Source organism: Gastrolobium bilobum, unplaced genomic scaffold (assembly GCF_033153095.1).
Source record: "Gastrolobium bilobum isolate Gb01-03AN ecotype WA unplaced genomic scaffold, APGP_CSIRO_Gbil_v1 utg5099, whole genome shotgun sequence".
In the NCBI taxonomy this organism is placed as follows: Eukaryota; Viridiplantae; Streptophyta; class Magnoliopsida; order Fabales; family Fabaceae; genus Gastrolobium; species Gastrolobium bilobum.
This window is the reverse complement of record NW_026897187.1, coordinates 78573-150661: the sequence shown is the minus strand read 5'-3', so window position 1 is coordinate 150661 and position 72089 is coordinate 78573. Positions and strand designations below refer to the sequence as shown.

Sequence of the window (72089 nt, the reverse complement as noted above, 5' to 3'; positions counted from 1 at the left end):
CGGCGAGTTTTCAGTCTGGAACGAACGCGAACAGAACCCTCTCCTCCCGGCGACCTGCTCTGTGGAAGTCCGGCCACCATCGGAGTTGTCACGCGCTCTCACGCGCCTCCAGTCTTCTCTGCGCGCGTGGGCTTCACGCGCCACCTTCTGCCGGCGCGTGAGCACTATTCCGGCGGCTTTTTCCGGCCGGTCTTGGACAGAGAAGCTCGTCTTCTCCTCCTCTTTCTGGATCTGTGGTTGGTTCTTTGTGGGTCTGACTTTTTGTGCGCACCTCTTCTTGATTGGTGATCAGGTTCGTTTCTCTTTATTCGGTTTGTATCTTTGTGATTTAATACTTTGGCAGCAAACCCTCCAATTCATTCGGAGGTCAAGTCTCCATCTCCTCCTGTGAGAAATTCTCCCAATATCATCTCTACCAATATTGGGTCCATTACCTCTTCAAAATTGAAGGGATCTGTTAATTACAAGAACTGGGCCACCTCTGTTCGAGTTTGGTTCTTTGGACAAGGATATGGGAACCATCTCACAACTAAGTCTACTGATGTCCCTAAGGAGGACAAGTCTGATTGGGAAAAGATTGACAACCAGCTTCTGAGTATCCTCTGGCAATCCATTGATCCGATCGTCTTGGATATCTTTTATTCCTTTCAAACTTGCACTGAAGTATGGGAGGAAGCAAAAAACCTCTACACTAATGATGTTCAGCAACTCTATTTCATCATCTCCCAGTTTATGGAATTGAGCAAATCATCCGACATTCAGATGGAGACATATATTGGCAAGAGTCGCTCTTTGATGCAGGCATATTTGGATATGCTGCCTTACCCTACTGATGCTACTGCATATCGGAAACAGGTGGAACGTCTCTTTATGGTTGCCACACTTTCTGGCCTTCCCGAAGAATATGATAATGTCCGTGATACTATCTTGACTAGTGGGGAGCCTGATCTATCCATGACGTATCAGCGTCTTCTGAATTTGAATAAGAAATCTGCTCCTGCATCGTCTTCTGCTGTTGATTCTACTGCTCTAGTTTCCCGTACTGATTTTCGCGGGAATATTGGAGGTGGACGTGGTCGTGGTAGAGGCCCAGAAGGCCGTGGTAGAGGCCCAGGAGGCCCAGGAAGTCCAGTCGGACGTGGTCAGCGACCTCGTTGTCATTACTGTCAGCAACTTGGTCATTATGAGGAACGCTGCTACACAAAGTATCCTCACATGCGACCTTCTTTTGCTGCTAATATAGCTCAATCGGATACTGCTTCAAATGGTACAGTCTCTCTCTCCTCTGAAGAATATGTAGCATTCCAGGCCCTTCTCAGGAAGTCCTCTCCTCAATCTCAGGCCTCCGCTTCAGAAACTGGTAATCCTGTTGCTTGTGTTTCTCATTCTGCATCACTTGGTCCTTGGATATTTGACTCAGGTGCTACTGATCACCTCTGTGGTAATAAGGAACTCTTTTCTTCCCTTACATATTCTGAAAATTTACCCTCTTTTACTCTTGCTGATGGAACTAAGGCCCCCGTTCATGGGATTGGACAAATCTGTCCAACCTCCTCATTGACCTTGACATCTGTCTATTACATTCCTCACATCCCTTATAACTTAATATCTGTTAGTAAATTGATCAATTCTCTTAATTGTATTGTCACATTCTCAAACCAATCTGTTTTTGTGCAGGACCCGGGTACGGGGAAAATGATTGGAGTGGGCCGTGAGTCACGGGGTCTGTTCTACCTTGATGTGCCGAGTCCTTCAGTTGCTTGTTCTCTCACAGAATCTCCACAACTCATCCACAGTCGTCTTGGGCATCCTAGTCTTGCGAAATTGCAGAAGATGGTTCCTCTTTTATCCGGTCTTCAAACTTTAGATTGTCAGTCATGTCAGCAAGGAAAGCACATCCGCTCCTCCTTTGCTAATCGTGTCAATAAGCGAGCTGATGCTCCTTTTTCAATTATTCATTCAGATGTTTGGGGTCCTAGTCGAAGTGTGTCTGTTTTAGGGTTTCGGTATTTTGTTACCTTTATTGATGATTTCTCCCGTTGTATTTGGATTTATTTAATGAAAAACCGTTCTGAGTTGTTTTCTATTTATCAAAGGTTTTCTGCTGAAATTCATACTCAATTTGGTGCTTCTATTTGTATTTTACGTAGTGATAATGCTAAGGAATATGTTTCTGTTGACTTTTCTCATTTCCTAGCCACACAGGGTACTTTACACCAAACCACTTGTCCTCACACTCCACAACAAAATGGAGTAGCTGAACGTAAGAATAGACATCTCATTGAGATTGCCAGGACTCTTCTTATTCACATGCATGTTCCTCTTCACTTCTTGGCTGATGCAGTCCTTGCTTCTTGCTTTCTCATCAACCGCATGCCTTCATCTGTGCTTAATAATGATATTCCTCATAACTTATTGTTTCCGGATGTTCCTCTTTTTCCTCTATCCCCACATGTTTTTGGTTGTACCTGTTTTGTTCAGGATCTCACTCCTGGTAAGGATAAGTTAACATCCAAAGCCTTTAAATGCATTTTTCTGGGTTATTCTCGTCTTCAAAAGGGTTATCGCTGTTACTCTCTTGATCTCAAGCGTTACTTAGTTTCCGCTGATGTCAAATTTCTTGATCAACAACCCTTTAATTCTATCCCATCTCTATTGTCACAGGTTGATTATGTTCTTCCTGTTCCTTTTCTTGACTTGTCTTTGTCAGATGCAGGTGCTTCTACTCCAGATAAGCAATCACCTATTGCTCCAGTACCTGAGAACCGTCCACTTCTCACTTATCAGCGTCGTAACACAGTACCTCCAGTCGACTCGACCCCTGCTGACTCATTGCCCCCTGCAGTTGATTCTTCCCCTCCGGATCCTTCACCAGAGGCTCTTCCCATTGCTCAAAGAAAAGGTACACGTACTACTCGTAACCCTTATCCTCTTTATACCTTCTTGAGCTATGATCGTCTTTCTCTTCCTCATTTCACCTTTGTTTCTAGTCTTTCTTCTGTTTCTATTCCTAAGACCACAGGTGAAGCACTTTGCCATCCAGGATGGCGCCAAGCGATGCTTGATGAGATGACCGCACTTCATACCAATGGCACTTGGGACCTTGTTTCTGCTCCTCCAGATAAGTCTATAGTTGGTTGTCGCTGGGTGTTTACTGTGAAAGTTGGACCTGATGGCCATGTTGATCGTCTCAAGGCACGCCTAGTTGCCAAGGGTTTTACTCAAATATTTGGTCTTGATTATAGCGATACATTCTCTCCAGTCGCTAAGATGGCGTCCGTCCCCCTATTTCTTGCCCTTGCTGCTGTTCGTCACTGGCCACTCCTTCAACTTGACATCAAAAATGCCTTTCTTCATGGTGATTTACAAGAAGAAGTTTACATGGAGCAACCACCTGGTTTTGTTGCTCAGGGGGAGTCTGGGAAGGTATGTCGTCTTCGAAAATCCTTATATGGTCTCAAGCAGTCTCCTCGAGCATGGTTCAGTCGCTTTAGTTCTGCTGTACAGGCGTTTGGCCTAATTCGCAGTAAAGTTGACCATTTTGTATTCTATAGGATTACATCTCCTAACAAGTGCATCTATTTGTTAGTCTATGTTGATGACATCATCATCACCGGAAGTGATCAAGACGGAATCCGTCAGTTAAAACAACATTTATTCAGTGCATTTCAAACAAAGGACCTTGGAAAGCTGCGTTACTTCTTGGGAATTGAGGTGGCGCAATCTAGACAGGGCATTTCTATCTGTCAAAGGAAGTATGCCTTGGATATCCTAGAAGAGACTGGTATGTTGGGGTGTAAACCAGTTGATACACCCATGGATCCTAATGTTAAGTTTTTTCCAAGACAAGGGGTCTGATCCTGGACGTTATCAAAGGCTGATTGGGAAGCTCAATTATCTTACTGTGACTAGGCCAGATATTTCTTTCGCTGTCAGTACGGCTAGTCAGTTCCTTGATTCCCCTTGTGATTCACATTGGGATGCTGCTGTGAGGATCCTCCGATACATCAAAGGAGCACCAGGAAAAAGGTTTGTTGTATTCGGATCAGGGAAATACAGAAATTTGTGGTTACTCAGATGCCGATTGGGCAGGATCACCTTCGGACAGACGCTTTACTTCTGGTTATTGTGTCTTCTTCGGAGGAAACTTAATCTCATGGAAAAGCAAGAAACAACCTGTTGTTTCCCGATCTAGTGCAGAAGCTGAGTATCGTGCAATGGCAAATACTACCTGTGAGTTGATCTGGTTAAAGCAGTTGATTCAAGAGCTTCATCTTTGTGAACAGAAACAACCCATGACACTCATCTGTGATAATCAAGTTGCGCTACATATATCCTCTAATCCTGTTTTTCATGAGAGGACCAAACATATAGAGATTGATTGTCACTTCATTCGGAAAAAGATTCAGTCAGGAGAAATCAAGACAGCTTTTGTCAACTCGTCTAATCAACTAGCAGATGTTTTCACTAAAGCTCTTAGAGGTCCTCGGGTTGAATACATTTGTAACAAGCTTGGTGGTCATAATATATACGCACCAGCTTGAGGGGGAGTGTTAGAATATTAGATATGATATGATTAGATATGATTGGATTCTGTCTTATCCGTAAATAGTCTGATTGTATTCTGACTGTATTAGGATTAGGTTTGGGCCTTACACTTAAGCCCATTAGAGTCTCTATATATTGTAACTCCCTGACACAGATCAATACACCACGTATTCTTTTACATTTAACTGATACTAATCCATTTGAATTACAGGTACTGAAATGGGGGATGATTCTTCTATTAGTTTGGACAGCTTGAGGGCTAATTGGACTCCAACTCAAGACCAATATTTTCTTGAGCTTTTGTTGTCCCATGTTCACAAAGGGAATAAAACTGGCAAAGCATTTGGCAGAAAAACTTGGGCAGACATGACTGAACAATTTAACTCCAAATTTGGGTTCAAGTATGATGTAGATGTGTTGAAGAACCGTTACAAACGATTCAGGAAGCAATACAATGAGATGAAAATGATTGTTAGTCAAAATGGATTCCAGTGGGATGGGACACTATACATGATCATAGCTGATGATAAAACGTGGGATGAGTATATTAAGGTACAAATTTATCTTCAAATATCTCAAAAGCACTAATGAATCTTTGCATTGCAATTAGCGTGCTTTTCTGCATGCAGGCCCACCCTGAAGCCCAAGCTCTCAGAACAAAAGTTATTCCATATTATAATGATCTGTGCATAATTTATGGCCATGCAGTTGCTGATGGGAGATACAGCCTTTCATGTTTTGATGTAGATTTTGAGCGTGAAGGTAGAAACAAATGCATTGATCATTAAATGTTATTGTTTGAAGCTTGAAAGAAAATTCCATTTAATTTTCTTCACCAAATTTATTCATTTACTGTAGTTATGTTTCATTATGTTTGAACTAATTTTATTTTTACTCTGAAATTGCTTCAAAAGAAATGGATGACAAGACTACCACCAGTAAAGGAGTGGATGATCATACTCCCCCCACTGTTATTAATCACAGTAAAATAGACTGGTCTCCAATGATGGACCAATTTTTTGTTGAACTGATGCTGGACCAGGTGTGTAAAGGGAACAAGATTGGCCATACATTCAAGAAGAAAGCATGGACAAACATGACAGATAAATTTAATGATAGATTTGGATGTCATTACAGTAAGGTTGTCTTAAAAAACCGTCTCAATGTCCTGAGGAGGCATTACTGTTCTATTAATGTCCTCCTTGGCAAAGAAGGTTTTAGTTGGGATAAGACACAACAGAAGGTTGTGGCTGATGACCAAGTTTGGCAAAACTGCATCAGGGTATGAAGTATTCTTGGTCATTTTTATTTTTCTTTTTGAGTATTTTTATTTTCTACTACCATCACCTACTCATAATTGCAGGTGCATCACAACTTCAGGCTATATAGAATTAAAAGCATGCCTTTTTATTCTAGCATGTGCATAATATGTCGCGATGAAGCTTCTGTTAGTTGCAAGTCAAATCTTGAAAAGGGATCTTCTGAGAGAAAGTACTCTATCCCATATACTCAGCCCCTCCCTAATGCAGACAAAGGAGCATTGCATGTAGGTGGTAAAAATAATTTTACCAGAGACACCATGCCACTCCCTAATACAGATAAAGAAACTCAGGCTCTCCCTAATGCAGATAATGAAGCATTTGTTTTACGTGTTGGAAAAAATGTTTCTGGTCACCAAAAAAGGCAACAACCTAAAATGCCCCCAACCTTGAATGAGTCTAAGAAGGCAAGAAACTATGATGAGGGCATGGCAGTTGCTCTGAAACATATGGAAGTTGCAGTTACATCACTAAGCAAGAAAACAAAGAAAGAAGATAATTTTTCCGTAGATAATGTTATCAGGGAGCTTCAGGCTATACCAGACCTGGATGATGATCTAATATTAGATGCCTGTGATTTTTTGGAAGATGAGAAAAGAGCAAGGATGTTTCTGGCATTGGATGCTAATTTAAGGAAGAAATGGTTATTGAGAAAGCTTCGTTCAGAATGATTGGTGAACCTCGGGCTAGTTCATCTGAAGGCAGGTTTCTTAAATTCTCTTAAACTGCATGCAAAGCAAGCCATAACTTCCATGTGTTCACAAGAACCCCCAACATGTTTGAAGCTAGAGGAGTTATTCTTTGTAGATATTGATGAGTAGAGATAAATTTGAAAACTAAATTTCTTTTAGTTTAAAATAATGAAATGTAAAGTTATCTATGAAGGAGAGAAAGATTGTAAAGTTGTGTGTTAAATGGAACTTCAAGACATACAAAACATATAGCAGTAAATCTTAAAAGTTTTAATTTGCCACATCACTTCTGTGTCTAAGAATCTCAACGCCTAAATAATCAACTGGACCCCGAACTGCTACATGAGGCTTTCCAACTTTCACACGAACAGCAGAAATCTGGTGGTGCTTGGTTAGAGTAGAGGTTGCAATTTGTTCAGCCACTGACTCCAGGAGATTGTGCGGTGACCCTTCAAGAACTTCTTCAACTATACTGCATTCACGGATACTTCATACATTAATCAGATCATAGTTACCTAATTACTTATGGAAAATAAGGAGCACATAGAAGATTATTCATTTGGACATATTTTAAAATTCTCTCTCTCTTAAGAAAAGGGCAATTTGGTCCTCTAAAGCTTGTCCTATGTGCAGGGTGTATTGAAGGGTTAAACTTATTGTGCGAGTCTATAATAAATAATATGATATTTGGAAGTCTTAAGGGACCCGATTAATTCGATTTTGAGTTTGAACCTCTTCACTTTCTACAGAAATCGCAGCTCTCATGATTCGAGCCCACTACATTTGGGTAGGTCAAATCATGGGATCTTGCAGCTCTCATGATTCGAACCGGCTATATTTGGGTAGGTCAAATCATGGGATCTAGCTCTTTTGCTATTAGACCAATAACTCCTGGGATAAGGCTTATCTTCTTTCACTCCTAATACATGCTGATAAGGATGATGAAATTACATAAATGGATATTGCTGACTCACCTGTATATTTCAGTGTAACTAACTGTATCTGACAAGATATCAGATTTACCAGCTGCTCTGAGATCCACCCAAGCATCTAAGTCTACCAAAAATTTCTGACCCAGCTTCCTTTCTTCTGGGATTACACCATGAAAACCATGAAACATCAATCCCCTCAGTATGAGTTTGTCTCCCTTCACCAGTGCATCATGATCAGCTTCCATTGTTGCTGTTATCAATTTGAAGTGGCACTGAGAAATTACTATATGCAATGGCTTTACAAGTAACAATTGAAAGCAATAACCAATCTTACATTCCTAATCATGTTGAATTCTATCATTTTTACGTAGCACTAATTTGGTTTTGCAAGAGGTTGTGTCTCCTATATGTTACATATATAACCGGTTACATCAACATGAGATGTTAACATGTAAATGAGAACGTCTAAATAACATTGCTAAAATCATAGGGAATAACATCGTTTGTTTGTCCTATGAAAGGATAAAAGAGATGCTTACAGTGGGTGGGCGAACGATGATGGAGAATTTCTTTACACTGCTCCTTTAATTTTATTTATTTATTTATTTTCTAATTTTTTTTTTTTGGTTTGACTGTGACCTCTAATTATTTGGTTGGAAAATCAGCTATCTATATCCATGCGCATGGCCCAACCCTTAATAATCACATACTTGCCGGCCACATTTGACTATTAACAATTTTGTTTTTTTATTAAGCCGATTTTAATCTCGAGCACTGGGAAGATGCTCTACAATTTTACATTTTTTTAATATTTTGGTCAAACTCTGTTAAAAATCTAAAACAAACGAAGCAATTCCAATAGGAATAGGAAAAGGAATATGCCACCGAAAGCTTAGGCGAATAAGTTCTGCCTATATATTTTCCCAATTTTATGTGTGTTATTTCATAATTATTTCTTTGAGCTTAATTCAGCTTCAACTTTTTGAATCGGTTAGAGATTAATCTCGAATCGAGATTTAGTTACAGTTAGAATCATAGTTATTAAAATCAGACCGATCCGGCCGAGTCGACTCGGGAACTGGTAAACCGGTCATATAACTGGTCCGGTTGAAGCAACGAACCTGCATGCATCAGAATCAGTGCGATCCGGTCCAACCCGGCCGGTTTTCATAAAAACCAGTGACCCGATCGGTTAACCGGTGACCCGACCCGGTTCAAAAAAAAATTCCAAATTTTTGTTTTTTTCAAAAAAAATTATAATAGCCATATTTAAATATTTTTTTGCTTATTAACTTACAAAAGTTATGTACCTACAACACCAATATTATCTCAATTATGTACTATGTATACAATTTTGAATTATTTATAGTTAGAGATGTCGTTTTCTGAACCTAAAGCTCCGTATCACGATCATTATATTTTTGTTTGATTTTTTGTTTGATAATAATCTGTGATTTATTATTTTTTGTATTAAAATATTTGAAAATTTTATCATTTTTTTTAAATATTTGAGTATGTTTATAATTTTTTAATATAAATTATAAAATTGCATATAATTACCGGGTCATGCGGTTGAACCAGTGACCCAATAACTCGTTACCTCAACCGAATCAATGACCTAGCCGATTTTAATAACATTGGTTAGAATTCTTCTTCCTCTCTGAATATGTATTTGATAAAAATTGAATAAGATTCTCCCTCTACGCAGTCAGTGGTGGGTCCTTTTCTGCTTATATAGTATTTGTTTCTATTATTTAATGTTGATATCCACAGATAGCTTAAGGATGCATTAAAGACGTAGTCAATAATACGCTTATTTACTAGCCTCTTTAAGCTGCTACCGTTTCTAAACCTGATTCTTCCTTTGATATATAGGGGCTAATTAACATCAATATATAAGGTTAAACCTATAAGGGTGTAACCTCATTCAAATTATTCAATCTTTATCATTAGGGGTAACGTCTATACTAAATCTCTTTATTGAGTCAATATTATTCCAAAAAAAAAGTACACCTAAATTATTTTATTATTTACAAGAGGATTTTTGTGTAATATTTATGTATAAAATAAGAAAGTATGTGTATGTTTTTTTTTAAGTGAGGGTTTAGGAACATTCCATAAAATTCGATATGTAAATACAAATTTTTAAATAAAAGGGGTACACTAACAGCTGGGAATGATAGTAAAATTACTAATTACAGCTACATATAATGGTCATTAACAAGTTTTGATGTCTCAAGCCACATTGATTGGTGAATAGGATATAATCATTATAATAAATTTTCTTTTTATGATTTTTACAGATTTATAATAACATAGTTAAAAAAATATTAAACACTTTTTACCAAAAAATAAAATAAAAAAATATTAAACACTATTCTTGAATAATCAGATTTTATTATCATACTTCATCAAAATTAGGGTTAAATTTATTTTTCCATCCTATGATTTTATTCGATTTTAATGTGTTATCTTGTAACTGCACTTTATCTCTCTATCAATGTATGTTTTGTTCTATTTTTATAATTACGAAGTTAAGTATCTCAGAACCGTTTTAACCAATGTTATAAAATCTGGACCCGTCATCGACTCAGTTGGGGTATCGGTAGGGGTGTTAACGGAATGAGCTGAGCCGGACTTTGATCTTAAAAGGTTAAGCCTGTGTTTAAATGTGTCAGCCTGATACCTGTTATGAATATAATTATCGGCCTGTGGCCTGTACTATTTATAAAATATAAAAGTCTGATTTAGCCTGTTTAAAAAAATAAGACAACAAAAATTTATTCAAACAAAATATATGATCAACAACACTAATAACTTCACAAAGATTCATAAATTCAATGTATATCTAAAAAGCATAATATAGAACAAAAACATTCAAAAAAATTGTTTAACCAATAAAATGAGGTGAAATGGGTTGAGGAGAGAGATATATCATGAATAGTATAAAAAATATAAAATAAAAATAAAAGTTAGTATACTAGGCCAGCTTGGAAGGCTTTGAGGTTGAGCTTTTGAATTAGAGCCTGAGGCTTTTTTATTAAACGAGCTTTTATACAAGTTCAAGTCTGGTTTCAACAACCAATTTTAGACATGTAAGCCCAAACCTTCACGAGTCGAGCCTAAAGCCCCTAAAAGGCCCTTGGTTCGTTTAGCACCCCTAGGTACCGGGTCAGTGGGTCACTAATTTAACAGCATGAATCGAATATATATATATATATATATATATATATATATATATATATATATATATATATATATTTATATTTTATACTTAATTATATAATAAATATTTTAAATGGTGCAGCTAAATCAAGAGTCAAATGTAGCCTAGTGGTAAATACTATGATTTATAACTTCATAACAAGGGTTCGATCCTCACTAGATGCCATTTTGAAAAAATTCTATTAAATGATATGATAGATATATTAAATGATACATATTTACTAACAAGCAAATGTAACCCAATGGTAAGTGGTTGTTTCGCATCCTTATGATACTTGAGTTCAAATCCCGGTGGCGGCTGCAACTTTGGAAATGGTTTTTCCAAAATCGGCCGGTCCGATTTTAACAACATTAGTTTTAACCATTTATGTCTACTAAATAGAGCAATTTATGACACTTGACGTCGTTTTGAGGCGGAAATCAAGGTATTTTTTATTTCATAGTTATAATAGTCTTTTTCATTATATTTTTTTTTTAATTTTTCAACCCAAAACGACGTTGTTTTGGGAGCAAATGTAGATAACTTATCTACATTCACTGTAGAAAAATTAAAGCCATATTGTGAATAATTGTTTTGGAAGAACTAAATGACAGAATTTAGGTATTAAATTTCAGAAAAATATTTTTTGGGATTGAAAGATTAGAAAATTATAATTATAAAGACTATAATAACTCTGAAATAAATTAAAATTATAAAAATATCATGATTTCCTCCCAAAATAACATCGTATTGAGCTTATTGCAGATAACTTATCTGCATTAACTGTAGAAAAAGTCAACCCATTAAATTTTATGGTGAAAACTATAACCTTTTTCAAGATTTATCATAGGGATTATCAACGAACATGAACCAATGAAAAAGCGTACTTGTCTTCATTTAACAACTTGATCTTTATTTTTTTCGGAGATTAAAAAAAAAAATTGATGTCTTGAGATTTTGGTATTCCTCAGTCCAATTATCATCATATTCTTGAAAGATTGTTCTCTCTAGATCAAGAACCAGGAAAACTAGCATTTGATTTGATGTCTTGAGGATCATAACCTTACGATTTTTTATGTTCTTTTTTGTTTCTCCACTGATACATTAATTATCCAAGTAATACGGTGTTGAATTCTCTCAAAAGATATTTTAAACATTTCACATTCTTGAAAACAAGTTTGCAAGTGTTTATCAAACGCTTGGAATCCATTTGAATCAAGAAAAAATATTTTTGGCCGAATTCCAACCTTTTAACAGAGTTAGGAATTGATTCCCTAAGCACGTGAGATCCATTGCCCTTGCACAAGAAAATAAAAATAACGACTGTAAATGGGGAAAGGGCTATATTTCCCACCAAATTTATACTCATGAATTACAAATTTCAACATAACCAATCACTGGTTCATTGATCAAAAAGTTATTATTGATTGTTCTCCTTGAATCAAACATATTTATTGCTCATTCCTACTATCCTTGATGATTACTACTAAAAAAGTCCATTTTTTTACGGAAAAATTCCGTCAAAAATGGTATAAATTCTGTCAAAAATGAAGTTTTCGACGAAATTCAAGTCGTCGAATTTTCCTTCGTTGATAACCCATTTTTTGACGGAATTAAAGATTCTGTCGAAAATTTTTGACAGAAATTTCGACGGAATTTATTTCCGTAGAAAAATTTCGACGAAATTTATTTCCGTGGAAAAATTTCGACGGAATTTATATCCGTGGAAAGTTTTCAATGGAATTTGGCTTTTTGACCACTATAACCTTTTTTTAATAATTAATTACCAAATTGACCCTATTTATAAACTATTTCAAAAATTTAACCTCTCCAGAAAATATAACACCAATCTGCCCATGTTTGACCGTTAACCATGAAGCCTACCCGGGTACACCCCTACCTACCCGGGTATATTTTGAAATTTTTTACCTACCCGGGTACACCTTTCCCTACCCGAGTATATTTCTTGAATCTGAAAAAATGTTTGAATTATTTACCCGGGTAGGGAGGGGAGTACCCGGGTAAATAATGCTTTGGCATGAATGAACAGAACTACCAAAGAATGCTTTCTTAGCGCAAATAGCAACATGCTGAGACAGGACGATCAGGGTCAACATAGGGTAGCGTAAATATGCAGTCAAATGGATTTTGTTAATTACAAAATAGTAATTATACTGAACAAAATAGATTATAGCACGTAAGCACACTTTGAAACTAACTGGATTTCTTGTTTGTTTGTTTTTCAAGATTGTGTTAGGTACATGCAGAATGAAGAAGTTGAGGAGATGACCAAAATTAGAAGATTAGAGATTGTTTAGTATTTTGCTTCTTATTCATAACTTGAGCTCTTGTTTCTTTTTTATAACAAGGACGGTTAAGGTCCAAGTGATCTGTGTATTCATTTTCAATATGCCATTAGCTTATTTTTCGATGTTTGACCATGAACAGATGAGAGGGTATGATTATTTACCCGGGTACATCCCTCCCTACCCGGGTAAATAATTCAAACATGTTTCCAAATTCAAGAAATATACCCGGGTAGGAAGGGGTGTACCCGGGTAGGTAAAAAATTTCAAAATTTACCCGGGTAGGCTTCATAGTCAACGGTCAAACAGAGGCAGATTGGTGTTATGTTTTATGGAGAGGTTAAATTTTTGAAATAGTTTATAAATAAGGTCAATTTGGTAATTAATTATAAAAAAAGGTTATAGTGGTCAAAAAGCCATGGAATTTAGTTCCGTGGAAAATTTTCAACGGAAAATCAATGAAATTCCGTCGAAAATTGTTGTGGTGGTTTTCGATGGAAAACGGATTCCGTTGAAAATTTTCGACTAAAAATCATTAAATTTCCGTCGAAAACTGATGTAAAAATTTTTGACGAAAAAAATTCCGTCAAAAAAGTTTAGAGTTTTTTTTTTTAAAAAAAATTTCTTCAATAAAATTAATACCAATTTTATGTACTACACCTGATAAAAAAAATATAATCAAAGTAAATAATATATCAAAATCAAATCTCCTTAATTAATACATTAAATGCATAAAAGTCAATATTATATATTAAGCTAAGTATTACAAAAGGCTTATACAACAATTAGGGAGCGGTGTACAATAAATATATATTGTACTCAAACTTAAGAGTGATAATTTTTATAGAGTTAGAATCAAAAGTATCTTCTTCATACACATAGATATTAATTTTAAATGGGTGAACTTGAAAGATTCCTCCCTGATCAAGGCTCTCATTGACTTTAACCCTTGGTCCTTTTCTCTATCTCTGACCATTTTCTTCATCAAGAGCATCATCTTCCAATTTGAGACTATCCACAGTTGGGGAAGTGCCTGATTAAAAAAAGGGATAGGATATTGTGACACCCAAGTTATGTTACACCCATGTGACACCCAGTCAATCTCACCGTTAGATCGCTTATGTTGATCCAACGATTATATTTATTTCTATCTTTGTATGGTTATAATTTCCCAAATTCAAAGTGAAAGCATTAAATATGGGAAATCATAACCATACAAAGGTAGAAATAAATATAAAATATTAAATTTGAGAAATCATGCCCATACAAGGATGGAAATAAATATAACCGTTGGATCAACATAAGCGATCTAACGGTGAGATTGACTGGGTGTCACATGAGTGTAACATAGCTTGGGTGTCACAATATCCTATCCCTTAAAAAAATCACATCATAGTGAATTCCTAAGATCATATATATTTTAAGATCATGTTTTAAAATAAATTTAAGAAAAAAACACAATAACAATATATATATATAATCTGTGAATAGCAAAGGGGCAAACATGAATGTCCAGTCAATCACAAAGCTTGATAGTCCTCTCCTCAAAATTCATCGCCATTTGCACAGTGATATTAGTTAGCTTAGTTTATATATGTTTAGTTTATATATTAGTTTATTCGTCGTTAGTTATATATATATATATATATATATATATATATATATATATTAGTTATAATATATAATATAAACAAATATATATATATATATATATATATATATATATATATATATATATATATATATATAGGGTTTATCATCTATCATTTAACATGACCACAAAAATTTTCCTACACACACAACATTTTGTGGGGCCCGCAGCAAAAAAAAAAAAAAAACTCTGGCACGCAAAACGAATCTCTATAACATAACACAATCACTTTTCCTACAACATAACTCTTATAAAACCCATATATATATCTCGCTATCAGATATATCAATGTGAAATATCGGACAAAATTTTCATAATTACAACCTAAACTACAGCACCCAGTTGAATGTACATATACATTAATATTAAACTAAACTAATTTGTAAAAGAATAACTCAATATAATTATAATTATGAAATATTCTTGTCACGAGATTGGTGGGGCTGAAAAAAAACTAAAGCTTAGTTGTAAAAGTATACCAAAAAAAAGATGCTAAATTCACAATATAAGCATTTATTACAATACTAAAGCTTAGTTGTACAAGTATACCAAAAAAAAAACTCTTAGTTGTACAAATAAAAATTACACCAAAGATTTTTGTACGACACATGACACTTGCAAATATTTTATGATTTAATTATTTATGTACTGAACAGATTAGCAACAAGAAATATGAGCCACAAGAATCACAAGGACAAAGTTTACAAAGGAAATATTTGAGAGCATTAACTCTTAAAATAGACTTACGATAGTAGCTGGTATAAAACATTGGGCCTGGGACTAAATGCAATGGTATTAACAGCTCCAGTATGTTCCCGCGAAATTGGTATTGGATCCCATCTGGTAAACGCCATTGTTGTAATCAAATATTAATTTAGCTGCCAAGGATTACAGGACTGAACATAAAAATTAATGTATACTACTTACAAACAATCTGTAAGACAAAATCATTGGAAGCAGATGCCACCAAAGCATTGTTTGAGCTTACAGACAAATCAGTAATATCGCTCTTCAATTTATAGAATGACAAAAGTAGAACAAATTATATTAAAAGGAAGACAAACTTATCAAAGTTACTTCCATAAACCATACTCTTGACTCACTTCGTGTCCACGACAACTTGCTAAGCAAAATGCTGTTTCCATAGACCAATTTTTATCATCAATGTTACCTCTGATTATTGTGCTTTTATTTAATTGTAGTTGCAGAAAAAATGAAATGTTATTTGTTTATAGAAAGCCACATGGAGCTCATGCAATCCAACAAGGTGGAGTCTCGGTTGAAAAGTGGAAAGCAAAATTAAGATTAGTTACCTCATTGATATAGTTTATTATTCGATCTTGTGTCTAATTCTGCCTCAACTGGTTCTGCATCCAAACAACAGCCATCTCACATGCAGAACAAGTAGCATCTCCAAATCCACCAGATGATCTTCTTTCATACTGATCCAAATCCACCAGAACAAGTTGAATCAAGGGAAATTACTTCTGCTGGATCACTTCATAATCAAGTTCAAAGATTGCTATAAACCTGTGCCTTTACCTTTTATATTTCATCCAATTAAAATATGTAAATGTCAAAAACCTTTGCTGTTAACTTTGAAAAGGAAATAGGAGCCAAAGAGCTATGACTTAAGTGACACTAAGTCTCTATGGGAACTACTTGATCCTGGGGATCACATCCCAGCTAGGCCACTTTGCCTGCACTTTAGCCTTCCATTCCCTCCTCCACAGGCCTCAGACCTCCTTTGTGATCAAGATTTTTTTTTTTTTTTTTTTTTATAAAAAGTAAAAGAGAATAAAGAAGTAAAGAACTATATTATACTAGTATGCATAACTCGTTCAGTTCTCCATGAAATTTCTGTTGTTTATGAAGATTGCCATAGATGTAATGTTCACCATTTGAATCTCTGCTTCCTTCAGCCTGCTATTACCTAACACCATTGATATAGTTTATTAATGAGCTCAGTCTCTCTCTGGCTCAAATTCAAACATCATTTCACAGATGAGGATATAGCATGCACTCCAAGTTAATAAATTATTTAGTACGGAGAAAAAAGAAAAAAAAGGAAAGAACATTATTCACCTGTAGCATTCCCCAACCAGTTGGCATGAAAGCAAGAATGCAAACAACAATGTCCTGCGCTGTCATATGAGGAAGGGCAATCAGGGTGACTAGAATCGAGACAACAACTAAGAATATCAATCCCTTGATCAGCCGGAAGAGAAGTTGCAATTTCGCACTGAATTTCTGCCTCAGAAAAGACACCACCTGATACAAAATGGAAAAATGAAAATCAGAAAGAGAGCAAAAATTTGCTAGATAATAAGAAATAAATGTTGTATATATTGTAGGATTCTAACATTGTCTATATATAACAAGAACAAGTAGCATTACCTAACACCACGAGTCCCATGAAATGTGCACAATCCAATTTGGGAGCAGATCTTCTTTGGCTGTGCCTACAGAACCAAATGAAAGAGGAAAAGAAATAAAAGAAAAAAAATAAGATTATGAAAATAGCTTAACCGTTCTCGACAAACGCAGTGGGCATGCCTCTGAACTCTCTCACAAATTTCTCATCGTTTTCGGACAAACGCACCATTGTCGACACCTGAGCCTAAAATGACCCAAAATCAATTTTTCGATGAAAACCCACGAATTTGCTAAAAGCGATTGATGAGTTTGGTACCAGCAAGGCGCGTTCATCTAGAGAAAGCCAGGCATAAAAACAACAGCACAAATTTAACCCAATACCACACAGCGGCTCCTCTCGCCGGAGAAGAAGGCTCCGCCGCTGCAGGGCGGAGAATCTATAATAGCCCATCTTAATTAATTAGTAAATCAAGTGTAATTAATTAATTAAACATGTTTTAGTGAGTAAAATTAAGTATAAGGCTTAATTAAATGAATCTGAGTCACTTTGGAGTTAAAAAGTGTACTCAGTGAAAATTAAGGGGTATAAATGAGTACTGGTGAAAGTACCCAAATTATAAAAATAAAAATAGTAATATTCCTAGAATAATATTCCAGACTTTTGGGTAAAGTTTGGTAATTATTGGAGTTGAATAGATAGACGAACCAATACCCGCTTAAAGCCACTTAATCTATGTTAAGTGACTTAAGCTACTAAAAGAACCCATTTTCCCCCATTCCCCGTCGAGCCAGAAACAGAGAGAAGAAGAAGGAGGAGAAAGGAGGGAGAAGGAAGGGAGGAAGAGAGAGAGAGATCAAACCTTGACCGTTTTGGGTGATTCAAAAGCCTAAATCGCTTAAAATCTCGTCCTCTTTCATAATCCTAGCTTTGTTTTGAGTGGGGAGCATTGTGGAGAGAGAAATCAACCCTCCAAAATTCGCCCCTTTTGGTGAGAGTTGGGGTTTTGGGGTGATTCTCTCCATTGAAGCTTGGGGAACGCTCATTGCATCGTTGTGTGGTCATTGGTGGTAAGTTTCCACTACTTTGCACACTAAATCCCTAGATTTTTGCATGAGTTAGGGTTTATGAATAGTAAATTGGGATTTTGATGAAATGTAGTTGAATTTGCTATGTTCTAGGAAGAATGTGATTTAGTGCATGTTATAAGAAGTGCTAGGAATGACATTTAATCGGTGGAAATGAGCCTAGATAGTCATTTGATAATTGTTCATAATATTGGAAAGTTCATGCTTGGATTGGTTAGTATTCTAGCATGTTGAACAATTAGTGAGTTGAATGATTGATTGTGTCCTTGTGATGTCTAGGATTGAGACATTTGGACCGACCGTGAGTGATCAACCTCTTGAGCAAGCTATGGAGCTTGAGTAGCTCATTGGAATTGGTAAGCTCATACTTGTGTTGTGTTTTGAATTGAGTAGTTGATGGTTGATTGTGAAATACTCTTGGATGCAATGTGTTGATTGCATTACACCATGTGTAGGTGTTGGTTTTGTAGTAGGGTATTGTTGACATTGATGAAGAACAAAGGTCGACTGAAGCATTGAGGTAAGCCTTCGGACCTTGGGTGTAATTCCTTTGACTGTTCTACCAAGCCCTGAAAGGGTAGAGGTTGTGATTGTGTATATAAATGCAATAAAATAGTGTAATGCTTTGTTATACGTATGTGTATGCATTTGGTGTGGCATAGGATGGTGTTTCCCTATGTTGGTATGTTGCATGACGATGCGTAAATCATACTTGGTAGTTAGCTGGCCAGTAGGACTATTTGCATCTGAGTTTCCTTAGGACAGCTTGAGAGCTCGAGGGATTTCTCCTGGAGATGTATTGCACTTTGCATAGATATGTATTTACTGCATTATTATTGTTATTGCTATTACACTGATATGGAACTGTGGGGTGGAGAGATGCTCCAAGGACCCCTGGTTTACTGGATATATTCGTATATCTCACCCCGTGTTGTGGGGACCCCCTTTCAGGTAAGGATGCTGCAGGAGCCTCTGGTGGCAAGTGGCCATATCTGGATTATGCATGAAATGTGGCATTTCTTTTGAGTTTATGCATGCCTTTTGTAGTTGACATGTATAGGATTTTATTTTGAAAGCCCATGGTCATTTGTATATCTTGATTCATTGGATGAACTTAGCCTATGCTCATGCCTTTGGTTACACCTTTTGTTGATGGGAGCCAAGGGAATGATCATAGTGTTTTGTAAGCTAAGTTCTATGATTTGTAAAGGATATGTAATGTAAATGATGTCTACTTGAAATTCAATATATGCATGCTTGTTATGTATTGAGTTGTTGAATTGGTTGGGCTGAGAATCAATTAGGTACCCTTTGTTTAAATTGGGAAACGATGAGAAAACAAAGGTTATGCTGTCCAAATTCTAGCTAAACCTCATGAGTAGGGTTGGCAAAACGGGCCAACCCAGCTCGACCCGGCCCAACCCGCATTCAACCCGTAAAAATCGGGTTGGGTTAGGGTTGGCTCGAAAAAATAAACGAGCCAGAAAACCCAACCCAGCCCAACCCGAGCCGGGTTAGGGTTGGCTCGCGGGTTGGCTCGATAATCAGCTCGCGGGTTGGCTCGGAAAAAAGCTCGCGGGTTGGCTCTAGGAGAAGGAAGAAGATTCTGAAGAAGAGAAAAAATTCTAAGTGTTGAGCGCTAAAACGTTCATCCAGAACGTTTTAGCGCCCTGCTACAGAAAGAAGTCAAAAGATGCTGATCTGGAGCGCTAAAACGTCCATCCAGAACGTTTTAGCGCGCTGCTGCACGTCAAAGCCAGAAATATGCAGGTCTTCAGCGTTAAAACGTTAAAGCTCAAACGTTTTAGCGCCCTGATGCTGGAAAAGGATTTTGGTCTTCAGCGTTAAAAAGCTCAAACCAAACGTTTTATTTTTTTTAATTTAAAAAAAATACCCAACCCGCGAGCTGGCCCGTTTAACCCGAGGGTTGGCTCGTTTGGGTTAGGGTTGTATCGGGTCGGGTTGTATCGGGTTGGCAGCTCATTTAGGCCAACCCAACCCGACTCATTTAGGACGGGTTGCAAGCCAACCCGACGGGTTGGCTCGTTTTTGCCAACCCTACTCATGAGGAGAGGTTGGATGAGTGCTAGGATTTAGTTTTGGGGCATGGACAATTGGGGTTTGGAATGGGGATGCATCTTCCCCTAGACTTGAACTTGAAAAATGTGGGAATTGGAATTCCCTGGCAGCGCGCTTCAGCGCCAAGGAGCGCGCTCTAGCGCCCTGCTGCCCCTGCGAGTGCCAATGCATTTTGCCTCCTCGCGCTGGAGCGCCCTAGTGGGGGGCTAAAGCGCCCAGGATTGCGCGCTGGAGCGCCCTGGCTCGCGCTTAAGCGCCCTTCGCTGCAGAAAGATGGGATGCTTACTGTCCCCTTGTGTTTTAGCGCCCAGTGTGGGGCTTAAGCGCCCAGGGTTGCGCGCTTGAGCGCCCTGGTCCGCGCTTAAGCGCCCTGAGCCACTGTAGGAGGAGATGCTTCTGTCTCTGCGCGCTAAAACGTCCCAATGGGAGCTTAAGCGCCCAAGATAGCGCGCTTGAGCGCCCTGATGCGCGCTGAAGCGCCCATCTACACTGAAATACCTGATGCTTCCTGCCTCCGTGCGCTTAAGCGCCCAGATGGAGGCCTTAGCGCCCGATAGCGCGCGCTTGAGCGCCCGGTAGCGCGCTGAAGCGCGCGGGGCCTGTGACCAACACTCTCTTGTGTTGCTTCTAATTGTCATAACTTGGGCTACAGTGCTCCGATTGGAGCGCGGTTTGAAGCCACGCGTAGCTAATGAAGAGATCCACAATATAGTAGAGGTTGTGAAATAAATAGGAAGTAAATTAATGGTTTAAAAATGGAATAAGAACATGATGTTAAGCTTGATTTATCTGATTCCGCAAGGTAATACGGTTATGATCACGAAATTGGGTATTATAAGTTCGGTATGTTTTAAAATGAAAAATTTATCCGGACCTTAATTGAACCCATGTGATTGTAACTGCGCTTAATATCATAATGCGATGTTAACAAACCGGTTCTAGAACGGGGTGTTACATTTTATGGTATCAGAGCAGTTTCGTAGGGAATAACTGTTAGCTATTGATGAGTATGCTTAGTGTTTGATGCTTATAGTTGTTTTAGTACTCTTTATGATTATTGCATTTGTGATCACTAAGTGTGGGCCTGATCAACTCACTTCTTTGTGTAACATGTGTAGTGACATGACGAGGAACCGAAACAACCCCGGACCATCAAACACCAATGCTCAGCCAGAACCTGTTTTGGCTGCTCTTGTGAGGCCTAGAAGTGGCCGTGGGGCAACGGGCGTACAGCCTGATCCCGTGGCTGAAGCTCTTGCAGCCGTTCAGAGGGAGTTGGCTGCTAGCAGGCAAGCCAATGAGAATCTAATGAAAACAAATGAAGATTCGCGGACTGCTATGGCCGCAATGATGACTGAGTTGAGGACGTTGAGGGGTCCTAGGCCCGTGAACCGGTAACCCACTCCTCCTCCTCACACTGCTACTCCTTCTCTACCTCCTTCACAGGAAGAGGGTGCAGTGGGTAACAATGAAGGTGAGGGTAGTCACCACTCTGGAAGTCGGAGTCATCACACTGAGGTTCGTCAACCTCGAGTTGAAAATGTCGGTGATCATGAAGTGGAGGAAAGAAGATTGATGGCTTTCCGAAAACACAAACCTCCTTCTTTTAAGGGAGGTTATGAGCCAATGGCGGCTGCAAAATGGCTCCAAGCGATGGAGAAAATATTCAGGGTGATGAGATGCCCTGACGCAATGAAGTTGGCTTACTCTGTTTATATGCTGGAAGAGGAAGCAGAAGATTGGTAGACAAATACCGTGCAGCCATTAGAAGCTGAAGGTCGGGAGATCACATGGCGGTTGTTCGAGACATTGTTCTTGGATAACTATTTCCCTAGAGAGGCTAGGGAACAAAAGCAGAATGAGTACAACGATCTCAAGCAAGGGTCGATGTCTATTGACCAATACTTCTCAAAATTCAATGAGTTGGTGAAATACGCCAACTATGGGCGAGCCTTACCCACTCCGGCTGAAATGACCTCCAAATTCCAATGGGGTCTTAATGAGAAGATGTCTCGGAAGATGTCAAATTGTGACATCCGAGAGTTCAGTCGGTTTGTAAACCAGTGTAGAAAGGTGGAAGAAGTGTATAAGGTGTCCCAAACCAAGAAGCCTTCTGAGGCCCAGACACCTAGTTCCAATAAAGCAACGGGCTCAGGTTATTGGAAGAACAGAAAGATGCAAGGCAAGAAGCTAAAGGTGAATAGGCCCTTTGACTTGTTCAAAAAACCGGTACTCAGAAGAATTTTGTTGATAGAGGACCTCTTCCCAAGTGCAAGGGATGTGGCAAGGAGCATAGAGGTCCATGTGCTACCGGTGAGGTGATTTGTTTTAAATGTGGAAGATCCGGTCACTACTCCAGGCAGTGTCCTCAGAACGAAGCAAGGACTATGGCAGTTCAAGCTACTGCTGTTCCGGTCTCTGTTGTTCCACCTATGCTAGAGTTTCAGATGGCTGGTAGAGTATATACCATGGACCGTCAACAATCGGAGAAGGCTCCGAATCTAGTGAAAGGTACAATTTACATTGATAATATGGATGTTGAAGTGTTGTTTGATTCAGGAGCTACACACTCTTGTATGTCTGACTTTATGGCCGTTGGGCTAAATTTGCAAATGTATGACATTCGCCCTCCAATGAAAGTGGTTACTGCTACTAGAGAGGAGTGTTATACATCCGTGTTGTGTAAAGATGTTGAGTTCAAATATGAAGGCCGAGATTACGTGCTGGATTTTATTTGTTTACCTATGATCAGCCTTCAAGTTATCTTGGGTATGGACTGGTTGTCAAAGAACTGTGCTATGATAGACTGCTGTGGTAAAAGGATTGTGCTTGATGCTGATGATTCTGCTACTAGTTCTTCCCCATATCTATCTGTGTTGCAGGTTAGAAAGGCTTTGAGGGCCGGGGCATTGGGATATGTCTTTGTGGGGGGTTTAGTAGGCGCGGAAGTCATGAGGAGATTGGCACTATTTCCGTGGTGAGGGAGTTTGTGGATGTGTTTCCAGATGAAATTCCACAACTTCCGCCTCATAGAGAGATTGAGTTCACGATTGATCTGTTGCCTGGTGTGGGGTCTATCTCTCTGGCTCCGTATAGGATGTCACCACCGGAATTAGCCGAGTTAAAGAAGCATATTGAAGAGCTTTCGGCTAAGCAGTTTATCCGGCCAAGTGTGTCCCTGTGGGGAGCACCAGTCATATTTGTTAAGAAGAAGGACGGTAGCATGAGATTGTGCACTGATTACCGTCAGTTGAATAAGGTTACCATTAAGAACAAGTATCCTCTCCCTCGAATAGACGATTTGCTTGATCAGTTGAGGGGTGCTTGTGTTTTCTCAAAGATTGATTTGAGGTCGGGTTATCATCAAATCCGAATTAGGCAGGAAGATATTCCGAAGACTGCCTTCCGATCTAGATATGGACATTATGAGTATCAGGTAATTCCATTTGGACTCACTAATGCTCCTGCGGTGTTTATGGATTACATGAATCGCATATTTAAGCCGTTTCTGGATCAATTCGTGATTGTGTTTATTGATGATATCCTGATATATTCCAAGAATAAGGAGGAGCATGAAGGTCACTTGAGAACTGTGTTGCAAATTCTCAGAGAGAAACAGTTATATGCAAAGCCTTCTAAATGTGAATTTTGGCTTTCTCAAGTGCAATTTTTGGGTCACGTTATCTCTGCTGATGGAGTGGCGGTTGATCCTAGCAAGATAGAAGCAGTTGTTGATTGGGAGAGACCCAAGACTGTAACAGAAATAAGGAGTTTTCTGGGTTTGGCTGGTTATTACCGGAGATTCATTAAAGAATTTTCAGCCATGGTGTTGCCATTGACCCGTTTGACCCGGAAGGATACTCCATTTATTTGGACGCAGGAATGTGAAGAATGCTTCCAGAGCCTTCAGGAGAAATTGACGACCGCTCCAGTGTTAGTACTTCCTGATCCGGAAGGTGAATTTGAGCTATACAACGATGCTTCCAAGAAGGGATTGGGATGTGTGCTGATGCAAGATAGGCGGGTGGTAGCTTATGCATCGAGGCAATTGAAACCGCATGAAGAAAACTATCCAACCCATGACCTTGAGCTTGCTGCAATTGTTTTTGGGTTGAAACAGTGGAGACATTTCTTGTATGGAATGCAATTTGCAATATTCAGCGATCACAAGAGTTTGAAATACTTGTTTGATCAGAAGGAGCTGAATATGAGACAACGACGGTGGACCGAGTTCCTAAAAGACTATGATTTTGAATTGAAATATCATCCTGGCAAGGCTAATGTTGTAGCTGATGCACTGAGCTGAAAATCCGTGAGTATATCAAGCATGATGATCAGAGATTATGATGTAATTGAGAGGTTCAGAGATATTCAATTATCTAAAATCTTTCCATGTAAAATTTGTGGCTTTGAAATCACAAGCATTGAGAATGAACTGATGACCAGAATTAAAGAAGCTCAGCTGCAAAATGAAAGTGCAAAACGACTAAAAGGTCAGAGTGGTGTATCCTGCAATGATGAGGGTATACTATTATATCAGGGTCGTGTAGTTGTACCTAGGCAGTTGGCGGAAGAAGTGATGTCAGAGGCTCATAAGGGTCATTTTACAGTTCATCCGGGAGCTACAAAGATGTATCAGGACCTAAAGATGAATTTCTGGTGGCCTGGTATGAAGAAAGATATTGCCGAATTTGTCTCTAAGTGTCTCATTTGTCAGAAGGTAAAGATTGAGCATCAAAAGCCTTCTGGTATGTTGCAACCTCTGGATGTTCCTGAATGGAAATGGGAGAGACCCTCCATGGATTTCGTAGTGGGATTGCCGCGAACACAGGCTAGTTATGATTCTATATGGGTGATTGTGGATAGATTGACAAAATCCGTACACTTTTTGCCAGTTCGGGTAGATTTCTCTGCGGAGAGATTGGCTAGGCTCTATTTGAAGGAGATTGTGAGGCTTCATGGGGTGCCTGAAAGCATTGTTAGTGATCGGGACCCGAAGTTCACTTCTCGCTTCTGGGGAGCATTGCAGGAGGCTCTTGGCACTCAGTTGAGACTGAGCACTGCTTATCACCCACAGACGGATGGTCAGACTGAGAGGACCATTCAGACGTTGGAGGATATGCTGAGGGCTTGCACCCTGGAGCAGGGTATTGCATGGGATCGATATCTCCCGCTGGTTGAGTTTTCATATAATAACAGTTTTCATGCTAGTCTGGGTATGGCTCCCTACGAGGCCTTGTATGGTCGCAGGTGTAGGACACCTACTTGTTGGTCAGAGGTTGGAGACACAGAGCGGTTTGGATTGGATTTTGTTCAGGAGACTACTGAGCAGATCAAAATGATTAGGGATCGTATGAAAAAGGCTCAGAACCGTCAGAAAAGTTATTATGATCTCAAGCACCGGCCTCTAGAGTTTGAGGAGGGAGATCATGTGTTCCTGAAGCTGTCACCGGTTACGGGTGTGGGACGAGCCCTTGGAGTGAGGAAGCTGAGTCCGAGATTTATTGGACCCTACCAGATTCTTCGTAGGGTGGGACCGGTTGCCTACCAGCTTGCCTTACCTCCGCAATTGGCAAATTTGCATGATGTGTTTCATGTTTCTCAGCTGAGGAAATATGTAGCTGATCCTTCTCATGTGGTTCAACCTGATAATGTTGAAATCCAGGAGAATTTGAAGACTCCCGTGGGGCCACTGAAGATACTCGAAAGAGATGAGAAGAAGCTGAGAAATAAATCTATTCCTATGGTGAAAGTCCAGTGGGAAGGAAGGACGCCTGAAGAGTCCACTTGGGAGCGGGAAGATGAGCTTCTCCGGCAATATCCTGAGTTTAAGGACAGGTACGTTCTTGATTTTGCGGACAAAATCGCTAAAAGGTGGGGTGACTATAATAGCCCATCTTAATTAATTAGTAAATCAAGTGTAATTAATTAATTAAACATGTTTTAGTGAGTAAAATTAAGTATAAGGCTTAATTAAATGAATCTGAGTCACTTTGGAGTTAAAAAGTGTACTCAGTGAAAATTAAGGGGTATAAATGGGTACTGGTGAAAGTACCCAAATTATAAAAATAAAAATAGTAATATGCCTAGAATAATATTCCAGACTTTTGGGTAAAGTTTGGTAATTATTGGAGTTGAATAGATAGACGAACCAATACCCGCTTAAAGCCACTTAACCTATGTTAAGTGACTTAAGCTACTAAAAGAACCCATTTTCCCCCCATTCCCCGTCGAGCCAGAAACAGAGAGAAGAAGAAGAAGAAGGAGAAAGGAGGGAGAAGGAAGGGAGGAAGAGAGAGAGAGAGATCAAACCTTGACCGTTTTGGGTGATTCAAAAGCCTAAATCGCTTAGAATCTCGTCCTCTTTCATAATCCTAGCTTTGTTTTGAGTGGGGAGCATTGTGGAGAGAGAAATCAACCCTCCAAAATTCGCCCCTTTTGGTGAGAGTTGGGGTTTTGGGGTGATTCTCTCCATTGAAGCTTGGGGAACGCTCATTGCATCGTTGTGTGGTCATTGGTGGTAAGTTTCCACTACTTTGCACACTAAATCCCTAGATTTTTGCATGAGTTAGGGTTTATGAATAGTAAATTGGGATTTTGATGAAATGTAGTTGAATTTGCTATGTTCTAGGAAGAATGAGATTTAGTGCATGTTATAAGAAGTGCTAGGAATGGCATTTAATCGGTGGAAATGAGCCTAGATAGTCATTTGATAATTGTTCATAATATTGGAAAGTTCATGCTTGGATTGGTTAGTATTCTAGCATGTTGAACAATTAGTGAGTTGAATGATTGATTGTGTCCTTGTGATGTCTAGGATTGAGACATTTGGACCGACCGTGAGTGATCAACCTCTTGAGCAAGCTATGGAGCTTGAGTAGCTCATTGGAATTGGTAAGCTCATACTTGTGTTGTGTTTTGAATTGAGTAGTTGATGGTTGATTGTGAATACTCTTGGATGCAATGTGTTGATTGCATTACACCATGTGTAGGTGTTGGTTTTGTAGTAGGGTATTGTTGACATTGATGAAGAACAAAGGTCGACTGAAGCATTGAGGTAAGCCTTCGGACCTTGGGTGTAATTCCCTTGACTGTTCTACCAAGCCCTGAAAGGGTAGAGGTTGTGATTGTGTATATAAATGCAATAAAATAGTGTAATGCTTTGTTATACGTATGTGTATGCATTTGGTGTGGCATAGGATGGTGTTTCCCTATGTTGGTATGTTGCATGACGATGCGTAAATCATACTTGGTAGTTAGCTGGCCAGTAGGACTATTTGCATCTGAGTTTCCTTAGGACAGCTTGAGAGCTCGAGGGATTTCTCCTGGAGATGTATTGCACTTTGCATAGATATGTATTTACTGCATTATTATTGTTATTGCTATTACACTGATATGGAACTGTGGGGTGGAGAGATGCTCCAAGGACCCCTGGTTTACTGGATATATTCGTATATCTCACCCCGTGTTGTGGGGACCCCCTTTCAGGTAAGGATGCTGCAGGAGCCTCTGGTGGCAAGTGGCCATATCTGGATTATGCATGAAATGTGGCATTTCTTTTGAGTTTATGCATGCCTTTTGTAGTTGACATGTATAGGATTTTATTTTGAAAGCCCATGGTCATTTGTATATCTTGATTCATTGGATGAACTTAGCCTATGCTCATGCCTTTGGTTACACCTTTTGTTGATGGGAGCCAAGGGAATGATCATAGTGTTTTGTAAGCTAAGTTCTATGATTTGTAAAGGATATATAATGTAAATGATGTCTACTTGAAATTCAATATATGCATGCTTGTTATGTATTGAGTTGTTGAATTGGTTGGGCTGAGAATCAATTAGGTACCCTTTGTTTAAATTGGGAAACGATGAGAAAACAAAGGTTATGCTGCCCAAATTCTAGCTAAACCTCATGAGGAGAGGTTGGATGAGTGCTAGGATTTAGTTTTGGGGCATGGACAATTGGGGTTTGGAATGAGGATGCATCTTCCCCTAGACTTGAACTTGAAAAATGTGGGAATTGGAATTCCCTGGCAGCGCGCTTAAGCGCCCAGGAGCGCGCTCTAGCGCCCTGCTGCCCCTGCGAGTGCCAATGCATTCTGCCTCCTCGCGCTGGAGCGCCCTAGTGGGGGGCTGAAGCGCCCAGGATTGCACGCTGGAGCGCCCTGGCTCGCGCTTAAGCGCCCTTCGCTGCAGAAAGATGGGATGCTTACTGTCCCCTTGTGTTTTAGCGCCCAGTGTGGGGCTAAAGCGCCCAGGGTTGCGCGCTTGAGCGCCCTGGTCCGCGCTTAAGCGCCCTGAGCCACTGTAGGAGGAGATGCTTCTGTCTCTGCGCGCTAAAACGTCCCAATGGGAGCTTAAGCACCCAAGATAGCGCGCTTGAGCGCCCTGATGCGCGCTTAAGCGCCCATCTACACTGAAATACCTGATGCTTCCTGCCTCCGTGCGCTTAAGCGCCCAGATGGAGGCCTTAGCGCCCGATAGCGCGCGCTTGAGCGCCCGGTAGCGCGCTGAAGCGCGCGGGGCCTGTGACCAACACTCTCTTGTGTTGCTTCTAATTGTCATAACTTGGGCTACAGTGCTCCGATTGGAGCGCGGTTTGAAGCCACGCGTAGCTAATGAAGAGATCCACAATATAGTAGAGGTTGTGAAATAAATAGGAAGTAAATTAATGGTTTAAAAATGGAATAAGAACATGATGTTAAGCTTGATTTATCTGATTCCGCAAGGTAATACGGTTATGATCACGAAATTGGGTATTATAAGTTCGGTATGTTTTAAAATGACAAATTTATCCGGACCTTTAATTGAACCCATGTGATTGTAACTGCGCTTAATATCATAATGCGATGTTAACAAACCGGTTCTAGAACGGGGTGTTACAGAATCCTCGTCGGGGTGAGTCATCAATTTGACATAGTCCCCATTGTTATCATCAGCTTGGATTGTGAGGGTGAGGACAGGGAGTTTCCATTTGAAAAAGTCTCAAGTTGTAAAGGAATAGAAATATGGGCATGATAATGTTCGAAAAAAAAAAACAAAAAACAAATAGAAATTGACCAGAGATGATATATTTTGGTAGGGTCTAGGAGGAGAAAGGGGAAAAAATCGAAACAGGAGGAAAATTTAGGGAAAAAGAACGAAGACTTAAACGGGAGAGTGGGAACTGGGAAGCTAAAAAATTAAGGGGGGGTTTAATAAAAATTTAACAAAAAGATAAGCGGGAATATAATGGTTTATAATTTCTTTACGATTTATTTTTTTTATAATGGTTTTCGACGGAATTTCTTTTCCGTCGAAAAATTCATAGATATAATTTTTTTATTATTCATTTATAATGATTTTTGACGAAATTAAGTTTCCGTCGAAAAATTCTTAAATATAATTTTTTAATGATTTATTTATTTATAATGGTTTTTGACGGAATTCATTTTTCGTCGAAAATCTTCAACGGAATATGAATTTTGTCAAAAAAATCCTAAATATAATTTTTTTATGATTTATTTTTTTATAATAATTTTCGACGGAATTCAATTCATAAATATAATTTCTTTATGATTTATTATTTTATAATGGTTTTCGACGGAATATGAATTTCGTCGAAAAATCCATAAATATAATTTCTTTTATAATTTATTTATTTATAATGGTTTTTGAACGGAATTCATTTTCCGTCGAAAAATCCATAAATATAATTTCTTTATGATTTATTTTTAATAAAAAATTACGACAGAATTCATTTTTCGTAGAACATCTTCGACGAAAATTATTTTCCGTCGAATCGAAAAATCTTCGGCGGAAAATAATTTCCGTCGAAAACTTCAACGGAATACGCTTTTCGTTGAAATTTTCGTCGAAGACTTCGACAGAATATTTTCCGTCGAAAATTTCCATCGAAAAATTGGACTTTTCTAATACTATTTGAGCTTTATTCTTGTGATATTGTCAACACCTCTAGGCTATAAATTTGTATTATATATACTTTGAGAGTACATAACTATTGTTAAATACTTTTCCATTGTATTATTGAGTCGAAAGGGTTGTGAGACCCATTGTATTTGAGAGATAACCAAATACTAATAGATAAATTTGGAGTGAAGTGTAAGTTTGCCAAGTACGTATGAACTTAGAAGATTGTAGTGATTTGTCAAGCACCCTAAAGCTTGATCGTTAGTGAAAGAGTTGATTTAGCGGTTTCAATCTGGACACAGGTCACAAGTAGTGATGACCGAACCAGTATACATATAGTTTATAATTTCTCTAACCTTCAACTCTTTATTTTATCTCTAAATTGCATTATTTAGTTGTGTTTGCTTGTTCACTAGTTCATATATTGATTATTCACTAGTGTCTTCACTTAGAATTAATTGTGCTAAATCAATAGATTGAAGAAATATTTTTCAAAATATCAAAGGAGATATTTTCTCAAAAGATTTTATAAACTAAATTCACCCATCTCTTGCATTTTGAAGTCATTTGTCTAATATTATTGACTAAGAAGAGTATAATAATATATTAAAAGCAAATAATATAATAAATATCGCCAGTCAAACTTATTAAATTTTAATTTATTTTAGTTTAATACGGTGAGTGGCAGATAGTTGTCATGCATGCATGAGAGATGACAAAACATGTCACGAGTAATGAATTGACTCGTGAGTCATGACATGTCAAAATATGGATTCCATAGACTTGTGGAATAAAACAGATTTTGTGTTGTATCATGGGTTGACCATAACCCGCAAAATTTTTTGTCCAAAAAAAATTAAAGTTTTGAAAATTTTGACATCACTCGTTGCGAGTCATGAGTAAATCAGAATATTTTATTTAATTTTTCTTCTACTTTTATTTTTTAATTTTTTTTTTTATATTTTTGTGTCTCCACCAATTTAACTCGTGAATAAAAATATATCGTTCGAGTTAGATAATTTGACTCCCCTATCAAAACTTAACAACACATGAATCCACCTACCAACACGTTTTCCCACCCATATGATATATATTCCTTTATAAGACCAGATGTAAAGGGATTTTAAAGTTTGCAAAATGTATTCTTGTGTTGCAGTAATTTGTTTATCTTATGTCACTCTCAGTTCGTAAAGCGTGCCTAATCTTTTTTATTTATTTATTTTCACAAAAACTAGTGGGACCCAGCTTACTTTTATGTGCAGGAAAATTTAGTCATCTTCGGCTACAGTAGATAAACAAAGCCCTTTAAAGTTTTACTTTTGTGTTTTGTTCTTCTCCTTTAATGGGAGAAGATTTTTTTTGCAGTTGATACAATATTTTAATGAGTTTCACCATATATTAACTTACAAAAATAAAAAAAAATTGCAAAAAAAATGATATATCATCAGCACAAGAATAGCCTTCTGCAGTCGCAGCAGAAGTTATTCTCCCTTTATTTTTTCGTAGTTTGCTTTTAAACCTGGAATGCAGGTTTGTAGTTTTTTTTTTTAATTTTTCAATAATTAATTCAGCTCTCGAATCGGGCGATCCATCCGATACCATTCTCACAATTCTTCCTTGTTCTTAAATGTTTTTTTCCTGCTCTCTATATGTTTTTTTTTTCCTGAATAAATCCCAAGGTTCTGTAGAATCCAAAATACGACAATGCAGATATATTCTTAAAATACAATTTGCACCCTTACATTCTCACAATTTGCTCTCTCTCTCTCTCTCTCTATATATATATATATATATATATATATATATATATATATAATACACTTACAGTTTATCCATTTCACATGGTCCAACTATTGATTCAAGAAGCCCAGAGTTAATCAGAATTGTAGCCCAATAAATATAGTCTAATTGTTAAAAGAAGCAGTAATTTAGAATATAACACATTACGATCCAATCCAAGTCCATATGAAGTAGCAAATATGATTATAATTTGTTTTGGCAAGAAAAAGACAGCAACACATTTGGCATGATTTGAAATTTAAGATTTGGGACGTGTTTTGAATAATTAATTGTAAGAATATTTATTTTTAGAAGTTAATTACCGTTATATTTATTTTAACAATTTTCCTTATTTTTAGGATTTTAGATTTTGAATTTTGAATTTTGCATCAATTTTAGCTTTCGGCATTAAAGACATAATTATAATTTTGCATCAATTTTGCAGCTTTATAAGACATAATTATAAAAGACATATATCCAAACAAAATGATATTCAGATACTATGCATATGATTTGGGAAAACGAAAATTGGGTTTTTTTTTTTTTTTTAAATCTGTTTTTTTTTTAAAAATATATATGCATAAAAAAATATATTACAAAAATATATATTCATACATACAAAATTATATATATGCATATAAAAAAAATATTACATAATGAACATGTGTGTTGAGTCACTTATCTATCTAAAAAGGAAAATTATTTTTGATAACCAAGTATAAAATTACAAACAGTGATAACTAACAAATAATAGATAACCAATCTCCTCTAATTGCTTCATGCACTCTGCAGATTTTGGATCATCGCTCATTAGGATATAATTTCACTTCTTTTAATGCACACAATAATCCAGAAACACAAAACGATTCTCATAGCATAACTTATAATAGAATTGCAGCTTTATAAGACATAATTATAAAAGACATATATCCAAACAAAATGATATCCAGATACTATGCATATGATTTGGGAAAACGAAAATTGGGTTTTTTTTTTATTTCTTTTTTTTTAAATCTGTTTTTTTAAAAAAATTTCGTGTTAAGTAAAAACGGTCAAAACGGTAAAAACGTAATTTTTTCCCGTTTTTACGCTTTTACATGACGTTTTTACCAGCTTTTACCAAGGACTGTTTTTACTTGCGTTTTAACATCATCACTCTAGTAAAAACGTAAAAGCTATTTTTTGACAACAATGGTCATAAGCACCCTTTTATAGACTAATTATAAATTAATTCAAAATTCAAAATCTAAAATCCTAAAAATAAAGAAAATTTCTAAATTAAATATAATGATAATTGACTTCTAAAAATAAATAAATAATTACAGTTAATCATTCCATGGTTGAACAGAAAGTTAAGATACGATAAAAAAGTAATTCTCTAATTCTCAATTATAATTATCAAAATAATAAACTTCAACTCCTACAATAAGGGTCATAAGCACTCTTTTTTAGGCTAATTATAAATTGATCCAAAATTCAAATTAATCTTGAACCCGCCTCAAACAGAACTATCTCTGAATATTTTTGCTTCATCCCAAAAAGAAAAATAAAAAATTACTCAAGGTGTTATTTGTAATGCAATATAAATCCAAAATATTGCTTTATATATGCAGATACATTCTTAAATTAGCCCCGCATCCTTATAGATATATATTTTTTGGATTACATAGGTAGTCATAGTCTACTCATGAATTAATTAGAAGAAATTAAATAAAAGTTAATTGAAAACTATTAAAGAAAATAATATAATAATATAAAAATTCTGAAATAAATATCCTTATTTATGAAGATGAATTCTTATTGACTAAAAACAATATGATATATTAAAAGAAAAGCATATAATAAATATCCCATTAATATAGGAAATTTTAAATGACTTTTTATTTAATGACAAATAGGTAGCTGGCTCAAATTAATTTAATTGTCGCCATGTATATCTTTAAGACAGAACATAAAGAAATGAACCATTTAGTTCCAAGTTTCAACACTAGACTATTGTAACTCCTTCTCAAGATGTTTTTTTCAGAGGATGAAATCTCAAAGCTTTATAGGATCCAAAACACGGTGATGCAAATGCTGAGAGATAGGGGCTATCTTGTTGGTGATTTTGAGATCAACATGTCCAAACAAGATTTTATGAACAAGTATGGAGAATACATGAAAAGGGAAGACCTTGTTATCAACAAAGCCAAGAGAGAGAGTTCCACTGAGCAGGTATCACACTCATATATAATTTCACTGAAATTTGTCAGTTGTTTATTACTCTCACTTTCGTATTCCTCCTCTTTTGTTTTCTAAACAAAGGCGTAGTGAAATAAAAATCGATAATTGAATCATATAATAAAAATCGATAACTGAATCATATATATATATATGGATAGGATCAACTTATACCAATGTATAGGGGTGTAAATGGGTCAGACGATCTAATAAAGACCTACGACTCAGCCTATATCAAGCTAGGCTCGGATTATTACATATAGTCAAATAGAACATGATTAAGTCTTTGAAAAAATCTATTTAGAAAGAAGAATATAGGCTTTATTTTACATGTTGGGCCTATAAGCCTATAGACCGGCTTGTGTCATTATTTATTTAAATAAAACTATTATTTTAATAATTTTAAATAATAAAATAATCTTATTTTAATATTTTTTAATTATTGAATGCCTAATAGGCTTATACATGTCTAGGCCAAAGCTTTTGCTTTTTTTAATATAAGTCATACCAGATTTATAATGTGGGTCTACGCAAGACTAACAGGTCAAATCAGACCTAGAGTATTTTACATATGTTTGGCCAATCTAAGCAAAAGTCCATCCTAATCCATTTACACCCTTAAGTGTAAGAATAATAATTCTTGCCATAAATTTTAACAGTTGATTTTTGTGAATTTAAGGATTGTTATTTATTTTGTCTCACTTATTAATTTTTAATAAATCATAACAATTAGATACATAGAAATCAACTGTCAAGATTAAGTGTAAGATTTCATATTCTTACACCAGTATAAGAAGATCTTGCCTCGTATATATATATATATATATATATATATATATATATATATATATATATATATATATATATATATATATATATATATATGAGTCATGATCATTTTACACCAGTGTAAGTTACACTCTCAATCTTGTTCATTGATTCCATTTATATCTAACGGCTCTAATTTTTTAGTAATGTGAGCCATTGGATACAAGTGGATCAATGGTCAAGATTGAGTGTAAGATTTCTAATTCTTACACCGTATCTTGCCCATATATATATATATATATATATGGTAAAATCATATCTAAAGTTGCTGTGCAGTAATAACAGGTGTATGGTACTAATTCCCCATATTTAATGCTTTCACTTTTTGTATAGTTATGATTCCCCACATTAAATATTTTAACATATATATATGAAAAATTTGTCACTGGTAGTTGTAGAAAAATCGAACTATATATATATTGTTATAAATAATTTATTGGTTGTCCATATCCGTTATATAACTGTTATAACTGTTGGAGATGTTATGGCCGTTGGAGACGTTATGGCTGTTGGAGATATTATGGCTGTTGGAGATATTATGACCGTTGGAGAATAATTTTAGTTATTATAACTTTCATGTTTCCCGAGCCTATAAATAAGGCATCATTGTAGTGTGACAATACAACCAAAATACATTATCTTATCTCTATATTCTAATTCTTAGTAATTTTACAACACACACACACACACAAACATATATATATATATATATATATATATATATATATATATATATATATATATGGGTCAGGATCATTTTACACCAGTGTAAGTTACACTCTCAATCTTGTCCGTTGATCCCACTTTTATCTAAGGGCTCTAATTTTTTTGTAATGTGAGCCATTTGATACAAGTGGATCGATGGTCAAGATTGAGTGTAAGACTTCTAACTCTTACACCGGTGTAAAAATATCATGCCCCCACACACACACACACATATATAAGCAAAATGATTTGTAATGTGACTGTATATAAGCATTGGGGCAGTCATCTAAAAACTACGTCGTTTTGGGTGGGATAAAGGAAGTTCACATTTAAAATTAATTGTAGAAAATAAAAATATTATATTTATTTCCAACTTTGTATGGTTATGATTCTCCATATTTAATGTTTTATATTTATTTCCACATTTGTATGGTTATTATTTCCCATATTTAATGCTTTTACATTATAAAATGACGTAGTTTTATATGACTGCACCAATCCTTAGGTGCAGTCACTTTACATCCGCTAAACCCACACACACACACACACGCACACGCACACGCACACACACACACACACACATAATACATATATATATACACACACACATGTATATATATAAGGAGGGTTATATTTACAAATTTTTTATTTACAAACTCTTACAAACTACACTGTGTACTCCCGGAAGTACACTCGGTTAGTAATGTATTTCAAAAAATACAGAGTGTAATTTGTAAAAGTTTGTAAAAAAAAATTTATAAACGGATCCTTCCTCATATATATATATATAGATGTATGATCCTTTAACACGAGTGTCAAATTTAAAATTTGACACCTCATCTAAGAGCCATTAGATAAAAAAGATCAACGACTCTGATTTGTAAGCATGTGACATCATTGATCTTTTTTGATCTAATGACTCTCAGATGAAATGTCAAAGGATCCTATCTCATATACATATATATATATATATATATATACATACATACTCGACCGTAAATTTTGGAGTTACGGGATATTTTTGTATAAATATTTTAGAAATGGGGTAAATTTTAAATATATTTTATACGATTTATTCTACTATCACTTAACTTTAATTTTTGTTGTTGTTGTTTAAATCTCCTGTGGTCACTACCAAAAAATGATTTTTTTTCTACGGAAAAATTCCGTCAAAAATGAAGTCATCGAATATCTCTTCGTTGGTAACAACTTTTTTGACGGAATAATTTCTGTGGAAAGTTTCAACGAAAAAATAATTCCGTAGAAATTTTGCGACGAAAAATAAATTCAGTCGAAAAAATGAATGATGTCAAAAAATCTTGTAATAATTTTCGACGGAAAATAAAATGAATGAAATTCCGTCGAAAATTCTTTTAATAATTTTTGACGAAAACAAATTCCGTCAAAAATTTTCGACCAAAAATGATAAAATTCCGTCGAAAAATCTTGTAATAAATAAATTTATTTTTATAATTTGAATTTAAAAGTTTTTCATACAAATCTTTAGTCTGAAGTAAGATAAATATTTCTTTATATTATTTAAATATTGAAAATCTTTCATATATAATTTTCATTTGCATATTTGGTTCCTTAATTTAAATATTAATATATTTACATTTAAAACTTTAATTTGCTAATCAGTTTCAGTTATTTCAAAGGTTGAAACAATTCAGATGATAATTGATACAGATTTAACCATAAGAATATGACCAAAATTTCCCATTATATATCAAATTCCTGTCTTTGTCTTAATTGGCGTCTTCGCTCTTGTGACACTCATACATCAGCGAGTAAATAGAGAAGCAGGCAACCAGGAGAAATAGAACGTATGATAAATACTTCATTGCAATATCATCATATTCTTTTGTCTTATTCATGTGATTTTTCCCTAAATAGAAAAATTTCCTGTGATTTTGATATTCTTTTTACAGTTATTGCTTGCTCCTTTTTTTAATTACACTGATAGACTCCCTTTTTCTTCCTATTATATAAGTGTTTAGCAAAGTATTAGGAGATTCTTCACTTGTACGTGAAAATTGATCATACTAATTTTTTTCGAGACAAAGTAATGCCGAAGCATATGTATAATCGGCTAAACTTAACGAACTAGGATTCATAATAGTCACAACTCTAAATAAGGTAATATTCACTTCAATGCCTTATGATAACCGGATAATCTCCTTAGAAATAAGGTAATGCCTCCAATACTCCCAAACTCTGAATTATAACATAAAACTCCTTGTCACAAGTTTAGTATTTCCTCTTGGCTTCATTCAACTTCTCAATGAAGAATGCTACTGGCTTATTTTTCAGACTCAGTACACCCCCTATACCAACTCCAAAAGCATAACAATATATCTCAAAAACATAAAAAAAAAATCAGAGAGCACTAAAATGGGGGCTTGAATTACCTTATGCTTTAGTAATTGGAACGCCATATCTATTTCCTTAGTCCACTCAAATATGCTTCCCTTGAGACCTTTTGTGACACGTGCAATAATGGTTCTAAAATCTCGAAGGAACCTACTAAAGAAAGAGGCTAGACCATAAAAGATTTGAATGTCATGTATGCTCTTCGGTGTCTCCAAACCTGTAATAGCTTCAATCTTTGCAGGATACATTTGAATACCATTATAGTAGAAATAATACACCCTCGAAAAGCCACACAATCATTGTTCTCTTAAGACCTCAAATACTTTCCTCAAATGTTGTTGAACATAGGAGCTATAAATCAAGATATCATCAAAATAAATAACAACAAAAGAACCAATGTATGGTAAAAAAACTTGGTTCATCAACCGCATGAATGTGCTCAACGCATTAGATCAGTCAAATGACATCACCATTCACTCATATAACTTGTCCCTTGTCTTGAAGGCGGTCTTCCACTCATCACCAGGTCACATCCTGATATGATGATAGCTACCTCGCTAGTCTATCTTTGGAAAGATTGCTCCTCGCTGATCATTAAGTCATCAAAGCTAGGTATGTGAAAACAATTTTTTATGGTAATCCTGTTGACATCTCAGCTATTGATGCATATCCTCTAGGATCCATCTTTCTTAGGGATCAACATGGTTGGTACTTCCCATGGGCTCATGCTCTCCTACACTGTGCTCTTTGCCAATAGCTCCTGCACTTTCTTATATAACTAGTCATGCTCCTTAGGGCTCATCCTCTACGCTACTTTGTGGGGAATAACAACTCCCGGTACAAAGTCAATGTAATGATGGATGTCTCCCATAGTTGGCAGTCCCGATGACATCTTTTTGTGAACCAAATTAGCAAAGTCTTCAAGCAATTACCTAACCTCAAAACACCAGAATCCATCACTATACAAGAAAATATCTCAACTGCATTAGCAACTTACTCTTGAAAGTATTCTCTAGACAATATATTATTCTTTGCTTCCTTCCTCAAATCAAAAGGTTCTAGGGTAGTAGTCTGATCATCCTTCTTGAAAGTGTAGGTGTTCTTGAAAGCATCATGCATCTTTTTATCAAATCGTCATGAAAGCTTAGAAAGCTTGTAAGGTTGCGGATATTCCTCTATTTTCAAACACAATTTCTCCACTATAGGATTAAAGACTACATTTTCACGGTTTCCATCATTTATGATCATGCTACACATACCTTACCTCCACTGGTACACTTTGTATGGAATATATTGTGCTTCAGCCACAACTCATCATTTGCAATATCAACATTCTACCTTGGCCAATCTAGATACATCATCATTTCTTTTTAGATGATCTCTATAAAAAAGAGAGGAGTATTATAACAATCTATTTTTTCTAGTTACTTCGTTCTTTATTTCTATTTGAGAAAATCTTTAGGAAAGAGGCTTTTATACCATGCAAAGAATCATTTCAGCCCAAAAGCTTAAGTTGTTAGGCAAAGGAACATTAATGGTTTTATATTATATTTCTCTAACATACATCACCATATATAGGTCTAGTATTGCTCATGGTGTGCGAAATAAGAGATTTCATCTCTCAATCCCGCCAAATAATGAGCAATCAATTGTTCATCTTCGTTGGTCATGTCACAATACATTTGTAGGTGAGTATTGCTCCACTATCATATCTTGCTATGTGAGATTGTGATGTTCAAAAAGTGCTTCCTATTTATAATGAGCCGGTAAGAATTTCTATTGCAATAACATTTTCATCTTATCCAAACTCTTAAACTTTGACTTCTATCTCTGGCTCGCTGTCTCTTCACGTGTCCAAACCAAATCGAGGCATGATTTCTCAATTTGATTGCAACCAATTTGACCTTTTGTTCCTCCATTAGGTCTTTTATATCAAAGGCCCTTTCGTCAGTGAGAAACCAATCGATGAACTTATCAGGGTGAGTTGTGCCTTCGAATTCAAAGATCTCAATCTTCATCTCATTCTTCATTCCAAGATGATTTCTCCCAATTGCTCCTTGTCCCAAAATGGGTTGTCATCTTCTTCTTCCTCATAAGACGACGATTAGGCTCCCTTCCTTAGACATGTTCGACCTCTCACATGTCTATGTGGTGTTGATATTCATTGCTGTCAAGAAGAGGGATTCAACATCCTCCTTTCCCGCTACCGACTTGACCCTTCAAGCAAGACCACAATCGCTATTGATCTGTTCAGCCATTGATAAAGCACTCGAGTTTTGATTACCAAATAATGCCGAAGCATATGCAAAATTGGCTAAACAGAACGAACTAGGGTCCACAACACCCTTAAATAGGAAATGAAAAGTCAAATAAAAAATATTACAAAATTGTCCCAACAAAAATAAAAAGAAAAAATAAATAGTAATTAATTAAAAATTCTATTGAAACAACTCCAAAAGTTCAAAAATGTTGGTTCTCATTGTCAAACATGAGCCTTGCTCAAAAGCTTGATTTCAAGGGGCTAATCAAGTTTAGGCCCATTATGAGATACTCACCCTATATGCATCATAGAGCATGTCTACAACAATCAAATCTGGTATGAAAACAAAGGAACCGATTTCGACGCACACACATCTTGTGAATATAAAAAATATAAAAAATTATGTGAAACAGAAACTGTAGCGTTCGTGCACTCAAGTGCTTTATAGCCTTGCTAACCTGTTTAATGAAATTATAAGAAACACCATCATGATATTATATAATCAAGGGTTAAGTTCAAATACCTCCCATGTTGCGTGCGTGAATCATATTATGCTTTTTGTTTGGGAGAGCATACACGTAAAAAGTGAAGTTTTGTTGGTAATTTTTTGCCATGTACAATTATTTCTACTTTTATCTTTCTTTGCAATTTAATAAAATTCTTGATGGAATCTCCAAACAATTGTCTAGGTTGCGTGGACGTGCCTTGTCAATTTATTTCCATTTTTTAATACCATATTCGATTGATGTACACATACTTTGTTTTAAGAAAAAAATAGTATGATCAATTTTTAAGTTCAATAGTTAAGAAGTGAAAATTCCCTCTAATACTTTCATAAACACTTTATGAAGATAATAAGAGTCATGTAAGATGGGAGCAAGCTAAACCCTAAACTCTAAAAAAAACTAGAATCATTATGGGTCAAAATTAATAATTTATGCAAATAAAATTACATGAGAAATAAGTGATAAAAAACAAATATTAAGGATAAGTGATAATAGAATAAACCAAGTGAGGGACATTGAACTCTACCCCATTATTGTATATGACCATACCATTTATTTTCTCAGTGCCACATTGTATCAGGTTTAGTACTCTTACAACATTGAATTCATTACACTTCTCATGTACACATATTTTCCATTTTTATCATTTTGTAATTTGTTTTAATGTTTTGCATTCTTATTGGTTTGTCTTTGTACCAGATCTATGTTTTTTTCCCTGAGGAAGTTAAGGTTGGGGTAAAGACGATGAAGACTTATGCCAAACGCTTACATGAAGAGCGTGTTTTCAGAGCAATCTTGGTTGTTCAACACAAGCTAACTAATTTTGCCCTGAACAGTGTTCGTGAAATGTCTTCCCACTTTCACGTAGAGATTTTTATGGTGAGTTGGTTGAATTATAATCTTATAGGGACAAATGAACACGCTTATCTGCCATATATCTCACCAATGACAATTTTCATTGCAAACATTAGGCTAATTTTTTTTATTTTCTTTATATGGGGAATTTAATATCTGTGTTTGTTGGGCCGAGATCTGCTCGAGGCTAAATGGGAGCAAAATATGTGAGGAGTAACTGTTATGTTTGAGGAGAAAATATATATCTGAAGAGCAAATCTACCCAAAATGTGCAAGCGTACACATCAAGTAATATATGGTTTTTATGAGCCCCAGATTATAGTCCTCAGGGAAATGTTGTAAAAGATGCGTTGAAAGAAATGTAAATAAAAAAACAAGTTAGTTGAGAGCAAGCAGAAAGTTAAGAGCAATTTGCTTCAAGGAACCAAATTGTCCGAAGGTTAAGGTTAGCCAAAAAGTACTTGTCACCAACTTGATTGAAAAAAGTCAATGATTCTGAAATGATTAAGAACTGGGTAATCCCTTAGCCTTAGTTTGAGTTTCTCCTTGAAGAAATCTGAAAAAGTTGAAGTTAAGAGCAATAGTTGGAAACAGTGGAACGAGAGTAGAAGGAGTTATGGAAGCATTGCAGTTGAAAGAAAAATTAAAAGCAATGTGGTTGAGAGGAGAAATTGGAAATCAATCATATTGAGAACATCATTGGAAAAGATTGCAGTTGAGAACAGTAACAGAAAATATTAGAGAACAAAGAGAAAAATGATGTTTTGGAGGTTTTGTATTCTTCAAATATAAAGAAGTAACAAAAGAAAATAAAAATAACTTTGAATCTAGATAAAAAGCATAGGCTCAGGCTCTGTCGGTCATTCCTAAAGCTCCATCTGCTTCGAAGAATGGAATTAACTCTAGGTACTCTTTGGGTGTGCATAACAACCTTTCCGGAATCAATTTTTTTATTTTTGTTCTTGGGAACATAAATGGATAGAAAACGCGTTTGGTAAAACCTGTTTATTTTTTTGTTCCCGGGATGACCTGGTTTAGTTTTTGTGCTGAGGAGTAGAAAAAAGAATCAATTTGTTTTTTGTTTTTTGTTCCTGGGCCTAAAATGAGAAACACTTGTCTTTCTCAATCACTCTCCACCTCTACCATCACCACCGCCACCATCGTCGCCGCTGTCGTTGTACCATTAGTACTGTCGTCACCACCACCACCACTATCACGATGCCACTGCTACCATCACCACGACCTCCACCTACCACTACCACCATGCCACCATCACTACTGCAATCATCGTCACCTCCACCATCTCCACCACCACAACCATCATTGCAACCACTGCCGCCACCACTCTACCACCATTGCCACCACTACAACCACTGTCACCAACCATCACTACCATCGCTGCAGCCACTACCGTCACCACCATCACGCCTATGCCACTATCACCATCGCCGCCACAACCACTGACACCAACCACCGTCATCATCGTTGCAGCCACTATCGTCACTCTTGTCACCATCATCGATGCAGCAACCATTATCGCGCCACCACCATCGTTGCTGTCACAACCACAACCACCATCGCCATCATTACAACCGCTTCCACCATTATCACCACCACCACCGCAACCACTGTCGTCACCACCACCACTACCAGTACCATCACCACGCCACCACGTTGCCCCCACCACCACCGCCACTACCATGCCACCACCATCATCATCACCACCACCACCACCATCATCGCAGCCATTGCTATCACCACTACCAATGCCGCCACCACCACCACCACGCCGCCGCCACTGCCACCTTTTTCTTAGAAACTTTTCCAAGGCACAGAAATAGAAAATGATTGTTTCTTTTTAGAACAGAATGGTTGTCATACATACCCTTTATGACCTTGGATATAGATTTCTCTAGCACCAAGTTTTGCTACAAAAAGTAGTTTGTTCATATCTCTAGCTATGCCCTAAACAACTTTGAGAGTCCTATTATATTAAGACCCAAAGGAGATTGTGCTGCCTTATTTTCTCTAAGTTAGTTGCAGAAATTACTGTTCGAAATGGGGTTGATTGGAGTGTGATGTGGTTATGGATCAAAGAAACGAAAAGGGAAAAAAAGACGAGCTTAGGGTTTGTGAACTGATTGTACCATCCACTCATTTTGTTATCTCTTTTTCTTCAATCCCAAACTTTCCCTCCACCTTTTTCTATTTTTTTCAACTCTACCCTTGGACTGCAAAGACTGATCTTGACTTTTGGGCCTTTAGCTCTTTAGTTAACTGAAATACATAATGAAAAGCCTATCAACAATTTTTAACAAAATATGCTATGTAACAGATAAGAATGGGCTATAATATTGCCAATTTATCTAAAAATAAATAGACTCAATAATTTCTAGAGTCTCTTTTCAGAGTCTCAACAGACCACGAAACTCATCATTTTGCTTGTCCTCAAGCAAAAACAAGTCAGCATAAAACAATGGGCATATTATCAATCTTCAATCATTAAACAATTAACACCACTCAACAACATGATTCACAATCAAAAAGATTTTCAAGATAACACATAACCTTTTCTTTTTATGAACATTTTCTTCAATCCTTTATACACTTCCAATCCATTTTTTCAAAAACTATTAACCATACATTTTTTACAAAACAATCCTCAAATAGTTCTGTCAACTTCCTCATCATGGACCAATGTTCTATCTAGTTCCAAAAGACTTCAATCAGATTTTCATACAATGTGCCAAGATAACAGTCAAACAATTCAACTTTCTCAGGACATTCTGAATGGTTAACTTCATGACACCTACTCAAAAACATATAATTAATTCAGCAGCAAATCAGTCACTAATCAGATAGCTTGGGTGGGCATTTATTTAACAAAACAACTTAGCAAGCAGTGTGCAAACTTCAAGTACATGAATGTATTCAGTGGCTAATGAAATAATAACAAAGAAGATCTTGATTTTTCATTTCTTAACACAGAGAATACAATTATCACACTAGGCAATTGAAAGTAGCAATGACTCACTTTCTCCCAAAATTTCCACTCAGTGTTTCAAGGATTTGTCTTTATCAAACCTCACTGGAATAACTTTATGATAGGCTTAAGTCTCCTAAGTGGAACAACAAGCTTAAGCTCAATCAAAGGGTCTTTTATGGATTGTAATTTGGCCTAAGTAAAGGTAGGAAATCTGTGGGGATATTGGCTAATTTAATTATGATGGAAAAATATATTCTTGAGGCACTAATCCAACAATTCAATGGCTGCTACCTTGACTGCTATTTTTCATGCTTCTTAAGATCTCTTTTTTTTTTTTTTTTTTCAAACAGAAAAATCATTCAATAGGTAGTCATTTGCATTAAATTTCTTTTTAGCCATGAATTTTTTATCTATTTAGAACAGTAACTTGCCTCTAAATTTTCTCTTTTTCTTTTTCTGTTTTCCATCATAACTAAATAGTGTGGTAGATTGTGGAATGAGGGATAATGTGGATTGATAAAAAACAAAAAAGCTCAAGGCTCAAAGGGGTTTTTAATGGGATATCTTTTAGGGATGGCTTTTTGGCTTAAAGTGGTCAAATAAAAGCAATGAATGCCCTCATCATTTTAAACAAAACTAGTGATACACTTAATCAACCAAGACCAAAACAAGTTCTTCCTTATCTATCCCAAATGAGGATCTCTCATAAAAAAAAAATAACTGTTTAGGCCAAAATCCTCACCGGGTTAAGTTTAATTGCTCGCACAACTACCTATTGATCTAATGTAATCTTTGAATTAATTAATCAATCTATCAATCTCACTCTGCTATTATCACACAACCACTAATCCACTCTTCTCTTAATGTCCAAAAATAGCACAACAAAAAAACTAGGAAAAATAGAATCTATATTCACAAAATCAAAAACAACAAATAAACAAAAATAGCAAATAAATAGAAAATTATTTCGAACTCTTCTCCCCCAAACTCAAACTAAATAGTGTCCCCATTGTTTATCAAAATCAGATTACCATACACATGCAAAATAGAAAAATAAACTTGGTAACCTGGGGCCAGACTCTTCTGGCCCTACTCATCATCAAAATTTGATCATTTAGATTGAGATTTGTCAAGATCCTCTAATTCTGAACGCTCATAACTGTAAAATTCTTCTTTTTCCTCTTTGGATTCATGCTACTTTTATTCTTCAATATTCTGCTGCACCATCTTTCTTTCACTAACTTTTCTTGGTCTACCTCTCTTTTTTTATGTAGAGGGTGTGGATTCTTTTTCAACTTGAGGTAGAAGTGGTGCAATTGGTGGGGGAACATTGGATAGCTGAACCTAAGGGTCTAATTTAATTCAAAATCAAATGATGCTCCACTTGAAAGGTGTTGTCCAATTTCCCCCAAACTCAGACTTTACTCACTGCAATATGTATCAGCTTACTCTCTCACTTGACACCTGCAAAACAAAATCAATGTATTAAAATCTCCATTAGTTTACATCAATTCTGTTTCGTATTCTTTTTTATTTATTTATTTATTAAAACAAGCTATTTTGCAAAAAAATTAAACTAACTTTGAGAAAACAAGCAGCAAACAAGAAAATAAAATAATCAAAGATAAGAAAAAAAAATCTAACATGCTTAGTTTGTGGTCTTTAGCTAGACTTCTTGCTTCCTTTTCTTGATCAGTTTCAATTAAGCTCTCTTAGGAAGACAAAAACCTTCTCCCTAACATCTCTCTAATAGTGTTTGACCTATTTGTCATTAACCTTGAATTTTCTACTATCTTCCTCATAAAAAGTTTCCACAGCTTCATGCAAAAAGACTTTAACAACTTTAAAGGGGCCTAGCCACCTAGACTTTGGCTTCATATGAAAAAGCCTTAGTTGTGAATTAAAAGGTAGAGCTAGTTGCCCTGTATACCACCACTTGACCACTTTTTGCATGATTCGATTAAGTTTTATTTGTTGCTCAATGAAGCTACTACCTGGGTCCCATAACAAAATCTTACACATGCCTAAGGTTGGGCTAATCCCCTTAACATCTATTATGATCCAATTCATGATCTTTTTAAATTTTTTAAGCATATTCTGCAGATGTTTTTCCTCACAAACAATGAGTAGAATTGACACAATCATAGTCAATGTTTCTTTTTTTTTCTTAAGTAGGTATACCTAAGATTGGTGGGTAGAGGCTTAAGTTCAATGATTAATGGAACTTCTATGGATGACTAAGGAGATTTTGTCTCTTTTTTATGCAGACTTAAGGACACAAACTGCTTTTCTTTCCAATAAATTGTAGATTTAGATTCCACCCAGCCAATACACTCCTATAAATTCTCCTTATCCACCTCACACTCATTTAAAATAGCCAATTTTATTGGGTCCTTTCCATTCTCCACTTTAAACCTATCTATCACCATATGGCCAACTATACCACAAGAGAATAGTCCTTCATCTCCCTAAGAAAATTCATGGCCTTCAACACATTAAAGCTAACTCTATCCTCATTCATATTCAAAGGGTATGGAGGGGGATACCTATTTCTAATGCTTTCTAAATTTGTTTTAGGCAGTGATGTTGCAAGTTCTTCCCCCGTACGTGTGGCTTTTCATTGCATCACTCTTAGGCATAGGGATGGCCGGTTCTTTCTCCTTTTATTGAGAAGAATTTTCCTTGGCAGCTTCTTGAGGTGCAACCAGCTCCTTCTTGGACTCTTCTTCATCTTGAGTAACAAGTTTTCTTTTAGTTCGCATTGTCTAACTATAACTTCAGGTTGAATTACAACCTATTATTCCTTAGTTCAATCATTTTGTCTTGTTCTTGACACTCTCACCAAGGTTCTCAATGTTGCTAGGCAAAGTTCCTAGAGGTCTATTATTTATGGCAATAGCTAACTGACCTAGCTGAGTCTCTAATCTCTTAAGAAAAGTAGGAATACTCTGCACAATAGCCTCTAAACTATTTTGCTTAGCTTCATTCTTGACCAAATAGTCTCTAAGCAAGGTTTCAAGGGATGAAGAAGGTAGGTCCACTTGCTAGTTTTGAGAATTTTAAAAAGTAGGTTGCTACCTAGGGGATTATTGTTGATAATTTTGAGAAAGGAAACGTGGTTTTGGTTGGGCATTTGAGGGACAAGCTTGCTATCCCTATCCTTGTGCATACTGGAAACCAGAATTTTGCAACTAATCTTGGTTAAAATTATTGAAAAAATTATTTTTGTTCCTATTGTAGTTTCCTACATAGCAAACTGAATTTGGGTTGGATGGGCAACTTTGAAAGAGGTATGGATCACTACAATAAACACAAGAAACACATGGGATTGGCTGGATAGCTTGATGTTGGATCAGTTTGGTCTCTATGATTTGATTTTAGGCTTTAATCAGAATTGAGAGTGCATGAACTTTGGCAGAGAGAGCTTTATATCCACATGCATCTAGTGGGTTTTACCCTTCTTGGTGCCTTTACTAGGTATCGAACAGAGTTGAAATACAAGTATTCCATCTCATAGTTCGAGCACACTTGATCAACACCATTTTCTAGTGATTATCGTAACTAGTGGGGATCAATGTCACTCAACAAAATACAACTTGGGAGTTAACAAGGTTCTCTCCCACTACAAATGTACCACACTAGACCTTGTGTATCTATAGGCAGATCCAAGATTGGGTCAAATGGTGAATTTTCAATTTCTTGAGGATCCATATATTATGTGTTTAACAAGTCCTTGATATTGTTCTTCCAAATGTGATACTAATATTTCTACTAGTTTCATTTATATATTATCATGTTGAATTTTCATCTATGGTTCCTGTGTTTGTTTACCTAGAGATATATATTTCCCCTCTTTGAACAATCAAGGGAACAGAGGATGAAACTTCTAGAGATTATGAAAATTCTTTATTTGAGATAAGTCTCATCAAGAATAACCTTACTTAAGAGCTTATAATTTCCCATCTAGTCCTCCTCTAAGAAAATCACGTGAATGCTCACTTAGATCATTTTGTCCTTTGGACTAAATAAGATCCCATACTCGCTTCTTTTAGGGTAGCTAAAAGATATGCATATTTTCGTACAAGATTTCATCTTATTTGACCGTTGTTATAGGACGTGTTCCAAAGCACCCTAAATATGAATATGGTTTGAATTGAGCTTGCATCCTTTCCATAATTCTTTAGGTGTCTCTATAACAGGCATAGATGAAATCAAGTTAAGAATGTACATTATCTTCTCCTAGGCATCTCCCCAAAATGCAATTGGTAAGGATCAATAACTAAACATGGACTTCATCAAGTCTAGAAATGTTTGATTTCTACATACTGCAACTTCATTCAACTAACGCGTTCCTAGAGTTGACAATTTTGAAAACTATCCCCTCTTAAATCAGGTAAGCTTGAACTTACTAGACAGGTATTCAACACTTCAGTCAGACCAAAGTGTTTTGATTTGAACACTTAGATACTTTTCTACCTCAGACTTAAAACTCTTTAAATTTTCCAAAAGCTTTTAGACTTATGGCACACTAGGTTCATCTATCCAAATCCAGAGTAACCATTGACATAATGAAGTACTCAAAACCTTTTCTATCTTGAATGCTAATTAGTCCACATAAATTACTATGTAATAATTCTACTTGAATAGTTGCGCAAATCCCTTTGACCTTTTATGATTGCTTGGCCATTTTACCTTTCAAATAGGACTTACATGTAGCTTTTAGTTAAAAGACTATGGAACTTCCAGTCCCTCTTTTAACTAAACCATGTTTTCTATTTGAGGTAATCTAACTTAATCATAAAAGCCAAAAATATGTTTCATTTAAAACTTTTATTTATTTGTGAATGTTCTTGTTCATCATCCTTTTTATTCAACATAACAAATTTAATGAGGTATAGGACATAGGTAATAAAGACTATTTAGACATTGTATCAGAACAAACAAGACGAAGATGAACTTCGAAATGTAACCGAGGAATCAATTGCATTGTCAAATTATGTTTTAACCAAACAACTAACAATTATTGAACTCCTATTGAAATCCGGAACAAATAAATAGTCACCCAAAACCAAAGTCTTTTGAGTGACTTGTCCTACTGCTTATGCAGACACAAGTTCTGATTTTCAAGTTAAAATTTCTTTGTCTATCGCTGACAGGTAAGCCATGTTTGAACTACTACAAAAAGTAGCAAACATAATCAGTGGTTCTTGAATCATTGATTCATCCACTAATCAAGCCTTAACATACCCATGTCTGGTTCTTTTCATTACCTCTTAGTAATTTTTCTTTCATTGTCCCTTTGTAGCAAACATAATCAAAGTTTTCTTTTCACTTATTCATAGTTGGTACCATCTAGAGATTTTTGACTCAATCATTTCTAAGATATTTTCTGAAAAGTATATAAGGCACACAATTTCAAACAAATAATGCAATAAATAAAGGAAGTGCAAATAGATTATCATAACTACTCTTGTTTATTGTTAACATTCTGTCAGTTTTCTTAACAAGGCTTATGATGGGCAAGTCACTTGTAAAAACCAAAATTGTTATTTGGGCCTTCAGTGCCATTGCCAGAGCTTCGATGAGAGGGTTAACAATTTTACCAAAGTTGAATGTAATTAACTATTGTTTAATTTCAAAATTATCCTTAGTGTCCAAGCATTGTCAACGATGGATCCTACAATACTTTACTAAAATTTTGAAATTATTAAGATTTAATCTAGTGAAATCCTATTACTGTTATCCGATGGGGCTTCAGCGATAACCATTTCACTAATAAACCCACAAATGGAGCCCGCAGGTTTTAAAGTTAATTAATTAATTTTAAAACCTTTACCCATTCAATAATTTATTTGAGAATTTTCATAATCTCTTTCGAATTCATTGTTAATTTTAAAATTGTCTTTAATAACTTGGTATTGCCGACATTGGGCCGGACAATATTTTATTAAAATTTTGAAATTATTAAGGCTTAATCAAATAAAATCCAGTCGTGTTTATTTGTTCGGGCTTCACATAATTATTTTATTAATGGTCCTACAATGTGCTTGGAGGTTAAATGAATTTCTTAATTTAAATATCCTCCCATTCAACATAAGCAATTTTTTTCAATTCTCAAGAATTGTTTAATTAAGAGTAACCTGTGTTTGATTTCAAAAATTATGTAAGCACGCGCGCCGATGAACGTGCATCGCTTAGCTTATCAAAATTTTGAAATCATGAAGGTTCTAAAATTCGATCATGATAGGCAGCTTGTGCTTCACACAATCATGATACATGATTATGGTATGCAGTGTGTGTTTAGCACATAACCATTTTAGAAGACCCCCAAATTACTCACAAAATGAATAGTTCTCTTAGGAAATTTTCTAGATCATCTGTCTTGATTTTAATTTTCCAAAATTAATTAATTCAATTATTAATCTAGATTTTTAACAAAAATATAATAATTATTAATTAATTTTTTTGGATAATATAAAATTAAAATAATCTCATAATAACTATCATACTAGTCATTGAAGACATAACAGCTACTATGCTCATGTAATTTACAAGTTATGCAACAATATGACACCACCTACTCCATGTGCCATGTTATCACATCAAGCATGTTATCAATCATACAATTCATTCATTCATAAAAATAAAGCAATTATAAAATGAACTTTAATGCATGGTTTCCTAGAGAAAAATAAAATAAAATTACAAGTCAATATTTGATGGCCAAAATATTCTCTGACTTGCACTATTCTTTTCCTTCTTCTTTCTGGGTCCATAAGGTTTTGGTTCAAGCCTTTTTGGCAACCATGGGCTTAAAGGCCCAAAATACCATAAACTGACAAGAAAACCTAACCTCTTTCTCGAAAACCCTAGCCGTTACGACTACTGCGCCTCCGTATGAGGTTCAATTGATACAAAATTTTACAAGAAGGACCACCTTGATGAGACGAAGCCACGACCACCAGAATCGTCCCAAACGAAGCTAGAACACGCTCCCGCCTGCCATATCTTCCCCGGAGAGTGAAGCCCACTCGCAAAGACTTCTAGTGGAGAGTGAGGGAGCGTCCGGCCTCCACTTTGGCGATTCAACTTTTGTTTGACTCGATTTTTCGTTCTGAATCTTTCTAAGGTCTCAAATTTTTGATCGGAGGTCGTATTCACCACAAACAAGTACAAAATAGCCATGAATGTCTTCTTTTTGCATCTTCTTAGTCTTCTTTCAGTACAATTTTGTAATACAACAAAAGTATATATAAAAAATTAAAATATAAAATCAAGGAGGAAACCTAATCATAAGGGATTAGCCTCCTTATTACAACCCTAGAAAATACAACCAAATCTCTACCATGGATTAAAGCCAAAAACCAAATAAAAGCATTGATTTTTATAAAAAGAATTATAAAGGATACACATGCCAATATATAATAACAAATATAGAAACCTAGGTGCCATATTTCACGATGCTAACTAATTACATGAAAATTGTAAATCAAAACTAGATCGACATCTAAACATGCAATCCAGCTTTGATACCAATTGTAGGAATTATTGGATCAGCGGAAGCATTTTAGACCATTACAGTTTAGGATGCAAACAGATCATCATCGTTTTACTGATTTACTTCTTGGTGCACAGATCTCGTGCAGAATCTTTCCATGTATGATTCATCTTCACAAACTACTCACCTTAGCGCCGCAACACGAACAACCTCCTTGAAGTTGGACAGTGGTAAATCTTCCAGACTATATCTCAAGGAAAAATAGGAAGTGTGTGGGCACTCTCTTGCTTTCAGAGAGATGACCTTACATCAGTCTCTACAAATACCAAGTGAATACTAGAGAAGCTGATGACTATAAATGTAGAATATATATGGGTTCTAAGAAACCCTAGCCCTAAGCTAAATGAGCTCTATATTTTTTGGGCTCTTCTTACACATTAGACCAAATTGGCCTTTCATTAAAGAGAAAAACCCAACAATATACTAGATCAAAAAATTTCATGGGATCATAACATTTTCGGGATGTATATCTACTTTTTGCAGGATGTAAAAAATATTTTAGTCTTTTTTCCCTTTATCTCCGTTTCTTTCTTTACATACCTCTATGTTTTTTTTTTCTCTACATTTTCTCTTCCTTTTTTATTTTTTTTCCTTTCAATCTTTCTTCCTTTATTTATTTATGTATTTGCTTTTTTCTTTATTTTTTTATCTTTGTATTCTTTATTTTTTATTTTTTATTTCTACTTTATTATTCTTTTTTGTCATCTTGTGTATCTTTATTTCCTTTTTATTTTAATTTTTTTTACCTTTTAATTTTTTGGTTCTATTTTTTAAATGATAATGTTATATATATATATATATATATATATATATATATATATATTATTTTTATCATTTTTTTCTCAGATTTTTCGTAATTTTCATTTGAGTTTATCTCCCATCGACCCTAACTAGTTTAAGATTAACGTGTCGTTGATGTTGCTATTGATACTACTTTCTGCAAGATGTACAAAATGTTTTCGGGATGTATATAATTTCAACGGGATGCGAAACATTTTCAATATGTATATTGTCACAAAAAAAAAGTTTGGAGGATACCCTGATGACTTTAAAAGTTTACGGGATGTATATCCCCATGAAAAGAAGTCCGCGGGATCATTCCCTGGTGATTTTGAAAATTTGCGGATGTATATCCCCTTTGAAAGAAGTATGGGAGATCATACTCTGATAACTATGAAAGTGCACGGGTTGACTTTGAAAGTTCACGGGGTCTATATCCCAATGAAAAGAAATTTGCGGGATCTTACCCTAATGACTTTGCAAATTTGTGGGATGTTTATTCCTATGAAAAGAAGTCTGTGGGATCTTACCCTGATGACTTTGAAAGTTTGTAGGATGACTTTGAAAGTTCGCAGTGTGAGAACTTTGCTAGATCGTACCTAATAACTTTGTAAATTTATGAGATGTTTATTCCCATGAAAAAATGTCTACGGGATCATACCTTGGTGACATTGAGAATTTGCGGATGTAAATACCCATGAAAAGAAGTCTGCGGGATCATACCCTAGTGAGAGAATTGAAGTTTACCTTTCCCACATATGATGCCAATGATCTATCTGGGATGATTATGGGCTGACCATGATTGATGAAGCTCTCTTTATTGGTGATTTGATGCAACTCTACCTATGGGTTTTCAATGGAATAAGGTGGGATATGTACCTACAAGATACTCTGACATTCAAGTCAAAATTCGTTCAATCAAGTTTAAGTTTATAGGAGAAGATATCATCTTGTGTTTAGAACTCTAGTATTTATAGTGGGGGAATGACCAGCTCTGAAGGATGCCCCTTATTGTTTCCAACAAGTGGGTAAGGCGACAAAGTCTTCTTATTGGAGGTTGATGGAGGTGGCTGGATATGCCATTTTAGAAAAATTGAAGAAGTAGCATGACAAAGGTATAATGTAGACTTTGTTGAGTAAGAACCCTTCTTGAAGATGCTTTCTTTATGGTGAAGAATGTGAGACTGAGCCTATTGGATCTTTTGAGCATGGAGCTTAACATATCATTCCAGAACAGAAACTATTGTCACCAAATAATTTTAGATAATGAGGTATATTAATGAAATACTAGGGTAACTGTTGAACGTATTCATTGACATTCCATATGCCGAATGCTTTAGGTTCTTTTGCACTTAAATTTTGATTTGGTAGGTATTAAACAACAACATTAAATCATTTTCAGTGATGAAAGTTCTCATTTTTATCATTGAATTAAGATTTTAACCAAGCCCTTTGTTTTGTATTATACAACTTTGTTTTTCCTTTACGTTGTCTAGTTTTAGTTTTGGACACTTATAGATAAACACAATGCTTTATCTGAGGAGCTGCTTCATAAGTTCTTACTTAACATTGCATATACGGTTTATACTTTCAATCTTTATGGTTGACAATATTCAGAGGAGATATATATTATAACTATTTCATCAGTTTTTTATTTTTAATGCTTTTTACTTAAATGGCTAGAAATCATGTTATGGCATCTTTATGCTTTTATTTATCTTAATCCTTTGTGTATATATTTATAGTTTTTGGGAATCATTGTTGATACAGGAGTCAGAATTGATGATGAACGTAACCGAGCATGTTCTAGTCCCTAAACATCAGATACTGACAGACTCAGAAAAGAAAACTCTGCTTGAGAGATATGCTGTAAAAGAAAATCAGGTCAGTATGTCAAATTTCAATATTATGTTAGCATTTTCTATATTGATTTCTCAAACTTAATTATTCGCCATCAGGACTTATTTCTCAACATTATCATATTGTATTCATTCATTTTTAGTGTTTAAAAATCTTGGTGTCATTTTAGATATATGATAAGACCGTCGGATGCCAAATTATAGGTTTACATTTTATGAGTTTTGATGCTGACTTGTTTTGGAATCCTAAGATTGCATAATGCAAAATAAAATCTTGTAGTTAGATATATTTCCTAGAGATTGATCAAGAGCTCCTTAAAAATTTATGAAGTGTGTTGTTTTTTTTTTTTTTTTTTTTTGGGAAAAGTTCATAAACCCGGGGATATATTAATCTCCTTTTACATGAGGTAGCTTATCTCATTTTCTCTTACTTCGATTTCCGCACCTCACTTTTTTTTTTCTTTTTCTTTTTTCTTGTAATGGTGGGACCCACCTAGTTTCTCTCTACAACATAAGATACGTATCTTATGTAAAAGGAGATTAATAAAACCCTTATTCTTTTATCACTTACATTCCTATGTTTTTTTTCTATCCTCTTGTGATTTTTCCATCCAAATCCACTTTTTAACGCTGTTAGTAATTAAACTAACTTGCCAATTTTACCTCTATTTTAAGTGCCTCCCATTCAACATGAACTGAATATCAACATTGATGAAACACAACAGCTACATGGCCACTTCATCAAAACCTGTTCCAATTGCAGTTATCAAGTCCCTTTTCCTGCACTTGAGTCCCATTCTAGCAATGTAGCACTTTACAGCTTCCTAATAACATATTACATCAAGAAAACAACTGCCCTGAAGATGCAGTGAAAATCTATTCTTATATGCGTAAAACAGATACTGAAGTGGACAATTTTATTATACCTTCGATTCTCAAAGCATGCGGTCTTAAAATTTTACCTTGGTTTTGTGGTGAAAAATGGATTTCATTTGGATGTATTTGTGTGTAATGCGCTAATCATGATGTACAGTGAGGTTGAAAACATGGCGTCTGCACGCCTATTATTTGATAAGATTGAGAACAAATATGTTGTTTCTTGGAGTACTATGATTAGGAGCTATGATAAGAGTGGGATGCTTGCTGAAGCATTGGATCTTTTGAGAGATATGCATGTTATTGGAGTTAGGCCTAGTGAAATTGCAATGATAAGCATCATTCATGTCTGTGCAGAACTTGTTGATATGAAATTGGGGAAGGCGATGCATGCTTATGTAATGAGGAATAGGAATTTTGGGAAATCAGATGTTCCTCTAAGTACTGCTTTGATGGATTTGTATGTTAAGTGTAAAATTTTAACTTATGCAAGAAGGCTTTTTGATGTTTTATCTGGGGCTAGTATGTTTCCAATCCAGGAACAGTGGTAAAACTGTTCCTTCATGACTGAAAGGTCATGAGTTTGAATCCAGGAAACAGCCTCTTTGCAATTATGTAAGGGTAAGGCTGCGTACAAAGATTTCCTCCACCCCACACTCGCTAGTCGGGTTTAACGGGGAGTGGTTTAAATTTTAAATCTGGGGCTAGTATCATTTCATGGACTGCAATGATTGCAGCCTACATTCATTGGAGTAATTTAAATGAAGTTGTGAGATTGTTTGTCAAAATGCTAGGGGAGGGTATGTTTCCAAATGAGATTACAATCCTTAGTCTGGTCAAAGAGTGTGCAACTACAAGAACTCTAGTCATGCTTTCACTTTAAGAAACGGGTTTGCCATTTCATTAGTTCTAGCCACTGCTTATATTGATGTGTATGACAAATTTGGTTCTGTTAGAAGTGCAAGATCTATTTTTATAGCATCAAGAAAAAAGATTTATTGATACGGAGTGCTATAATACCAGCTTATGCACAAACCAGTTCAGGTTTTGCATTTATCTCTCTCTTTCTCTCATGTTGATCGAACTAGTATCTAATTATTCTTATATTATTTTAGGCAAAACTCTAAACATAAAATATGCAAGTTAGTTTAATTACTAATAATGTTAAAAGTGGATTTAGATGGAAAAAATCACAAGGTGTACTTGATAACTGTTATTTCACAGGCCTTATAACTAGTGCTCCACACACAAATACACAGGCAATTCTCTTAATATACCTCTATTTCATTACTGATTAAGCTATTTTACAAGAGTTACAGTGTGCTATTTATAAGCAATAGCAAATGATTAAGGGTGATAATGACTAACATAGGAAATCTAAACATATTAATTGTCCACTAACAGATACCTAGGGACACACCTCTTCACCATAAACCTTTCATTTTCTATTTTCTTTTATTTAATTTAAAACTTATCCCAACAAAACTCCCCCATAAGCTTTAAATTCTTCGACCATCTTTCATCCCAATCTTCTTCTTGAAATTTTCTAGTAGCAACGTTGGCAAGGGCTTCGTAAATATGTCATCCACTTGATCTCGGCTTGCAACAGGAGTGAGCTCCACCTTTCCTTCCTTGACTTGATCCCGGATGAAATGAAACCTGACATCAATATGCTTACTCCTCTCATGGTTGACCGGGTTCTTTGCTAACTCGATTGTAGACTTGTTGTCAACCCGGATCTCGGTTGGGCCGACTTGTTCTTGCTCCAATTTACTCAATAGATTCCTCAGCCACATTGCGTGACAAACGCACCAGGATGCAGCAATGTACTCGGCTTCGCATGTAGATAGAGTCACAATGGGTTCCTTCTTTGACACCCACGTGAATGTCATGTTTCCCATGAAAAACTCATAGCCAGCCGTGCTCTTCCTGTCATCAACATCTCTACACCAGTCGCTATCTGAATATCCCACCAGCTTGTACTTGTCTGACTTTGAATAATGAAGTCCTTGCGAGATTGTTCCTTGAACATATCTCAATATCCTCTTTGCTGCCTTCCAATGTGTGTAGCCCGGATCTTCCATGAACCGGCTTATAATCCCAACACTTAGACACAAGTCTGGCCTCATACAAGTTAAATACCTCAAACATCCTACTAGACTCCGGTAATTACTCGGATCAACTCTTTCTCCTCCATCATACTTCGAAAGTTTTAAGCCGGGTTCCATAGGAGTTGAAACCGGATTGCAATCTATCATTTTGAACCTCTTTAGGATATCTTTTGCATAAGCTTCTTGAGATACGAAGATCCCGGATTTGTCTTGTCTGAATTCCAGACCAAGGAAGTATCTCATCAGACTGAGATCCGTCATCTCGAACTCTTTTTGTCATTTTCTTCTTGAAGTCTTGTATCATCCCTTCATCATTTCCCAAGAGTATTAGATCATCAACATATAAAGCAACCAGTAAAATATTACCTTCTTTCTTCTTCACATACAGGGCATGTTCATATGGATATTGCTCAAATCCGTCCTTCTTGAAATAAGAGTCAATACGGGTATTCCAAGCCCGCGGTGCCTGCTTCAGCCCATACAAAGCCTTCTTCAGCCTTAACACTTTTCTTTCTTGTCCAACTTTCATGAAACCCGGAGGTTGTTCGAGATATACCTCCTCCTCAAGTACACCGTTTAAGAACGCCGATTTCGCATACATCTGATAGATAGGCCATCCAAGCTGGACTGCATGTGAGATCAACAACCTGATTGTCTCCATCCTTACTACGGGTGAAAACACCTCGTCATAGTCTATTCCAGCTTTCTGCTTGTACCCCTTTGCTACTAGCCAGGCTTTGAATCGCTCAATCTCCCCTTTAGCATTCATCTTCTTCTTATATACCCACTTCACACCGATGAGCCGACTTCCTTTTGGTAGCTCGGCTAACTCCCATGTCTTATTTTGCTCAATAGCTTTTCTCTCTTCTTCCATGGCAGATTGCCATTTTTCATTTCGGACAGCTTCCTCAAAGCTCAAATCCTCAGAATCTGCTAACAAGCAAACGAGATGTGCTTCGTTAGTTGAGTCATACAAGTCTTGCAAGCTTCTCATTTTCAGTTGTCTTTGCTCTTCTTCATCATCAGAGACTTCAGGATTTTCCGAGATATGGGTCGAAGGTTGTCCGACCTCAATTGATATATTTCTGGGTTCCACATTGACCTCGCATATACTATTCTAGTCCCATTCATCTTCTTCATTCACTTTCACATCTCGGCTTACCAACACCCTTTTATTGACGGGATCCAAAAACTTGTATCCCTTCGTCTTCTCATCATATCCAATAAACACAAACTTCTTACTCTTATCTTCAAGCTTCGTTCTGAGCTGGTCCGGTATGTGTGCATATGCAACACTACCAAAAATCTTGAAATGAGCCAGTGATGGCTTTAGACCATTCCATGCTTCCTGTGGGGTTTTATCATTCATACTTGAATGCAGACATCTATTCTGCACGTACACAACACATTGTACGGCTTCTCCCCAAAACTCCTTAGGCATATTCTTAGTCTTTAACATAGAACGCACCATATCCAAGATAGTCCAGTTCTTTCTTTCAGCAACTCCGTTTTGCTGTGGTGTGTACGGCGCGGTCAGGAACCGTCTTATCTCGTGTTCTTCACAATACCTTTTAAAGGCAGTTGAAACGTACTCGCCACCTCGGTCAGAATGAACCGACTTGATGTATCTCCCGGTTGTATTTTCTATCATCACTTTAAACCTCTTAAAGGCCTCTAGCACCTCAGACTTCTCCTTCAGAAAATATACCCAAGTCTTACGACTGAGATCAATAATAAACGGAAAAAAGTATCTCTTTCCACTGAAGGACCCCGGAGTTATGGGTCCACATAGGTCGGTACGTATAAACTCCAGAGGCTGCTTAGCCCGGTATCTTGCCATCCTTTGGAACGGGCTTCTTGCGTGCTTACCCAGCACACAGTCTTCACAGAAATCTCTTTCAGAATTTATCTTTGTCAGTCCCACTACCATGTTCTTCTTCATCAACTCGGCTAGACCACCGTAATGAAGGTGTCCAAACCGTCGATGCCACAGAGACATGTTATCCTCCACCTCGGCTTGCAGACAGCCGACCTCCAAGATCCTCAAACTCAGCTTGTACATTATGTTCTTTTCCATCTGAACTCGGGCTATCAGACACCCTTGTTTATCTTTCAATAGTAGAACTCGGTCTGTCATTAGAACCGAGTAACCTTTCTCCATCAACACTCCAATGCACAAAATGTTACTTTTGAGCTCGTTCACATAGTACACATCCCGAATTGTTCCAACCCGTCCATCCTTTTGTAGAAAGCAGATCGTACCACGTCCTTTCACATCAATTTTGGACGCGTCTCCAAAAGAGACATGTCCAGCTTCTATCGTTCTCAACTCTTTGTTCAAATGTTTGTAACCACACATGTGATTACTGGCACCAGCGTCCAAGTACCACTCTGTTTCACTCTTCGAGCTAGTTTCATCATGGGCTAACATAAGAACTCCTCCATATCTTATTTCTGCTTCTGCAGCGAAGTTTGAAGTCTCGTCAACTCTTCTTTCATCTTGGCAATCTTTAACAAAATGCCCGACTCGGCCACAGTTTTAGCATCTGTCCGAGTTGCAATCTTTTGCGTAGTGACCATACTTGCCACACTTATAACATTCTATATTACTTTGATTCGACCACCGGCCTCTTCCACCTCGGCCACGTCCTCTACCTCTCCAGTTTTACTGACTCGTCTCAGCTCTTTCTTCATGTTTCACTTCCTGACCTCGGCCACGACCACCTCGTCAATTTCCACGTCCACCTCGTCCATGACCTCTACCTCGGACATTCCGAGAGTACAACACCTTTTCATCCTTAATTGTTGCTTTTGTATGGAGTGCTTGCTGAAGAGACTCCTCCTTCTTTTTCTTCTTGCGCTGCTCATACGCTTCAAGAGAACCAGCTAGCTCTTCAACAGAAAGCGTAGCCAAGTCCTTAGACTCCTAAATCACACATACCACGTTTTCGAAGTTGTCTGTCAATGACCTCAGAATCTTTTCAATAACTCTGGAGTCGGTCAACACCTCTCCATTCCGTTTCAACTGGTTCACTACGGTCTGAACCCTGGTGATGAAGTCCGACACTCCTTCGGTTTCCTTCATCTTCATCCTCTCCAACTTTCCTCGAAGGGTTTGAAGTCTGACCTGCTTCACACGGTCCGCACCTTTGTAGACCGTCTCCAATATATCCCAGGCCTCCATTGCCGTTGTTGCGCCTCCACTCTTTTCAAGACCACCGCTTTCTTCAACAGCTTGAAACATCATAAAGAGTGCCGCTGCATTCTTTGTTGTCGACGCACTCAACTGCTTGAGTTGATTTGTTGAATATCCTTCCGTTGATTCAGGTTCTACGAACCCATTTTGCACAACCCCCAACTGACATAGGCTTTTAGATTAGCCTTCATTTGGATGCTCCAGTTTTCATAGTTCACCTTTGTCAGGCAGGTCACTAGCAGACTATTACTCATATTTTTCATTGGCTCAAGCTCTGATACCAATTTGTTATTTCACAGGCCCTATAACTGGTGCTCCACACACAAATACACAGGAAATTCTCTGAATATACCTCTATTTCATTACTGATTCTGCCAAGCTATTTTACAAGAGTTACAATGTGCTATTTATAAGCAATAGCAAATGATTAAGGGTGATAATGACTAACATAGGAAATCTAAACATATTAATTGTCCACTAACAGATACCTAGGGACACACCTCTTCACCATAAACCTTTCATTTTCTATTTTCTTTTATTTAATTTAAAACTTATCCCAACAATAATAAAAAAAGCATAGAGATATAAGTGATAAAAGAGTAAACCTGAGGAGTGTTTATGAACGTTTCCCCTTCTTCTTTTTTTATTGTCTAAAGGAGAACGAGTAGTTTTCTTCCAAGAATGAGACTCTTTTAAAAATATTTTCTTATTCCTACCCTCAAAAGGGAACTATCATAGTAAGTTAGAAACTAAACAGTGGTAGCTCAGTTAGGGGTAAAGGAGCTGAGGAAGTGGAAGGAAAGGGCCTCTATTCGATCCACACATGTCACTTTTAGGAGAAATTTAAATATCTTCATTCCTGATCCGTCCCGCTCTTCGGATTAGTCTCATAGTAGGCTCAAAGAATTAAAATTTATGAAAATAGCGGAGGAAGCCAACTCACCTTGAAGAGGTAATTAGGGTTGGGTTATCTCAAAAAAAAAATCATAATAAGTTAAAACCTGCTTGTTGGAGTAAAATTATCACGGAAATTGATACTTGATAGTACCTGTTTCACTGTACTAATGTGTAGAAGCAACATGTTGCGTACTTGAGTGCAATCTAGTTTCTGAACCTAACTTGGATAAGGTGCCAAATAATATAATTTGGAAAACTAGTATTAGCTTCCATTTTTTTTCATTTAACTGAAGCATCATCATCGTTTATTCCCTCCAATTAAGTTTTTCTTTCTCATATTTGTGATTGTCCTAGGAGCTTTTGAATTTATTTATTTAGAACTATAAGTTCTTGTGGTGAACATTAACTCTTAACACCTCCATTCATATAATAGATGATTTTAGCATAGCTAATTTTTTTTTATAGAGAATAACATCTCTGTTTTTGTTACATAACTATTTTTTTTTCTGTTGCATTCATATCACTCATTTTTATATCTTGCACATTGTAGTCAATCTTTTACGTTTAATAAGTTTTATATATATATATATATATATATATATATATATATATATATAGAGGCAGGATCCTTTGACACCGGTGTCAAAGAAAAAGTTTGACACCTCGTATGAGAGCCGTTAGATTAAAAAAAATCAATGGTGTCACATGCTTACAAATCAGAATCGTTGATTTTTTTTAATCTAACGGCTCTCAGATGAGGTGTCAAACTTTTTTTTTGACACCGGTGTCAAATGATCCTGTCTCATATATATATATATATATATATATATATGAAAGGATTCATTTACAAATTTATTTTACAAATTACACTAAGTATGACTGGTCATACACTCTTGATTAGTGTATGATCGGTCAGACATAGTATAGTTTGTAAGAGTTTGTAAATATAAACTTCTTATATATATATATATATACTTACAAATTTCTTAGGTCTTGCAAGCATATTGCATCTCAAAAATAAAATCTACGTTCAAATTTCTACACTTACTAACACTAATTTATCCCTAATATCATGGGGTGCTTCTCAGCTACCTAGAATCCAGGCGAATGACCCTGTTTCCAAATACTATGGACTGCAACATGGACAAGTTATAAAGATAATTAGGTCAAGTGAGACTGCTGGCAGATATGTTACCTACCGACTTGTTGTTTAAAAATGTTTTTCAAATTGTTCAACATTTTTTTCATTTTTTGGTACCTGTTCAATCTTTTAATTTTCAAGTGCTTATGGACCCGTTGTGGAGGCCTTAATTATCTGTTGTACAAGTTCAGTATTTCTTTCTTTGAATAATTCCAATTGATAAATCCAATTGCCCTTTGTCTTGGTTTATTTTTCTCTTCTATTTTTTTGAAAAGATTTGAAATGGTTCAATGCTCTGAGGAATGTTATGGTATCATGTATAATCATAAACAATCTGACCGAAATTATCAAAATATTACAAACTTGTATGGTGTTCAGTTTATTTGTTCTCTGATTTTATTTTCTAGTTTATATTTTGTTTTAATAAATTGATATGTGTTTATTAATAAGTGCAAAAATGATACCTGATCTTTACTCTGTTTTTTGTTAAGTTTTTTTATTTTGGTGAAAGTTTTTGTTGTTGTTGTTGTTAAGTTTTGATAATGAAATGATAAAACACAATTTGAAATAAGAGAGGAGATGAAAACAAGATAATTTTTTTTTATAATTATTAATAAAATCATATTATTTGAAAATAAAATTTTAAAACAAACCAAACAAGCCTTAAGGCAGTCAGTTTTTATTTTGTTTAATTTCTTTTGACTTTCTTTAAAAGAAAAGAACTGACTAATCATGTTTACATACTACTTTTAAACATGTTTTTGCAGCACTTCTGAAATTTACACATGATTACAAATGATACAAGACATAGATAAGTGGATCGGAGTTTGCACGAAAGCAAAAAATTTAAAACAAAAAAGGTAGTATAGAAAAAAAGCTATAATTGTTGGGATTTTTTGGTAGAGTTTTGTGGTTTTTGAAATTAATTTCAACCAAAAGCTGCAATTGTATGCGTACCTCTTGTCATTTGGTACAACTTGTGTTCAAGTTGATTATTGATGCTCTAGTTGTTTGTAGCTATCGTTGAACAATTTGTAGTCTCATTTTTATTTAAATTGGAGAATTTAGGTGAATTGCGAAATCGATCTCTTGATTTGTACTCCTAATATTGAGGAGGTTTTATGTTAAAATTGGTTTGTATTGTTTATTTTGATTTCTTACATACTGTTGCTGGAAAAATTATTTTACTTGTGTTTAACCATTCATAACAGATTTAAGGGAAGAGAAATTGCTGTTATTTTTCCCAATATAATACATTCACTAGTTACTTTGCAAATGTCAGTGTATCATGGATTATGATGGATATTACACCTATGATGATATATTAGCCAAAAAATATTTATATTTTTTTTTTCTTAATATGGTTATGGATATATTTACTTATTTCGACCGGAAGTAATCAGAATAAAATGTTATGTTACTGGATACCAAAAAAAAAAATGTTATGTTACTAATGGGAGCTGGATCAACTGATTGAAGGGCCCGATTATGATTCTCTAAATGGTTCGAATGCATCATTCAATTAGTAAATCGCCTTGATAGACATTCATATATCTTCCAAGAGATTTCTTACCAATTTCTTTAGCAACCAAAGATTAGTTGGGAGCTTCTTAATTTTCAGTAAGAAATCTGTGGAGTTAATCTTTAAGTGAAATTGTGTGGGTCGAACACCTGGTCAATAGTTCTGAAGTAACTTATTCTCACTGCCATTTTTAATAAAATAAAATAAATAAAAATAAAACGAATATTTGTTGGAGGTTTTCAGGTTAACTAAACAGTCTTCACCTTTCATTTCATTTAAGAGATTGCATAACTTATACAAGCTATACAAGATTGAGGATCCGGCTCGCCAATGATTGCTGTGACAATCGATAATTTTTCTTGTTGCCAAACTGGTATAGGGTTCCTTTGGTTTAGGTTTTAATTAAATTGATTTTCAAATAATTGAAATTAGGGATAAGTTATTCTATTTTTTTTTTTATCTACCTTAGCTACTCATATTTAATATCATTGGATTAGAATCTCAATAGGAGATAAAAAGAGTGAGATTTTAATCTACTGATATTGAAGATGAGTAAGTAAGATATCGATAGGCAAGAAAAAATATAGGTAAAATATTATATCCCAAGAAATTATTAAACTAAATTACCAAGTAAGATGTCTTGCAAAACTGTTGTTAATTAAATAGGAACAAACAAATTTAAAAAATAATTAAAGTTCACTTTGAATAAGATTTTTTTTTTTTTGGATTTTATGATTTTAATTATCTCTTTGGAGTGAGTCAAGTCCTATAATATTCCCCTAAGTCGGGCAGAAAAAGGGACTCATACAAATATAAGACTAATTCTAAATCGAGCAGCAGATAATTATCAAGCTTTGTCCTCAAATATCTTCTCCAAGATTCGAACCCTGCTCATTGATAGTTCATCCATCGCTAAAGTTATATTATCACTTAAGTTTATATTGTATTAGATAGTTTTTCGTCCCAAGTTCCAATATATATATATATATATATATATATATATATATATATATATATATATATATATGAGGCAGGATCCTTTAACACCAGTGTCAAATTTAAAGTTTGACACCTCATCTGAGAGTCGTTAGATCGAAAAAGATCAACGACTCTGATTTATAAGCATGTGACACCATTGATCCTTTTCAATCTAACGGCTCTCAGATGAGGTGTCAAACTTAAAATTTGACACCGGTGTCAAAAGATCCTATCTCTATATATATATATATATATATATATATATATATATATATATATACTCTCTCTCTCTCTATATATATAGAGAGAGAGATAGGATCCTTTACAACGGTGTCAAATTTGAAATTTGACACCTCATTTGAGAGCCGTTAGATAAAAAAAGATCAACGACTCTCAAATGAGGTGTCAAATTTCAAATTTGACACCGGTATCAAAAGATCCTACCTCATATATATATATATATATATATATATATATATATATATATATATATATATATATATATATATATATATATGAAGAGAACAATAGCAATAAACTAAGAATAAATCTCTATTTTATGCTTTCAAAATTTGCTTGACATAATTTTGAGATATTGCTTGATTAACAAATCGAATTTTATGCTAATTTACTTCATCTATAGTTTAAAACTTGTGAAAGACACCTTATAACTAGGAGTGTAAATGAGCCAGATAGGATTACAGGAACCCACAGCTTAGCCTATGCTAAGTCTGGCCTGGCCTATCGGAGAATTAGATTAGGCTTAGGCTTATATATTAGTCTTTTTAAAAAATAGGCCATAACAAACTAAGTAATAGTCTGGCATTAAAGCCCGTAGGTCGACCTATTTAATTTTTTAAATAAAATAATATATTTATCAATTATCATAAATATTATTTATCTATCCTAAGTCGCATATTTATCTTATAAATATATCATAATTGATAGATCTAGTAGGCCTATAGGCTATGTTAGATTTTTTATTTTTCAACAATAGACCTGGTCTGACTTATTAATCAAGCCTTTAATAGGCTAAAAGTCCAGATAGACTTAACATATTTTTACATAAGCTTAGGCCATGAAAGACAAAATCTGACCTAGTCTGGCCCATTTACACCGTTACTTGTAACCAATAGCCAAAGTCATTTTTTTATTTATTATTCAACCTGGTTTAATTCAGTTCAAGCACACTTGGACTCATTGGGGGCAATTCTCCCAATATTAATTCTATACCTAAAATGTAAGACATCTCTTGGTTTGAAAAAAAAAACTAACTTAAAAGACAATGGTCATTTAGTCGTAAACTAATTGTGTTTGTAATTTTTTTACACAAAAATAGACATATATTATTGAGGAGTGTTTTTAAAAGTGAAATAAACCCTTTGAACCAGACAAGAAGCTAGGAATCATAAAGGGTCAAAACGATAATAATTAAAGCCAAATACAAAAAAAAGCATCGACTTCCAAGTTCCAAGCATGGAAACTAATGTTTAAGGATTAGTAGAATGAGCACGCTCATGACACGGGTAGCATGCATCTCCCCTTGTTGGTTTCCCCAATGGTAGGCTCGTAGCTTCTAAGGTTGTTATCACACCTTTCTTGACTAATAAAAGCAGATGAGTCGTGTGTTTTTCTAGGGGAAGGGTCCTTAGCTTGGTATTCTTACTTACCACCGACCCCCTAGTGATAAGGTCATAGGCAGGTTCATAACTAGTGTATCATTACATAGAAACAAAATTAAGAACACTCCATACCTATTTATCACATGCATTGTTCTTCATTTTTTCCCAAGATCCATAAAAACATGGAATTAAATTTGGGAACCTAATTTATATATGTAAGGCCTCCATTGAGTCAAATATAGGCATACCATAAGGCCTCCATGTAAGGCCCCCTAGTGAGTCAAAATCTGGCATAAAAAAATCAATAACTCTGATTTGAAAGCATGTGACACCATTAATTTTTTTTGATCAAACGGTTCTGAGATGAGGTCCTACCTCATATATATATATATATATATATATATATATATAGGATCTTTTGACACCTCATCTGATAGCCGTTAGATCAAAAAAGATCAACGACTCTGATTTGTAAGCATCTGATACCATTGATCTTTTTTGATCTAACAACTATCAGATAAGGTGTTAAATTTAAAATTTGACACTGGTGTCAAATGATCCTACCTATATATATATATATATATATATTGTCTTTTCCCGTTTCAGTACTATATTAACAGCTCATATTGTCTGCAGCAGTGGAGTTAACGTCTAAAATATGGGTGAGCCGGTGAGTGGCACCCTGTCAACATCTCCATTAGATTTAAACGCAAAATTATCTTAACCTATTTAGTGATTGTAATTTCCCTTAAAATAGGGATAAGATGTGCTTTTTTTAATTTAATGAAAGATGGAGTCTTTCGGGGAATGAAAACGAAAACTTGTTAGCCATAAAGAAAGAGAGAAACATAATAAAATATATTATTAATCTAATGACTTAAGTTTACGGAAGAGTTGATTGTGTGATATGATATCGGAGTCTTTAATCAAGTAATAAAAAATAATGAATCAATGTATTATATATGCGTGAAAGTCAAAGGGATTCTCACGTGAGTTAGGAAAAATGTTGAGAGATATAATAAAACAATTCATGATGATAAGGATGAGACATATAATTATTGTGGCAAATAATAACCATGGAATGATCAAGAGAAGAAAAGAATGACACTCTTTCGACATTATGTGTCATTCAAAAACTCCAATCCAAGAAGTGAACAAAAACAGGTAATGTCTCTTTGCTATTGGAGTTTTGCTTCAGCATATATACTACGAATATCATTCCTCCAAAATGTGCTACTTAGGTGATCACCAAAACAATAATTAAGGTGGAATTAACAGGAGAAAAATAAATCTTGAGCAATGCTATTTGGAAAAAATGATTTTTTTTTTCAAGTGTACGTTACGAATCATTTTTAACTAATTAAAAGCGAGATAAGTAAATGTATGGAGGGAGAAATTTTATATTTTTGTATCCATATCACGAAAACTATTTCATACTTTTCGACCTATTTCATATATGTTTGTGATAACATAATTTCTTTTTCTTTTTTTCAGCAATATAACTGGATCTTTAATTTATTGGCCCAAGAGTTATTAGGAGCCCAGTGAGTAAAAGTAAATGACCCAACATATCCTTAATGTGTAAGAAACGCCATATATCATCCTGCAAATTCATGCAACAGCTTCAGCTAGCCATTTTCTATCTAAGTCAATGAAGGAATCACATGAACAAGTTTTTAGCTAAACCTTCACCTCATTATGAGACATTTCAGAACCAGGTATAGGCTATGAGCACCTTAACAACAGCCAAATTAAAAGACATTTCAATTAAACTGTCATACCAAGGAGGTTAAATAATGTAAAAAATTATTTCTAACACAAAAGCTTAAATTGTGGATAAGGTTACATTAATAATTTTAGAGACAGGATCCTTTGACACCGGTGTCAAAAAAAAAGTTTGACACCTCATCTGAGAGCCGTTAGATTAAAAAAAATCAACGATTCTGATTTGTAAGCATGTGACACCATTGATTTTTTTTAATCTAACGGCTCTCAGATGAGGTGTCAAACTTTTTCTTTGACACCGTGTCAAAGGATCCTGCCTCATAATTTTATATTTTTTTTAGCAAATAATTCCAAGAATAGGACATCGTGTATTATAAATATAGAGACAAAAAATTAAGTATATTCATCTTTTTCATATATTCTGTACAAAATTCAAGTGCTCAACCATACCAGATATCATCATCAAAACATTTCCAATTCGAACCAAGTTCAACCGTATGTATATGAATAGACCCAATTTATATTGGTCTAACATGTGTCAAGACGGTGGATGAAAACTCCATCTCAACTTGAGTTTCGAAGTACGCATGCTTGATCTTGAAATCTGAGATTTTTGCTTTGAGAGACTACTGGTCATAGACATAGACATAGACATAGACATGAAGCAGCCACTATACACGTTTCATGCTTTGAGATCACACGTATTAGGAGTATGGTCTGCCACTTGATTAAATGTATTTTTAAGTTCTCCATAGCTAATCATGACATATCCTGGTGGATGAAGAAAGCCTGTGAACCTTATTGGCCTGCCCTCCCTTTTTAAGTTAGTCAGACCAGCTATATTCTCATCAACAAAAAAAGGTCTGCTTTCACATGTATAGTTATAATCAAGCCACATCTGTATATATTATCTTAGGATAAATTTATATGTTAGAAACTTTTATTTTCCACAGTGCTATATATTTAATTATCAACTATATCATGTTATTTAATTATTGAATAAATTAAGTGATCGATTAAGGAACTCAATTAAATTTTACAATGAGTATAAGTTAAATGAATGGATATCCACATTAGCCCAACATGGTATAATATGGGCCTTGTGGCCCAATGATAAGGAATAAGGAAAACAATTATGGTCCTTATTATATCAAATTAGTTAAACCATTTTCTTTTCGCCATTAAGAGATAACTTCCACATAACAATTTGCACTCTAGTGATTTGATTGAAAAAGATCGTCAATCCCAAAATTTAAAGGCATCAAGAAACCATAATCGTTACGATGGAATCATATAAGCTTTAATTTCTATAGTTTCCTCGATAATCTAATATATCCAGGGGTTTGCGGTGATGGTTTTCACCATGAGATATTAAGGAGAATCTCAACATTATATCCGTTTAACAATAATAATTTTTATATTTAATTTTAGTTAATAATTTCACTTGCATTTAATGATACACATGATTAATAAATTAAATTGTTAGATGCAAATGAGATCAACAACCAAGATTGGATATAACACTTTGAACATATATGTGTACCTGATAATAGAGTGTGGTTGTACTTGAACATTAACCTCCATAGAGTGATCTAATGGTGGTGGCGACAAGATGCTCTTCCGCATGTTTCAGTGAGATAAAGGGAATTGTGCATTTACAAGACACTCCAACGATTAAATTAGTATGAACTATAATCATAACGTGCAAAGTAAAATATTTACCGAATATTTATTGCCTAATGAACGAGGATAAAGATCATGTCAAGAGTTCCAAAAATATAATTTAAAATTTTCCCCTTAATTATTTTCTTAATGGCCTAAGCTGAATATAATTTCTAGAACAAACTTGTTATTTGTATATCAATGTAATAAGTTGATGTTTCCCCTCACAATAACCTATTATCTCAAATTCCCAAAAAAGCATCACAATGGCAGATATATACAAACACATGTCGATTGTATCTTCTTGTCTTAGTTTTTTTTTTTTTTTTTTTATAAACTCCTCTATGGAATATAATTTTATTCGAGTTAGGAATATTCATATTATGATAAGACTAACTCTTTCAAAGGAAATTTTTTACATTCATAAGAACTTAATCTCAAGACATTACTTAAGCAGAATAAAGCATGTATAACTTAAATTAACCTCTTTGGTCAGTTATATATATATATATATATATATATATATATATATATATATATATATATATAAGAATTTTATTAATCTCATGTTAAAGGAAATAAGTTATCTCATGTCATAGAAACAAACTTGTAAGTTCCAGCACCTGAAAAAAAAATGTCACATTTATCGAAGAGTGTGTAAGAGAGAAAACTTATCTTATGTAGCAGAAGAATAGTTTTTCCCATAAAAAAAATTCGTCCATTAACATTCATTGTACAGCGAAAAGTTATCAAACCATAGCATAGTTAGCATTCTTCTCATCTTATGGAAGTTGAATTAATGGGCAATGGAACCCACTGATAGACGTATGTTATTAAAGGAGCTAAGGAAAGGAATTTGTGGTGAAATGGGAAGGCATAATTTCACAAACGCCAGAGATGGAAAACAAAGTGGAACTTGTGGACCTCTCAACGAGCCTTGCCATCTTCCATCCCACTAGCGAACTATCATTATGTCTGCATTTGATGGTCAAAAAAATTCAACCTCTTAAAAAATTTCCCCGCTTATTTCTTTTCAATTAATTATATGCAATTTCCTTATAGAAATAAGTATATAGTTCATGTGAACAATTTCATTACACGTAACAAGATATTGCAAAACCAAAGCCACGAAATCAAAAGTTTAGGGAATGTATGAAAAGTGAAAAATGCCCACAACATATGCTAAGCCACCTTATTGGCTAGCCCATTACAGCCACGGGAATTTTAATTTGTTACACTGATCTTATTCTCCAATCCAACTTGGTGCGCCTCTCAATTCAAATTTTAAATATATGTCTTCGTTTTCAGTTCTGTTTGGTGGTATTCGTGGCTTTCATGACTTCATGGCGAATAACACTATAATAGTGTCGACCATTACTATTCACCACCTTCAAATTCCATGATCATATTTCATGCTTGTTTTATTAAAGCCAATAGTGTTTTCAACGGCCGTGTCTTCTCAACAAATATCAATCATTGTTAAAATATAAGTAGTCGTCCTTAACTAGTCTTTTTTTTTTTCAAAGAAAGTATTAGTAAACTACTTGG

At 35.5% G+C, this 72089-nt stretch overlaps 3 protein-coding genes and 2 long non-coding RNA genes across 7 annotated transcripts in view; 4 read left to right on the top strand and 1 right to left on the bottom strand.

Annotated features, from left to right (window-relative positions):
* Positions 1-6797, top strand: part of LOC133304800 (L10-interacting MYB domain-containing protein-like) — an 8874-nt gene extending 2077 nt beyond the window's left edge. For 2 of the 3 annotated variants that reach the window (XM_061504858.1, XM_061504857.1), the window contains exons 3-6: positions 4760-5100; positions 5178-5310; positions 5463-5830; positions 5912-6795. In XM_061504858.1, coding sequence (XP_061360842.1) covers positions 4768-5100; positions 5178-5310; positions 5463-5830; positions 5912-6538 — 1461 coding nt within the window. In that variant the 5' untranslated portion in view covers positions 4760-4767 and the 3' untranslated portion in view covers positions 6539-6795. Of the gene's footprint in view, positions 1-4759; positions 5101-5177; positions 5311-5462; positions 5831-5911 lie in introns of all 3 variants that reach the window. The other variant, XM_061504859.1, reaches the window with a different exon arrangement.
* An 8-nt stretch (positions 6798-6805) lies between these two features.
* LOC133304801 (dihydroneopterin aldolase 1-like) lies at positions 6806-7736 on the bottom strand. The gene is made up of 2 exons (XM_061504860.1): positions 7534-7736; positions 6806-7031 (listed from the first exon to the last, which is right to left on the bottom strand). Exons 1-2 carry the CDS (start codon positions 7734-7736, stop codon positions 6830-6832), a joined length of 405 nt encoding a protein of 134 aa, XP_061360844.1. The 3' UTR covers positions 6806-6829.
* A 10107-nt stretch (positions 7737-17843) lies between these two features.
* LOC133304794 (uncharacterized) lies at positions 17844-19299 on the top strand. Its single transcript, XR_009750667.1, has 4 exons — positions 17844-18097; positions 18395-18471; positions 18571-18635; positions 19067-19299. It is a non-coding gene; the product is annotated as an uncharacterized LOC133304794 (long non-coding RNA).
* Positions 19300-26493: 7194 nt separating this feature from the next.
* On the top strand, positions 26494-27915 carry LOC133304795 (uncharacterized). Its single transcript, XR_009750668.1, has 4 exons — positions 26494-26714; positions 27012-27088; positions 27187-27251; positions 27683-27915. It is a non-coding gene; the product is annotated as an uncharacterized LOC133304795 (long non-coding RNA).
* A 5979-nt stretch (positions 27916-33894) lies between these two features.
* Positions 33895-63105, top strand: LOC133304805 (DNA-directed RNA polymerases II and IV subunit 5A-like). Its single transcript, XM_061504866.1, has 4 exons — positions 33895-34095; positions 41473-41652; positions 54723-54836; positions 62980-63105. The coding sequence occupies exons 1-4, from the start codon at positions 33895-33897 to the stop codon at positions 63103-63105; spliced, it is 621 nt and encodes a 206-aa protein (XP_061360850.1).
* The last annotated feature ends 8984 nt before the right edge of the window (positions 63106-72089 follow it).

What these genes read in the sequence shown, in the direction of transcription:
- LOC133304801 (XM_061504860.1), bottom strand. Translation starts at nt 7,736, where the DNA reads ATGGAAGCTGATCATGATGCACTGGTGAAGGGAGACAAACTCATACTG. An exon ending in AGTTACACTGAAATATACAG is followed by an intron (nt 7,032 to 7,533) that starts GTGAGTCAGCAA and finishes CCGTGAATGCAG; the next exon opens with TATAGTTGAAGAAGTTCTTG.
- LOC133304805 (XM_061504866.1), top strand. Translation starts at nt 33,895, where the DNA reads ATGTTTTTTTCAGAGGATGAAATCTCAAAGCTTTATAGGATCCAAAAC. An exon ending in GAGAGAGTTCCACTGAGCAG is followed by an intron (nt 34,096 to 41,472) that starts GTATCACACTCA and finishes TCTTTGTACCAG; the next exon opens with ATCTATGTTTTTTTCCCTGA. An exon ending in ATGCTGTAAAAGAAAATCAG is followed by an intron (nt 54,837 to 62,979) that starts GTCAGTATGTCA and finishes GGTGCTTCTCAG; the next exon opens with CTACCTAGAATCCAGGCGAA.